The 60,948-nt window shown below is 39.9% G+C and overlaps 4 protein-coding genes and 2 long non-coding RNA genes across 7 annotated transcripts in view; 5 read left to right on the top strand and 1 right to left on the bottom strand.

The window, feature by feature from the left end:
- Nucleotides 1-3,675: 3,675 nt before the first annotated feature.
- Nucleotides 3,676-25,834, bottom strand: LOC118801687. Its single transcript, XR_005006565.1, has 3 exons — nt 25,450-25,834; nt 13,198-13,344; nt 3,676-4,059 (listed from the first exon to the last, which is right to left on the bottom strand). It is a non-coding gene; the product is annotated as an uncharacterized LOC118801687 (long non-coding RNA).
- Nucleotides 4,180-8,986, top strand: LOC118801686. Its single transcript, XR_005006564.1, has 4 exons — nt 4,180-4,344; nt 4,987-5,027; nt 5,189-5,498; nt 8,576-8,986. It is a non-coding gene; the product is annotated as an uncharacterized LOC118801686 (long non-coding RNA).
- On the top strand, nt 13,456-23,574 carry LOC118801685 (CD276 antigen homolog). Of its 2 annotated transcripts, none has more exons than XM_036562048.1 (4): nt 13,456-13,587; nt 15,069-15,109; nt 15,259-15,579; nt 18,289-23,574. In XM_036562048.1, exons 1-4 carry the CDS (start codon nt 13,574-13,576, stop codon nt 18,402-18,404), a joined length of 492 nt encoding a protein of 163 aa, XP_036417941.1. In that variant the 5' UTR covers nt 13,456-13,573; the 3' UTR covers nt 18,405-23,574. The 2 variants fall into 2 exon arrangements, with proteins under 2 accessions (XP_036417941.1, XP_036417942.1); XM_036562049.1 differs by lacking the exon at nt 13,456-13,587 and adding an exon at nt 13,994-14,885.
- A 4,379-nt stretch (nt 25,835-30,213) lies between the features above and the next one.
- On the top strand, nt 30,214-35,358 carry LOC118801684. The gene is made up of 6 exons (XM_036562046.1): nt 30,214-30,318; nt 30,932-31,046; nt 31,510-31,546; nt 31,681-34,584; nt 34,746-34,821; nt 34,981-35,358. Exons 2-6 carry the CDS (start codon nt 30,943-30,945, stop codon nt 35,085-35,087), a joined length of 3,228 nt encoding a protein of 1,075 aa, XP_036417939.1. The 5' UTR covers nt 30,214-30,318; nt 30,932-30,942; the 3' UTR covers nt 35,088-35,358.
- A 6,297-nt stretch (nt 35,359-41,655) lies between these two features.
- Nucleotides 41,656-55,407, top strand: ftcd (formimidoyltransferase cyclodeaminase). Its single transcript, XM_036562036.1, has 14 exons — nt 41,656-41,838; nt 44,468-44,651; nt 45,544-45,672; nt 45,897-45,985; nt 46,264-46,443; nt 46,861-46,998; nt 47,629-47,760; nt 47,906-47,967; nt 49,983-50,112; nt 51,406-51,567; nt 52,099-52,142; nt 52,536-52,674; nt 53,725-53,820; nt 54,829-55,407. Exons 1-14 carry the CDS (start codon nt 41,785-41,787, stop codon nt 54,910-54,912), a joined length of 1,623 nt encoding a protein of 540 aa, XP_036417929.1. The 5' UTR covers nt 41,656-41,784; the 3' UTR covers nt 54,913-55,407.
- A 1,961-nt stretch (nt 55,408-57,368) lies between these two features.
- mstna (myostatin a) overlaps nt 57,369-60,948 on the top strand; it is a 5,648-nt gene continuing 2,068 nt past the window's right edge. The window contains exons 1-2 of the mRNA XM_036562065.1: nt 57,369-57,801; nt 60,511-60,863. Of these exons, the coding sequence (XP_036417958.1) occupies nt 57,453-57,801; nt 60,511-60,863 (702 nt within the window). The 5' untranslated portion in view covers nt 57,369-57,452. The remainder of the gene's footprint in view (nt 57,802-60,510; nt 60,864-60,948) is intronic.

The following is a 60,948-nucleotide window of genomic DNA, read 5'->3' as shown; positions in this document are numbered from 1 at the left end:
CTAGGAGAGCGTCCATTTGTTCCAGGATGTTCTGCTGGTTTAGGAAAATCAGCTGCCTTGGGCCCCTTTAAACTTATTCATTTCCATTAACCTCTTCATAGTCTCTCTTCGTGCTCCCGTTAGGCTGAATCCTGCCAGAAAACAAAATCACCTATCACTGTTCTCCTGACGACACCCAGGTTTACTTCACTCTCTCTCAAAAGACTGTGGTCCCATAGATACTTTGTGTCAGTGCTCAGAGCAAATCCAGTTGACCAGAGGAGGATGGGTTCCCCTTTTGAGTCTTGGTTCCTCTCAAGGTTTCTCCCTCTTGCTCTTAGGGAGTTTTTCCTTGCCACCGTCGCCCTCGGCTTGCTCATCAGGGGCTCGGACCTGGACTTTCTCTGAACCTGCTTTGTGACACTTGTTGTAAAAAGTGCTGTAGAAACAGATCTTAAAATGAGTTAAAGGATCTGTCAACATTTCCTCCAGATAAATCAACACAGAAGTTGTATTACTTGGCAATGAGGAGGAAAGACTGAAGGTCAGTGCAGACTTCAGAGCTCCAGTATCTAAAGACTAAGTCAGAAACCTGGGTGTACCAACAGATCCAAATTAAAGCTTTAATCCAGCGTGAAATTTTGTTTTAATTTTAAATTCCCCAATCAATGCAGGATGTCAGCCTTCACCTGTTAATCCTAAAACTCTGTTTCTTTACATAGACTGTATTCAACATGTAGCAGAAACAGTTTTGGCCAAACCAATGAAATATAAAAGTCCTTCTGTGGCTCTAAACCAGCTCGCCTGCTGCTTGAAGCTGGAATCGGCTGCCAGAAGATCTCAGATTTGCCCCTAATTCGTCTTTAAATCTTTAAACTCAGACTCTTCTTTTTATCTTCTGCATCTTTCATACTTTCCGTTTAGACTTTACGCTTCTTTTCAGTTCATTTTAGTTTGTTGTTTCCCCCTTATTTTATTGTACAGTTTTTGTTTTGTTTTTATTCATCACTTTGTAAAGCACTTTGAACTGCCCTTTTAAAATAAACGTGTAATAAATAAATTTGCTTCCTGAAATCTTAATTAAACCTTCATAATCATGATTGACATGAGGAGAAAAGGTTTTTACCTTCTGTTTACATCAAAACTGTCTGTCAAAAACAGAGTCATATGCAATTTGGGTCTGTCTGTCTGTCTATTTATCTATCTATATATGTATTTATCTGTCTATCTATGTATCCATCAATCTATCTTTCTGTCTCTTTGTTTCTTCATCTGTCTATCTGCCTATATGTCTATCTCTCTGTCTATACATCTATCTATTTATTTCTCTATTTGTTTGTCTTTCTGTTTAACTATACATGTTTATCTGTCTGTCTGTCTGTCTATCTATCTATCCCTCTATCTATCTATCTATCTATCTATCTCTTTACTATAGATCAGTCTGTTTATCTGTTTGTCTGTCTGTCTGTCTGTCTTGCAGATGTATTGAGTCAGAGGCAGAAAACAGCAGCTCCTCCTCTTTGATCTTATTCTAAAGAGCTGCTGCGTCTGTTTAGTAAATCACGACACTTTTAACTCCAGAAGAGTTTTTGTGACACAGAACATCGATAACAATAAATCTGCACCAAAATCTGCTCAACATACAGTCATAGAATCACAAACGTGCCAGTCGCTCATAAACACGGTGATGTTTAATGCAGAAACCTTTAGCCAGTGATGTATCAGATGTGGCTTACAGGCAGACACGCCCCCTCACAGTCAAATAAACAGTGACAGAAACAGATTAAGGACTAAACATGTAGAATCAAGAACACAGGAAAGATGGGAAGATTAATAATCATATATCCAGTAAATATACAGTTACTGTCTGTTACATTAGCAATAAAACGGCTTTTCTGCATTTTTCATCCTTTAGGCAACTACAAGTGATGCAGGACGGAACTAACAAAACACTGAATTTCTATATGAATGTTATTATGGTTGAGGTGAAATCACAGCAGATGAACCCTGTAAATCAAGGTGTTGTGAACACCATCGTGAAGCCTGTCGGTGGCGCTCACATCTTTGACCTTCTCAGCAATGTGAGGGAAAAAGGTCGAGCTCCTGGAATCTACATGTGGGTCAGTCGAGCTCCTTCATTCGTCACTGCCCACTGAGCCGAGCACCGTGAAACCCAAAGAACTGACGTCCGAAGACCAGGAAATACTTCAGCAATGCGCTAAAGCGGAGATACTTGAGATCCTCTCCATCCATCAAGCTAAAGACGTGTGACGGATCTGCTCTACACAAATTGTTTCTCCTTCCAAAAATGGACAGTAAGGTACACGGCAGGAATTACAGACACCCCACATCTTTCCAAAAATCATTTATGACCACAATGATGTGAGGTATAGCATCACCTTGCCTTTCGGAACTGAGTGTTGTTGCATATGTTATTCATGTGTAACTACACAGTTATTAGAGACATTATTATTAGATTGGTCTCTCTAAACCTCATTTGGCACAGTTCTTGGAGGGTTTTTAAACAATATCATTCTGAATATAAAAATAAGAAAGCACTGAAGACAACGCAATAAAAGGATTTAATACAATGTGGTGAATTATTTTCTGTATTTAGGCAATAAATGTATGTATATTTTTGGTCATTGAATGTTATTTGTACCTCTTGATACTTTTGATGCTAATAATAAAATACAAACTGTACTAAAAATGTTACTGGTGTCTTGGAGAGTCCCCTCCTCACCGCCAGAGGTCCCTCTCACCTCCCTTTTGAGTGCTGTTATAACCCTCTTACAATCCCAGGTTTATTATATTAAGGCTTATTATTAAGTAATAATGCAAAGATGCTGAGTTATTCTCTGGTTGTAAAAGTGTGTAGTAAAGTTTTGGACCACCTGGCGACCATTTAAGGGTTAATCAGTATCATTTTTGTATCTGGACCAGTTACTGCTCTAACTGGTTTTAACCCTTTAATGTCCTCACCAAAAAAAAAAGCAATGGAATTTTATTTTTTGTAATTTTTATTTGTTTGGTGCAATAATAAAAACAATTGGTGGGGTTTTTTTTTCATTTCTTGACCCCACAATTTTTAAAACATTCACGTCTACCAAACGGTTGAGATGGCACTTTGTGGCTTATATAGTGACTCAAAATGTGCTCTACCAAATGGTTGAGCAGAACATTAAAGGGTTCAAAAGATGTAATATTTAGCTAATTGTACAGTCTCAGGCAAAAGTTTGGGCACCTCAATCAAACTACATGTTTTGTTGAACTTGTATTTGCCAAAAAAAGTAACATCTTTTATAAAGAACACAATTAAACATGTCATTTTCTGCTAAATCTACTCTAAAATTACTATTTATTTACTAAAGTTAACATACAGTGGGCACGTGCCACATTTTACATTCACTGTGACTTAATTTCTCTTAGAAAACCAACAAAACATAATCTAACCAGAGGTGCCCAAAGCATTGCACAGCATTGTGATCAAAACACTGACTTTAATATGATAAAAGATAAATCTCACTTTTTAGCCATACGGTTTGATCAATTTGAAAGATTTCTTCAGATGTGTGAGAACATATGGACCAGTCCATTTCAGACATGGACATAAATGGACTAAGGAAGGCGGTGCAGCGTAATCCAAACTTTACAGTACAATAAATACACAACAACAGATCACAGAATATGCATGTTTATTACAGAGTGACATTAAGGCTCAATTCAAATAAGTCATTGTTTCATGTCACACATAGCAGATTCAGAGCCATTTAGCCAAAATCGAATTTTGAAAACACTAAAAACTCTAAATGAGTAGCACAATTCTAAATTATAAATAAATACAACAATAATCCCATTAATTAAACTATATAGCTATTAGAAAGCTAAGAGAGTGGAAATGCAAAATAAAAGTCCCTAAAAATGGCTGCCCAGTGTATGACGCAAATGTATTAAAAATATTAAATATAACACCTGCCATTTGGGTAATCAGGGCATGTTCTGTGGTGCTGATACAAGTTTATCGTAGAGTGGTGTCACCGAGAGTTTTCCATCACCCAAAATAGGCCGCCTGCAGCAGTTCTGGAAAAAAAAAAGAAAATCTAATAAGTGATATATAATTATTTTTTATTTCATTCTTCTTCTTCTTCTTCTTCTTATCATTATTATTATTATTATTACTATAAAAAAAAGCCTTGTCTCTGAATTTATCTGATTATTTTTACGTACTTTACGTGAAGTAGTTCCGTATGCGTGTGTAACCAAACTACCGGTTCGGTTTAAGCAGCCAGCTTTGGTGCTTTTACTCCTCTCGGGCTGTTTAAACCCACATTCGGCAGACAATATGAGGTAAGAATCATGTATGAGGTAAAAGAAAAAAGAATCATGACCCACTTTGTGGTTAAAGACCTACCGCTGTGCTACTTGAGGGTTTCCCCTCGGTGAAGCTAACGGAGCTAACTAGAACTCACAAAAACCTTTAGCCAGCTAGCTACAACGAAACATAGCAAACCAGGATTTACCTTTCAGGCCACATTATTCTCTGTTTTCTTAGCTGGTCGCGCCATCTCAAATGTAGCTCATCAGTTCCGTAGCATTAGCTAACTTTGTGATAAACGTTGCTGTTTATCTGCAGCAGCCCGAACAAGACCATCTACTGACACCTGAAAATCAGGTTCACGTCACTAGAGAGTGTTTAAGATGTGTTTACTATCCATAAATGACCCCTGTAGTGTTTAACATTGTATATGAAGACTGGCTAATACTTGTTTGCTATCTTAGCCCGGCGTTAAGGCCTTCATGTAGTAAACAGGTTTACCGTCACCCCCAACCCCCCAACCTTAAACCACATCCAGAAGATGTTAGTGTACATTTTCCACGATATGCACAAAACGAGATTATCATGGCGTAGCAGGTACAGCAGTATGTTAGTGGCAGGGTCAGTGTATTTCTGCTGGCTTCTGTGGCACAACAAAAAAAATTCTGTTTATTTTCTGACTTTTCCCTCAGATGCTGTTTGTCCTTAGTGTTCCTGCTGCTGATTCAGAAAGGTGAGCACATTTTACACCCTGATAAACAAATATTTAAAAGGCTAGAGCTTCACTGAGGTTTCAGTAAGAAATAAGCAGCACATGGAGAACTAAAAGCCAGACTGTGCCTGGACACTTTTGGTTTTATGTGTGTTTCGGTGTGTCTCTCAGTGTCCCTGCAGGAGATTAAAGCTGCCGTAGGAGACGCCGTCATCTTACCATGTTCAAACAGTGATAAGGCACTGCTGGGCAAACTGACTGCATTCTGGAGATTCAGAGACAGCAGCACCGTGTACGACATCATTGAGAGCAGAGCGTTGTTGGATGACCAGGACGCGTCGTTCAGAGGCCGAGTTGACAGCTTTCCAGACGAGTGGACTCGAGGAAACTTCTCCATCAAACTCAGCAGTGTGAAGAAGACGGACGGAGGAACGTACAAGTGCTTCATTCCTGCTATCAACACTCAAACGACAGTATATCTGACTGTTACTGGTGCGTCCGACCTTAACCTACCAATCAGTAGTGCTAATGACAGGGTACATTAGGAATTTGCTGTTACATACTCAATATCCAATGTGCAAAACAATCTAACATGTCAAATTAATATTTTAGCAGTAAATAGAACAGAGCATTTCCTGAACAAAATGCAGTGACTGCACAGCTTAAGCGATTTGAGAACAGCTGCTAATGTGTTGCCAGGTGGTTACTATGGTATTTTATATGGTTGCTACAGTGTTAATACGTAGTTGCTGTGGAATTCCAGGCAGTTGCTGAGGTGTTGCTAGGTGGTTGCTAGGAGCAACATAGTCCGTTCTATAAAAAATCCGATTAAGAACTCCGATAAAGAGGCTGGATTTTAGCTCCGTAATCAGATCTCTCAGTGCCGTAAACTCTTACTCTGATTTCTTTCGGATTTCTCAGTCTGCATATGTGCGAAAACAGATGGTGGTACCAGAAATAAGTGAGCAGCGTCGCTGCGAAATGCAGCAAAACGCTTTTGGAGTGACACTGAAACCAAACATGAAATACAGGATTTAAATATTCTTCTCTGTATGTTCATATTCATACATATATTCAGGTAAAATGGCACGATGTTTAAAAAAAAAGCTGCAGCATGAAGTTTTATGTTTACATCATGTCTTCTTCTGTGAGTTCATTGGCTGGTTGCAAAGTATCCGATTACTGTCTGACTCGTAAACGTGGCGTTTTCCCATTATCTGATTACTCAAGTACATGTAAACGTATTTTCTGCAGTTCTCGGATTATTAAGTAAATGCACTCACTGTCTCAGGCATCAGACAGCACATATCTAACCACCTCATGTAATAACTAATAACTATGTGAGGGAGCTTTTAGAGGTGGACGTCTGGTTCCTATCACCACCACTGTGAACAGCTCTGACTCTAAGTTTCTCTAGAACGAAGCGTTTCACACCAAACCACTCTGAATGACTCTGTTTACATCTTAACCACTTAATTATGTAGATTTTCTTTTTAAATCGGTGGACTTCCCCTTTAACATCTATCAACACGCTACACGACTGTTGCTTTTTTCAGCATTAGCATTACAATACAGTCAAAAATATCATAGCTAACCAAAGCAGCGTACAAACACCAGCCACACTTACATGGAGACCAAATAAAACTGAACTGCACATTAAACCAGCTTATGCAACAAACCTAAAAGCCCTGAAAGCTTCCCTAACTCAGAAGAGCTGTAGCCATCTTCATGTAGCTTTGAACCCCCTCAGCAGTTTCTCTTTCTATTCCCCACAAGGCCCCATTCAAACGTTCAGATGAATTAGCTGTGGCGTCCTGCGTGCATCACACTCCTTCTGTGCTGGCTGTTAAGGGTTTAAGGACTGATTATTGTTCTAGTCTAAGGTTCTTTAACTTTATACTCAATCGAAACCACAAACACAAGCACGTGCAGGTGACATGTTTATCAGTATGTACAAAGCTAAAGTGACTGTGTTACTGGGGTAAAACCAGCTCACCTCCACCACTCCAGACCAGCCCAAGCGCAGTCCCTCCAGGACGGAGAGCACAAGCCCGTCGGTTCCGTTCAGAAGTTTAAAAGTGGGATGCTGAGAAATTCCCCACTAAACAACGACCCAGCAGAGAACGGTGGTCAGCTTTCACTTTCAACTTTGGCGCCAAAAACACTTCATGTCACGCTGACTCTCTGCCTCATGAGGTTTTTATGCTTCCCCAGAGTAACTGGAGGCAAGCTAGCGCCCCCCCAGTGGATGACAGTGTACTCTCTAACTAAGTGCGCCCTACATATACAACCTAGGTGGATTCTACTGAAGTCCAGAGAGACCATTAAGTAGTTATAATTTTTTGGATTGTTATTTTGAGATAACGAGTTAATTATCTTGTTATCTCAAGATAACAAAATTGACAATGTATTGTCTAACTAAGTGCGCCCCACATATACAACCTAGGTGGGTTCTATTGAAGTCCAGAGAGGGCATGAGGTAGTTATAAAAAATTTTTGGATTGTTATTTTGAGATAATGAGCTAATTATCTTGTCATCTCAAGATAACAAAATTGACAGTGCATTGTCTAACTAAGTGCGCCCTACATATACAATGTAGGTGGGTTCTACTGAAATCCAAAGAGGCCATGAGGTAGATATAAATAATTTTTGGATTGTTATTTTGTCATAAGTAGTTAATTATCTTGTTATCTCAAGATATCAATCCAGAAAGTTATAGCAACAACTCATGGCCTCTTCGGATTTCCATAGGGTTCAGCATCTACCATAGAGAAGAGATAAGAGGCTCATGATGATCTCACTCGTTGGGTGAGCTGTATTTTGTATATATATGCGTCTCTCCTGTGTGTTCTATCCCAGCTGTCTTCGGGCGGAAGGCAGGAAACACCCTGGACAGGCCACCAGTCCATCACAGGGCAGACATATAGACACATACATTAACACACACTCACATGAGGGGCAATTTAGCGTGTCCAACTAGCCTGACTGCATGTCTCTGGACTGTGGAAGGAAACCCATGCAGACACAACTCCACACAGAAAGGACCCTGGTTACCCGGCTGGGGAATCGAACCCAGACCCTACTTACTGTGAGGCAACTGTGCCACCGCACTGCCTCCTCTCAATACAGTTCACATCATTTTTAATGCCATAAATTGGATCTTGTTTTGATGACTGCAGCATAGAAGTTGAAATATGGGTAATCTCTTCAAAATTGCTGATTGGCTGGGGTTGAGACTGCAGCAGAAAGGCTTGTAAGGCTGGTCACTGGTGCCTCCTTGACACTTTTCTGTTCAAACTGTAGTAGTCATCAAGTGTATAGTGTCATTTAGCTATTTCCAATCACTGACCAATGCACCTTTACTATATGACTAAGTACAGCCAGTCTGTTGATTGGTATCAGTACTCTGCCGCCCCCTAGTGTCATGGAGATCACTCTGTATACATAGTAAGTTTTGGCCAATGTAAATATTCCATAATTAAAATGAGCTGACGAACATTTTAGGAAGGGTAACCCCCCCTTGTCCTCTCTCACGGAATGAAGACTTATTTGTGTTTGTGTTCCACAGAGACACTGAGACCTCCTGAAGTTCCATCTGAGACGAAGAGCAAGAAGGTTCAAATGAGACCAGACAACCTTCTGCTTTTTTCTACACTTCTGTTGGCGTTTTTTTTCTGTATGTCTCACCAGTGAGACTCCAACTGCAACTCCACACTATTTACTTTTTTTCTTGAATATAACACTGACAAACATCTAAAAATGCATTAAAAAAAAATGAAACACTTGTAACCATGCCCACAAAAGCTTTAAGAACTGTCCCTTCCGAAACACACATTTTCTGTAATTAAGTAAACTTTTTGTGTGTCAATAAAAAACTGTTCAAATCTGCGTCTGCTGGTCATGCACTAGTTAGCGTATTTGAGTTCCATTCAAAATGAGCTAATATTGTCTCTTCTGTAACAGTCAGTACTGAAACATTTGGTAAAGCTTTTGTTTTGGTAGTGACAAAAGGAATGTTCAGTCATTTGTTTCAATAAAATAAACACAATGAATGTAGAGGGTCACTCAAAGCAGAAGGATTTTAAAAGTCAGTTAAAAGTCCAAAATGTGTTTTCACCTCTGAACTAATTCAGTAGAATAATCCATACATGACTTTAACATGATGTTCGTTCAAAACTGTTCTGATGTCATCTTCAAGCTGTGGCTCTAATCTCTAGCTCTTCATCAGTGGTCACTTTCTGACCACAGAACTTCTCTTGGCTGGATATTTTTGGGAGCAGCAAGTTGGAGCTACAAGACAGGCATCCAGTGTTTTATGTGGATTAACGCGACATTTCACCAACCCACCCAACCACTCATTCACTCACTCACCCGCCCCCTTTAATATGGCATTTTTCTGCACATTTCTGTGCAAAATTTCTATTCATTTGCTGAGTTTAACATATTGGAAACAATAAAACATAAAATATAAAATGTGCCATAACTTTTGCACAGACCACATTTTATGGTGCTTTTTCTGTAACACTCTATGTGTTTGGGAACTGAGGAGACACTGCTGTAGTTTTTAAGTGAAATGTTTTCCTGTTCTTGTTGATACAGGATTTCAGCTGCTCAACAGTTCAGGCGCTCATTTGTCATATTTTTCATTTCATAATGCACTACATGTTTACAGTGGTGACCGGTCTGGACTGCAGGAAGGTCAATTTAGCACCTGGACTCTTTTAATATGGAGCAACACTGTTGTAATACATGCAGAATGTGGTTTGACATTGTCTTGCTGAAATAATCAAGGCTTTCCCTGAAAAAGACGTCGTCTGGATGGCAGCATATGTTGCCAAAACATGTATATATCGTTCAGCATTAATGGTGTCTTCACAGATATGCCAGTCACCCATACCATGTGCACTAATGCTCCCCTATACCATCATGAATACTGGCTTTTGAACTGTGCACTGATAACAAGCTGAGTGGTCTTTAGCCCAGAGGACACAGCGCTCATGATTTCCAAAAAGGATTTCAAATGTTGATTCGTCAGACCACAGGACACTTTTCTACTTCACCTCAGTCTGTTTTAAATGAGCTCAGGCCCAGAGAAGGTGTCAGTGTTTCTGGTTCCTGTTTATATATGGTTTCTTCTTTGCGTTTTAGAGTTTTAACCTGCACTTGTGGTTGCAACAAACTGTTTTCACATACAGTGGTTTTATAGAAGTGTTTCTGAGCCCATGCAGTAATTTCTTCCACAGAATCATCTCTGTTTTTAATGCAGTGCCGCCTGAGGACCCAAAGGTCACAGCCTGCCAATATTAGTATTTGGCCTTGTCCCCTGCATACAGAGATTTCTCCAGATTCTCTGAATCTTTTAATGTTATTATGTACCGTAGATGATAGATGCTCTTTTTCGACCCAGTGATGTTACTGACCTGTTGCCAATTAACCACCAGGTGTTTTTTTTAGCATTACACAACTTTACCAGCCCCAACTTTTTTGGAACGTGTTGCTGCTATCAAATTCAAAATGGGCAAAAATTTTAAAAATAATAATAACATTTCTCAGTTTCAACATTTGATATGTTGTCTTTGTACTATTTTTAAATAAATATAAGGTTTACATGATTTGCACATCATTGCATTTTATTTTCACTTACATTTTGCACAGCGTCCCAACTTTTTTGGAAATGGGGTTGCAATAAACAGGTTTATTATGACTTTTCCCCCAGACAACATCCACCCTGCCAGAAGATGTTGGTATGTTTTCCGCTATATGCACAAAATGAGATTATCATCAGTCATCAGTCGATGCAGATCATGTTTCTACAAGCCCTTTGCACCCGGAGGACCTAAGTGTGCCATGGAAGCCTCATTCAGACACAGAGCTGAAAGTCTTCTAGATGGGGAAAGGAAAAAGGAAACGTTTCCATCAAACTTACAAAACTTTATTAAGTTGAAGAATTGTGGGATATTGTGCTGCTCTCTTGTCTTGCGCTCGTCAGAGTTGTTCACTGCTGCGTTTCTTGACATGTCTAATAAAACTGCAGGGTTCCTTTCTAGGAAATCATTTTCCAGAACTTTCCAACTTTCCCACTTTCCATGACAGCTGTTGCTCACAGAGGGTTAAGTTCAATGTATATGCACTACAAAAGTTTGGGCACCCTCAGTCTTCTACAGAGAACACACTTCTGCATATGTTAACGCACAATTACTGTTTATTTGCTTGAATTGACATTTTGGAAAAGAAAAATAAAAACACAAAATGTAAAATGTGTCATAAAATGCACCGCTCCCCAAAAAAGGCATAAGCAGTGGCTGTGTATTAAAATATATAGCAGTGTGTTCTCTGTAGAAAATCAACTAAATGTTATTTGACCAGGGGCGCCCAAACTTTTGCTCACCACTGTTTAAGTCCTTTTCAGCTATGCTAATTCACACACAACCTGAAGTGACTTATTACTTTTATACAACAGTTAAATAAATACAGTAATAAATTAATAAACTGGGCCGTGAACGCGGCGTTTAATATGTTTTAATGTTCGCAGTTCCTTCACCAAATTATAGTTCCTTAACGAGCAGCTTGTTGCTACGTCAGAGTAACGAGCTCCGCCCACTCGCTGCACAGCCGGCAGTTTGTTCTCCAGCTCCTCACACTAAATTCTCAAACTGTCATCACCACTGAGCAGCTTTTCATTCAGCAGCTGTGACAGAAGAACAGCTAAACAACCTGGAATCAGCCAGAAATGAACCCAACACCATTCGCCAAACTAAATGAGCTGTAAGATGCTTTACAGACTGGCTGGAACAAAACAACATTAATACTGATCTGGCAAAAATGAAAAAAAGATATTGGAAGTAATTTCATTATGGATCATTACAGATACTATGCTTTAAAAGTCCTCACACAGTGAGAAAAAAGAAATCCTGCATAGAAAAAACAAGATGCATCGATAATCATTTTATAATTGCATTGCAGCCTCTGAACCATAATCGAATCGAATCGTGAGGTGCCTAGAGATTCCCAGCCCTACCACTGACCCAGTGGAATCAATCATTTGAAACGATGTTGTTTGACATGATCACATGATGCCTTATCAACATTTTGATGGGCTGCTTCATGAAGTTGAGACGCAATGTTGCGGCTGAGTTTCAAGTAAGTTGTAGGATAGTTTCACGTAAGTTTCAAGCAAATAAGGTTGCATGTGTAAAAGCAGCCTAATCTTCAGACGTCTGGTTCCTATCACCACCACTGTGAATTATTCGGACTCTGTTTCTCTATAACAGAGCACTTCACACCAGACTATTCTGAATGACCCTGTTTACATCCTAACCATTTTAACTGTATGGAAATTTGGAAAACTTCCCTTTTAAACAATAGAAAGACAGTATGAGCACACTGATTCTTTACGGAAGTTTAAAAAGGCCTGTTGGGCAATTTTGGTTCCACATTTGTGGTTATGCTGAGTCTGGAAGGTCAAGTTCACTGTTAAGCTCAGGTCAGCCGTTGACTGGAATGGAGATTTTCATTAAATCATTGGAGATATTTAATGTGTTTGACCTCCTGCTATTACCAAGAAACTCACTTTAAAATAAATAATGAGTTAAAATAAGAAACTTCCAAGTTCTTACTTAATAATAGTACTATTTGACTGGGATCTCTGGTCCTGGAGGGACAGATTTCTGCACAGTTTGGTGATTTTCCTGCTCAAACACACCTGATTCAATTCAGCTCTTATTTGCCAGGTTTAGCTGGTGTATTAAAAGCAGGGAACTTTTGCCTCCCTCCTGCCACACTGCTGTCCAGTGGAGATGACGTTCTTCAGGTTGTGTTTGGGCCAAAAGTACTGAGACTAGTTGAGACTAACGAGAACACTCACATTTCCACAGTCTTTGTGCTACATGACCGTCTGTCTGTCCGCATTAGTTCAGCCCAGGAGACATTAATACTCAATACGTCCTTTAGGTGATGGTTCTTGAGCAAAGGCGTTCTCCATCCTGCTATTCTATACGCGTCATACACTGACCGCCCACTTTATTAGAGACTTTTACTTTGTATTTCCTCCCTGTCCACTATGAGCTCCATCTACCTTTTAGGTCCACCAACGTTACAGTTACAGACTGTAGCGCATCTCCCACTGCACAGTTTGGGATACAGGTGTGTTAAATGAGTGTAAAACTTAAATATAACAGGACAGCAACTGACCACACACTGTTCATGATCATGATCAGGGCAAGTTCTGTGGTGCTGGACCAAGTGTAGAACAGCAGGGTTCCTCTGGGTTTAAACACGTCAGGGTCACTGCTAGGATGAGAGTGGTCCATCACCCACAATAGGCAGCCAGGAGCAGCTCTGGAAGAAGAAGGAAAACATAATAAATGACACAATTTATTAATCACAGAAAAAGACAAAAAAATGATTCTTTTGAGATTTTTATTTGAATTTATCTCATTTTTCTGTATCCGGCTTTCCGTGACGTATTTTGCGCATGCGCCATTTAACAGTTTGAGAGAATAAGTATTTGGCGACCACGTGATTTTTGTTTTATACATTATAAGATGTTTAAATTTACACATATGGCATGGAGAAAATGAGGTAAGCACCATGTATGAGGTAAAAGAACAAGGTTCTCGTGTGAGATAGGTTTATCTGTATTTATCAGGCCTTGTTTTGTGAATTCCCCTCAGCGGAGCTAACGGAGCTAACAGAACCACAATTTTAGCTAACTATAATGAAACAAACCAGGATTTACATTTAACGCCATATTATACATATTATTTCCTTCACAAATAGCCAATCTGTTGGTCACGTCCTTTAAAATGTGTTGTGGCGGTTAGCTGGCTAGTCTGAGAAACTTCCCTAAATTAGATACTAACTTAGCTAGCTAGCAAACCTAGTTAGCTACCAAAATAGCTGTTTATTTACAGCAGCCCGAACAAGGCCATCTACTGACCCCTGAAAATCAGGTTCACGTAACTCGAGATTGTTTCAAATATATTTAATATCCATTTTGGGCAACTGAAGTGTTTTTCCTTTGTATATCCACCACAACCATGACCAGCTGGACTCCTCAACCTTAGCATTATATTTCGGGGGGAACTCCAGTCCTGGAGGGCCGGATTCCTGCAGTTTGGTGACTTTTCTGCTTAAATCATTAAACTCCTCAGATGAAGCCAGGTTTAGCTGGAATGTTCACCAAACTGTGCTGGACTCCATTTCTCAGTTCCCCACCCCGTTATATGTAGTTAAATAACAGCTTTAAGTAGGTCTGCCACCTGTCCGAGTTCCCTGGATTATCCAGGTTTTTGCTTGCTTGTCCCAGTTATTTTCATATGTTGTGAAGTTTGAACTGCTTCCTTTTTCCCAGCCAAACATTTTGTATACAAAGAATGAATCTGATTAGTTCAGATCGCCCTCAGTGCTGGGACAGTTGTTTGGGAATGGTGCACTGCTGGTGACCTCAGTGTGATGACTGAGATTCAGTCTGTCTGCCTCAGACTGCATTGTGAGAAATGCTGCCCATCCACTGAACTGAATAAGAAATCAAGCCACTGATTGAGCGTCCAGGAGTTTTAAAGGGCTGAGGTGGCAACCCTGCTCAGCGGCCTTGGCTGGGCCTTCACTGTAGTTTGACCTTTTGTAACGTGGTTGTGAAACCAGTTGCGTAATAATGGTCCCGTCAGTGTTCGTTGCCTGAGGGCGGTTTAAACCAGGAGAAACTGCCTAACTAGTTTTGCATAGGAACACAATATGATCCCATGACTAGGAGTGGCTAAACTTTGGCTCCTGTTAACAGATGCTGCCTAAGGAAATAATAATAAACAGTGTTTTCATCACTACCAGCCCTACCAAACAGGATACAGAAGATGCTGACATGTTTACCACAAAATGAGGTTATTATCCTCAGCCTATGCAGAACCTGTTTCTGCAAGCTGTTTGCATCTGATGGGTCTGAGCGTGCTGTGTCATAGCAGGAACCGCAGTATGTTCTGTGGCAGGGGCAGTTTTTTATGACGTGTTGGGGTTTGAGATGTGTTCACAGACTCTTCTGTTTGTTTTCTGACTTTTTCCCTCAGATGCTGTTGGCCCTTAGTGTTCCTGCTGCTCATACAGAAAGGTGAGCACGTTTTACACCCCAATAAACAAATATTTAATGGACTAGAGCCTCACTGAGGTTTCATAAGAAATAAGCAGCACAACTAAAAGCCAGACTCTGCCTGGACACTTTTGATTTCATGTTTGTATGTTTTGGTGTCTCTCTTTCAGTGTCTCTGCAGGACGTTCAAGCTTATGTAGGTGAAACCATCACCTTACCATGTTTAAACAGTGATAAGGCCCTGCAGGGTGAAATCACTGTGTTCTGGAGATTCAAAGACACCATCACTGTGTACGACATCATCAACAGCAGAGCATCGTTTGATGAGCAGGAAGCATCATTCAGAAACAGAGTTGAAGGTTTTTCAGCTGAGTGGACAAAAGGAAACTTCTCCATCAAACTCAGCAGTGTGACGAAGGCTGATGGAGGAACATACACCTGCTTCCTTCCTTCCACCAGCGCGCAAACGAAAGTGCAGCTGACTGTCAAAGGTGCGTATGAGTTGTCTTTAAACATAGGTTTGTAGTCTGAAAGGTCGTTGCTGCTGTTAATGATTGACAGAGGTAGTAGATTGTGTTCAGTGGTGAAATGGTTGTGCTAAAGAAACACTCCAGTCTTTTTAGTACAATCCCACTAGTTTGATTTTCCGTGGCTCCCTAATAGTGAAAGTGTTGAAGCAACAGTACTATGGCTGTTAATGGATCCCTACTCCCTCACTAATATAGTGCTGTATGTGAATAAAGGTTAATGAATATCAATGAATACATGAAATTGGATACTTTCTCACCATCAGCCTGCTTCAGTACTCAGCAGTCACATGAACTTCTTGCTCATAGCCGTAGACCTGGGCGTAACGTTTAACAAAACTCGACTAGGCTCAGTAGATTTAATTTTTTATCCATGTCTGCAGCTACCAGTCAGTGATTTTGCTGTGTAACAAGCAGCAGCCTCTCTCTGCTCTTTTTGTGCTTTCATTTTTTTTTACTGTGGTTCTCCAGAGAATCTAAAGTTTAGTTTACAGTGACTCAGTGGTAGGGATGGGCAATATGACTGTATATATTGTTGTTATGATGAAGGACATCATTATACAGTGTGCTTTTCTGAACATCCATCGTCAGTACTTGTAAAACACTGACCAGCTGCTTTTTTGTTATGAAAAAAAGTGAATTAAGTCCTGTTTAACTGGATTTAGTGCAGCACGGTATGGCAAATATTAAATAAAAATCACTGTACTCGCAGTTTTTGAAAATGCAGCACTACTAGTTCTTTTTTTCTCTGTTCTAACTGATCAGATGTCTGAAAAAAAACTACTGTGACCTATAGTGTATCGTGAAAGTTTCTTTAAGTGTCGCAATATTAGTTTCTTGCCATATCGCCCACCTATATCTACTCAGTTGGAGCAACAGTTCTACAAATACAGTTAAACCAAAATATAACAAGTTAAAGACATGCTATGTTTTTGTGTATTTATAAAGTAATAGTAAATCACAATACATCACATCAAAATGAGTGAAGTAGTCCAAATAATTAATTGCGCAAGGTCCGCTAAATGGTGTAATATATGCAAGATTTATTCAACAAAACCAAACTAAACTTAAAGAATTATCTGACCAGAATGTACAACTTGCAAAACTAGTCTAACAGATATTTTACACAGTGCATACAGCCATACAGCCATATGGCCTGTGTAAAAGTTATGGCACAATTAGTATTACATATTTAAGTTTGTGCTTTGTTGACTTATTTTTACTTAGAAAATCAACAAATTTGAGCGGAGGTTTTCAGATAATAGGCATCAGTTGAGGCAACCATCCCGCCACATAATCTCTGCATAACACCTTTGTGTTCATGTTCAAAGTGCAGTGGTTCATGACAACGTAAACAAATGTGGCTTGATAATTAACTTGCTGTGTCTTTTAAAACGTTATTCTAAAGCACCTCGTATTCATCAATTTCACTGAATTCAAGAGTTGAAAGAAATGAGTCGCCTCGCTATTAAAACGTGTAGAAAAAAATAACAAACATCCGCCTGATTTCCCGTTTCGTTCTGCAGATGATCTGTAACGATCACGTTCTGCAACTCCAGCTACACACGTCGCAAAAGAACTCACTCTGGAAAGACCATTAGAGATACCCACAAGCAAGTTCTGGCTCATTCTACAGAAACGTCCACTTTACTATCTGTCCATAGGAGTCACTGGTGTTACTGATCCTCACTGGTGTTACACATAACAAAGGAACACAAGAGACATTTTTAATGAACAATGCATTTTACAGAACGGCTGCTACAGAACATCAAACCACATGTTGTCAATCATGGAATATCCACTAAAATATGTAATTTAATCCATTTGTATTCTATTTTTTCACAATTACCTCAGAATAAAGTCGGTCACACCAGTGACTTCAGCTAAAAGCTTCATATGAAATCATGAGCTAAATGAGAAAATCTCTGATAACTGAAAGACACAGTGGACTCACCATGAGCTTTTCTTCATAGATCCTCAGAACACAGGTAAAAGGAAGTCGAGTGATGTCATCAGTGTGACTTTTATTTCAAAATACGAGATTTTTTTTGTTATGCAGTAACACCAGTGACACGACTCCTGGAGACAACAACTTTCATTATATATTTTATAATATTTATTTGGCTTTTGTTTTCTTTGTCATTTAAATTATATAGTCATTCATAGTCATGTATAAATTATTGCAGTTAAAATAGCAGAAAAACGTGTTTTTTACCTCAAAATATGGCCTCAGCCTGCACACATGACTGTGAGGACGAGCTCTTCTGTGGTGCTTGGAATTCTAGACAATTGATTTAAAAACCAATATTGCTAAATTGATGGATCGGGAAGGTGTAATTGTGAAAATGACTTATTGTTTTATTCTAAAATGTAAATAAATTGTAACCCTAACGTGTTTTTTTAAGTGTAATATATCTGTAAACGCTAGGGACACAGAAATGGACGTTTCTGTAGAATGACTCTTGTGCAAGAGTTAACCTTTTTTTCTGTCTGCTGTTTCTACATCGTGTGGTCAGTCACCACAAACAGATAACTTTCACTTAACTTCCCTGTAAGAAAAAAAGTGGGAAACATGCTGACTTGACAGTTATAATAGGAGCCAATTCACTGTTTCTTTCACTAGTTTTGTGAAACTGTTTTGCATCTTGTTCTTTTTTTGTGTGTGTTTAACAGATCGTCCAGTTCCACCAACGGACAGTTACCCAAGAAACAGCGACGTCAGAAGAAGACCAGACCATATTTTACTTTTCTTTGCATTTCTGCTGGGATGCTCTCTGCTGTGCGCATAAGCTTTGCAGGAGAACCTGTACTGTTTGAAGTACAATCCTATCTGTTAAAAGAGGAACAGGAAGTCTACAGAATGCTTTGCCAAATTTTGAAAAAGTAAAATTGGAGCAAAATTGGTCTCGCTGAAAAAGTAAAATTACCGTAGAATTAGAGTAAACCACAGATCAGCTCAGAAAGATCTGCAACAGAGCCACTGCTAATAAAAATAGTAGACTTCGAGAATAATGTCATAATATTTTGAGAATAAAAGTCGTATGGTATGATATTACAATTAAAGTCATGATATTGTGAGAAAAAAGGTCATAATATTTTGATAATAAAATCGCAGAATTATGACATTAAAGTGACATTAATACCAGGAAAAGTTGCAATATTGTGGCCAAAGGCTTTGCAAAAGGAAGGAACCTCCTTGTGTTAAATGAGGGGCGGTGAGGAGGTGGTAGAATTTCACACATAAAGAAAAGCTCAGTCTCCCTGTCTCTCCTGCACATCAGCACCAGCCTGTTATTAGTATAAGAAACGGCTGAGCAGGAAACTGTTTATTTAGAATAAAGAGCCAGACGGACTCGGAGGAAACTGTCCTTTTGTTGAAGGAGAATCGCAGGCAGGGTCAACTACTATCGTTGGTTACACATCCGCACCATTTGAAGAGGTAGTTTAGTTTCACAGACAATGATAATGAAATTGATCGATCCACAGGGAGACAATGAGTGTGTGGAACTCGATGCGCTCAGGGATAATATTATACTGACGCCATCCAGTCAGTAGTGAGTTTATACACAAAATATGCAACCAGAATGCATCTCTGCTGGCTTACTGACTGATGATCTTAGATTATGTAATCGGAAAAGCAGTGCTAATTTGGAGAGAGTGACCAAATGGAGCTGTACAGTTCTGAAGGAAATGCAAATATATTTTCATGAGAGCAGGTTATCGAGAAGGTTATGGTCAGGGTGGCAAATTAACACCAGCCTCCTCCCAAATGCGTGCAGATGTTTACATCTGGCAGGTAGATTTAAGATTAGATTTAATTGTAAGACTTAATGTAATTCTTGGCCGTCTGCTTACTGTACTAACCTTCTAAAATCCATCAGTTCTGCCCTGTCTAAAGATATTCAACAGCAGTCGACAACAACAAAAGCACAGCCTCATAAACTGTTATAATCATCACCAGTGATCATCTTGATCAGCCAATGAGAAAACATGCTGGCTATTTCAAACAATGCTAACTCTTTCAGTTACCACTGATAGTTCTGCCCAATTAGAGTATAATAGCTAGAACTTAGCTGGAAATTCCACTGGTTTTACAAAATTTCTGTATAATTCAGTCATTCAAAGAGGTTTTGTGTGAACTGCGCCATTCTAGAGGAACTCTTCAGAGCACTGATGGAAACCGGACATCTGAAAAGCTCCCTCACGAAAAGCTGTTATATAAAAAGGTTCCGAATATGCTGAAAGGTTTTATTTTTTTCTCAAATTTTCCCCCATTTTCCCAAAATTACATTAAAAAAATGCTTGTTCTCTGTTCATTCTGGATGGTAAATAAATTGGGCACATTTGTATTTGTAAACATACATCACTACCCTGGCAAAGAAACCTTCCCTACAAAAAAGTTTCTCTACAATGAACAATTCCAAACCACTTTGAATGACTAAGTTAAACACTGAATTATGTATGAATTTTAAAACATCGATGGAATTCTTCTTTTAAAGACCAGCTGATAGCAGTACTGGTTCCAAACTGAACAGAAATCAAAATGAAACGCATAAAAAGGAGATTATATAATGAAAGGTAGCAAAAAGACATTAAAAATACTGTTGTTGGATGGGCAGAATGAGTTTATGTAAAGCAGGGGTGTCCAAAGTCCAGCCTTAGGGCCCAATGGGTGTTTAATAAGTGCTCTGCCAGCCAGTACGTTGCAGTTCTTCCTTTCACCAGATGGTGGCAGTTGACCAGACCTGCAGTCTTATTCAGTGAATGACATTTAGTCAAGACTACAGACATAAAGCTCAAACTTAACACTGAAAACTGATGATTTTGGCGAGATGGAAAAGTCCTTATCAGAGCAAATTCAGTAGTTCAGTAAATTTTAACCCTATAAGGTCGAACAAAAACTACACTGGGGCTACGCTGCGTTTATTTGATATGTAAAGAACATTAACTAACAAAACCAAACATTTCTACATGTTTGTTTAGTTTGTCTCACAAATTATATTTTAACACCTGAATATGATTAATACATCAGACATGTTGCGTTCTTACTCTTAAACAGTTTATTTATTACAAGCGCTTATCGATCCAAACTAGCCAAATCCAAATAGCCACTGTGTTCTAAAAGCAGTGCTGCTCCCAGATCAGCTGATCTGCTTTACAATGATTTATGAATGTGTCTCCACCCCGCTGTGCTCAGCCTTAGCAGCTTTAATGAAGGGTTTTAATTTCTGCATTAGGGCTTAGAAGAACCAATACTGAGCTCTTTTGTGTACACTTTGTTTGCACTGTTATTGAACTATTTATTTATATATTTGTGTTTATTCCAAAAGGGACATATAAACTGGAACGCATCATCAGTTCCTCAGTTGCAACTTTGAAGATATTTTGGTATTTCAGGTACTCCTGACTGACCTGCCACTCTGACCCGTTAGGATGTGCGAAAATTGTGACTGGAAACCAAGTGATCAGGTCATCATTTTATCAGCTCCACTGACCATATAGGAGCACTGTAGTTCTACAGTTACAGACTGTAGTCCATCTGTTTCTCTGCATACTTTGTTACCCTGTTCTTCAATGGTCAGGACCCCCACAGGACCACCACAGAGCATTAGACACTCCTATCTGGTTAACCTAGCGGTAGTGTCTAACAGAGTGGACCATGAGCATTACCACCGCAACAACGTCAGTGACACTACTAAGAATGACCCACCACCCAAATAGTGCCTGCTCTGTGAGGGTCCATGGGGGTCCTGACCACTGAAGAACAGGGTAACAAAGTATCAGAGAAACAGATGGACTACAGTCTGTAACTGTAGAACTACAAAGTGCACCTATATAGTAAGTGGAGCTGATAAAATGGACAATGAGCGTAGAAACAAGGAGGTGTACTGAATGAAGTGGCTGGTGGGTGTGTATGTGCTGAAAAACTTGATTACTACCTAAAATCCAAGTCTCTATATTAGATTCCTTGAAGTCTGATAACGGCCTTAGTCTGGTTTAAGAAATTGGAGTCTGCAGTTTACATTCTGATAACTGCAGAAATCCAATAATGGACGTATTATTTTTGTGCACTCTATATATTGAAACCTCAAGTATCGCCTGATACGGATACCAATCAGATATTTTGTATTTACACTTTTAAAAATGAGCTATTTTCAATTGAGGGACTACAGTCAAGCACTTAAGGCTCTGATATATAATCCAGCAGTTTCTGCAGATATTAGCCTGATGCCAATATGTGGTATCGAACCAGTGCAATCACTAATTCAAGCCTCTCATTCTTTATGTGTAAAAGAGTTCCTGTGTGTTCCTATGAAGACAATGTTTGGCCACTTTTTAGATTTTTATCATTGGTTTATTTGAATATAATGTAATGAAGTTTTTTTTTTATTTCAGATGTGTTCAGTTACATGTCAGAAATATTGTACATGTGTATTGTATATTCTTATTTTTATTATTTTTTATTATTATGTCATTTGAACCTGGCAGCTTCCCTTTATATCATGTGAAAATTTCATGATGATTGGACCAGTAGAAATGCTCCAAAATGGCTTCAAATAAAATCATTTTTACATTAAATTACATTAAAAGTTAGGAACGTTTTTGCCTTCTCCTATAAAGTTACTATTTTGGAGACTGTCTTATTTTGTTCTACTGTCTAGTTGACGATATGTTCTAGTGCTAGAACGCTTTTAGGCATGGTGATCTGTGTGTGCACATTTTTGAGGTATTTAAAAAACAAAAACGATGAAAACCCAGTCGCTCATATTTCTCTGAAAATTCAAAAACGCTCCGAGACGAAGTCTCTCGAAATTTAGGAAAATGTATATTATACTACATTATATATTATGTAACCTTATACAGTGAAGAATCAAAGCTTTGCTATGCAAATGAAGGAAAAATGACTGACTCTGCTTGAAAGTATCTGAGGTAACCTTTCATAATAAGGATAACATCTCTAAACCACTTTCCTTAATGTTTAATGAAGCTGCGATGGACATTTAGAGCCCAAACTCAACATCTCACAAAGTAAAACATGGCTGTCTTTTAGCTGTGAGGTCTGCAGTGTAACTGAAGTAGTGCAGTACAGTGTAATCGCATCTCCGTGCTCTTTTCAGGGGCATCAGTAAATGTGGGCATGACTGTAAATGCCTCTTTATCTTGTATCTAAGCGACTCATTCAGACTAACCTGTTCAGTAGTTCGTCTTTATCTCAAGCTACTCTGTATTCATCTTTCAGTTCCACCTACCAGCACACGAGAGCCGTGTTCTGAAGAGCTTATACCTCTTTTCTAAAATGTGGGCTAGAAATTTTATATGGCAAATTAACCCTCAGTAACCTGCAGTTACTATGTTCATTTTTGCTATACATCATCAAATGTAACAGCGAGATTACATACTTGTGTAGAAATTAAACTTGCATTGGATTCACATTCTCTACTAGAAGGTTACAATCTTAACAAGATATAATGGATCTTCTTCATGCAAAACTAGACTGTACACACAGTTTTTCTCCAGTCTCAGCAGAATTTTTGTTATAGTTGACAGTAACTAAGGCTGGACATGTTTGCCATTTGAGGACTGTATGTTTTGATCCAAACCAAAGAACTCGCTGTGCGTCTGTATTTGTGACCATTCTTTCTTAAAGGCCAGAGCACACAGAACAGACAGTGTAATGTTTGCAGACGACTTTACTTTGTCTATAAAAAGAATTGATGAACCAGAATGAAAGAAGAGAGAACATTCTGGATTCTCCCAGCACTCAGGGATGGCACACCAAACAAACAGTCCTCGTGCTGTTTGTTGGTGTCTGTCCGCTTGGTGCGCTCTGGCCTTTAGCTTTGCACTAAATAAAATGATGAACAAACTGAGCGAAATGGAACAAATGCTTGATCTGAAGATGTACAGACTGCATCGCTGATCATTTCAGAATAAAGCTTAGTGTGCTTTTGCGTGTGACCTGCGTGTGTTTTGTGGCTGATTTCCTGCACACAACAGAGGAAATGTCGATTGAAGAGAAAACTGTTTGTTGTGGCTGCGTTCTTTAAAGAAAAAGAAGGTGCTGAAGTTCAGGAAGAGGCCATAAATATATCTCTGCTGTTGAAAGAAAACCTCATATCTCCATTTTTCAGTTTTTCAGTTTTTGACATTATTTGAAAATGCCTGTTTTCCTTTACATTGTCTGCAAATTTCATGATGAATGGACTAAAAGAAATGATCCAAAAAGTCTGGTTCCATTGACTCACAATAAAAGTAAAGTGTTTTTTCCTTCTCCTGTAAAGTTACCATTTTGGAGACACAAGGTTTTGATCCGACAGCAGTGATGTGCTCTAAACATTGAGGGTTATTGTAGTAAGAAGATAATCTTGGGTAACTTCTAGAGAGCGTCCAGTACGATGATAGCCCAACCTTATGAATTCTGAATTATTGTATGTCATTACTGAATATTGAAGAAGCTTTGTGCTACTTTATTGTCTCCAGTGAACTAAGATCTCCAGTGTTTTTATTATATGTACTATTTCATAGGGATATAATGCATTGTGATATCATAATGCAAAGCTGTGACAGTGCGGAGAATGGATGTCAATATTTGCACACCAAAGTTCTCAGTCAGCACCACTTAACACCTGCCAGCTCCTGGCAAGTGTCATTAGGAAGCTGAAACAGCATTCATTGAACTCATCCTTCTTCATAATATGATTTTTGTTGAAATTATCGTGAGAATACCAAATCGCGGGCTGATTGTACTGTTCTACCCCTGGTATTCATGACAAAGTATGGCAGCACAACATAAAGCCTATTTATTTAAGATATGAAATGTCACCAAAAATGAGTTTACAGATCATTAAATTCTCAGTATGGCTGGGCAATCTGACAATATTTATCGTTATCGTGATAAATTACATGAAAATGTGTCACAGTATGCTTTGGTGAGCATATCGTGGGTATCGTCAGAACTCAACAACACTTCCCAACTGCATGTGTGAACAAAGAGAGCCTCATTAGTTCTGTTTAATTTGGGTTGAGTACAGAACAGTATGCGTTGTATTTATAGTTTTTATTAGTATTTTTAATGTGGCACTATTTTGTCTCTTCCAACCTATCGGATGTCAGATATACACATATATATCGTTGCACATTGTGAGAAATTGTATCAAGAAAACATATCGCAATATTCTGTTTTTGCCATATCGCCCATCTCTGCATGGAAGTTTAGTGAACGTAAACTTGTCAAATCAAACAATATGATCACACAAGATCTGCCTAAAAGAGAGCAAACAAAGGCAAAGCAGAGTTTCAATACTACATGCTTTCAAAAGTTGTAAAAATGCTCTGTATTGTGAGGATACAGTTTAAAATAAATGGCTGATTCATTCATCTGTAGCAGAGATAACAGATACAAAGCTTTTTGGGCCACATTACCTGCTGTGTGAACATAGCCTAAAACTGGGTTTTAAAAAAAAAAAAAACAATGAAAAATTCCTGGTCTTTTTAGATGACTGTTCACAGCAAAGATAGTTTAGGAAAGAGGTTTGGTTGTATGAAGCTGATACACACTGAAGTTATAAGTACTTCTATTGTTTTTTTTTTTAAATGAGGCACAATGCAAGACAGCCAATCAGAACAGAGGTCAGAACTTTCACTACTCTGTACTTCGATAAACTGATAAACTACAAAGTGTAGTTTATGTGTCCTGTATTTTTTACTGTAACTGTAACAGACTGATTTATAATCAGGGCCAGAGAGTGAAAACTACAGCAAAGATCACTGATCTACACTCTGATCACTAACTTGGTGGAAAAAGAGATTAATTTGGTAGTAAAATGTACGAACCTTGAGCAGCGCAGTTCAGCCAGCAGCGTGAGACGCTTGTTCTTGTTGCTCCAAACATAAATGTAGAACAGCATCTGCACTCTGGTCAGAGGAAGTTAACGCTGCTCATCTTTAGAAAGCTGAATTTCCTGTTGGGTTACCGATGTGGTCATGCTCTTATAATTTGTTGACTGTGTTTGTCGTTCAGCCATGAGTTGCATCTGAGAGAGTGCAGATCTGCTGTCTCTCAGATCAAAGCTAGATAAGATCTCTTTGTTGTCCCACACTGACTGAATAACATCTGAATTGTGCTTTAGCTCAAACCACTCAATAATACAAACATGCTAGTATGTAAGGTGATCAAGCTCAGATAGGATCATGTTTGTTTTTTTTGTTTTTTTGTTTGTTTGTTTTCTACTTCAAATTTTGACTGTGGGTGACAGTTTTACTGAACCATGATATCTAATTTGCAGTTTAGGATGTAAAACGCGGTTATAATAAAAAAAGCCACGGTGTAAAAATATTTCAGAATAGAATTTCATGTAACAACACATTCCAAAAAAGTCTTTTGATGATATTCTGTACCGTAGATGATGAAAAGCAAAGGTTCTTTGCTATTTTACGTTTATAAACGCCATTATTGAATTGTTGCTCTATTTGTTCGTGCAGTCTTTCACAGAGTGGTGAACCCCTCCTCATCTTTACTTCTGAAAGACTCAGCCTCTCTGAGATGCTCTTTATACCCAATCATGTTACTGACCTGTTGCCAATCAACCACCAGGTGTTTTTTTTTATCATTACACAACTTGTTGTCTTTGAAGCATTTTCAATGAAATACAGGGTTTAAATGATTTGGACATAATTGCATTTTGTTTTTATTTACATTTTGCACAGTGTCCCAACTTTTTTGGGGTTTTGTGCATATATATATATATACACACACATGCTATATTTCCAAAACTATTCGCTCGTCTGCCTTCACACGCATATGAAATTCAGTGAGGTCCCATTCTTAATCCACAGGGTTTAATATGATGTCGGCCCACCCTTTGCAGCTATAACAGCTTCAACTCTTCTGGGAAGGCTTTCCACAAGGGTTAGGAGTGTTTATGGGAATTTTTGACCATTCTTCCTGAAGCGCATTTGTGAGGTCAGACACTGATGTTGGGCCAGAAGGCCCGGCTCACAGTCTCCCCTCTAATTCATCCCAAAGGTTCTATCGGGTTGAGGTCAGGACTCTGTGCAGGCCAGTCAAGTTCTTCCACACCAAACTCGCTCATCCATGTCTTTATGGACCTTGCTTTGTGCACTGGTGGGCAGTCCTGTTGGAACAGGAAGGGGCCGTCCCCAAACATCAGGAAATGTGCACACAATATAAAAGACAACAGGCATTTTCAAATTATCCCAAAAAACAAAAATGGAGATACAAGGTTTTGTACCGACAGCACATGGAAGTTCACTGGTGGTTCTAGATAGTAAATAAGCCCCTGGTTCCTATCACCATCACCCACCACTGTAAAGAAATCTGACACTGAAGTTTCTCTACAGTGAACCGTTTCACATCAAACCACTGTGACTGACTTTGTTTACATCTCAGTGATTAAATTATGCAGAAATCTAAAATTTGGTGGATCTTCCCTTTAATGACTGACTAATACAGTGAAGCTGTAGAACATGCAGGCGCTGTTTCAGCAGCACCAGGTTCACTAAGTGTAGTCAGTGCGGTTAAACAGCTCCACCTAGTGGAAATGTTTGGAACTGATTAGTTTCATTAGCCAAAGCAAAAGCAGCCACCAATGTACCCTTATCATTACACTACACCCTCACAAAAGATGGTTCTTCAAGGGTTCTTTAGTAAGGAAAATGGTTCTATATAGAACCTTGAACACTCAAATAACCTGCATGATTAAAGGGTCTTTGCATCATGGATGGTGATTGATGGAGACTGCTGTGCTTTATAAGGTTCTATATTAAACGTTTGTCTAAGGTTCTTCAATTATTACAAGCTTGACATCATAACAATAGAACCCTTTTTTGTGCTGTATAGAACCACTTTGAAAAAGGTTTTATGTAGACCCATATACAACACATTCTCCATCAGCCTAAAGAACCCTTTATTCATTCAAAGAACGCTTCAGTTATACAAAGGGAGTGTTTATGGTTCTGTACAGAACCATTTTCTTTACTGAAGAACTCTTGAAGAACCATCCTTTTTAAGTGTGTTGTAACAATAGAAGACACTGTTTGGGTGCTTTATAGAACCCTTTTTAAAAAGGTTCTATATAAAACTATCTATAGCACATTCATGCACATTCTGCATCAATCTAAAGAACCCTTTAATGATGCAAAGAACGCTTCAATTATACAAAGGGTTCTTTGAGTGTTTATGGTTCTATATAGAACCTTTCTGAAAAGGGTTCTTCTGTTGTCACAAGCTTGACATCACCACAGTAGAAGAACATTTTTGGGTGCTATTTAGAACCCTTTTCAAAAAGGTTCTTTATAGATCTGCCACACATTCTCCATCAATCTGAAGAACCCTTTAATGATGCAAAGAACACTTCAATTATAAAAAGGGTTCTTTGATTGTTCATGGTTATATATAGAACCATCTATAGCACATTCATGCACATTCTCCATCAATCTGAAGAACCTTTAACAATGCAAAGAAGTCTTTAATCACACAAAGGGTTCTTTGTTTATGGTTCTATGTAGAACAGTTTTCTTAACTAAAGAACTCTTGAAGAATCACAATTAAAGAAGTCTTTGTATTGTGAAAGGGTTCTTCAGACTGATGGACAGTGTGCTGTAGATGGTTCTATATATAACCTTTTTGAAAAGGGTTTTATCTAGCACCAAAAAGGGTTCTTTTGTTGTTACGATGTCAAGCCTGTAATGATAGAAGATCCCTTTTTGGTGCTATATAAAACCCTTTTCAAAAAGGTTCTATACAGAACCATCTACAGCACACTGTCCATCAATCTGAAGAACGCTTTATTGATGCAAAGAATGCACCAACTATACAAGGGTTCTTTGAGTGTTCATGGTTCCATGTAGCACCATTTTCTTTACTAAAGAACTCTTGAAGAACCATCATTTGTAAGAGTGTTGTAACAATAGAAGAACCTTTTTATTTAAAAACCCTTGAAGAACCATCTTTTAAGTGTGAAAATGAATTTAATCATTTTTAAATTTCAGTTTGAGCACAAACGTGAAAAAATGTATCAAACCGATCAAACCATACAGATAAATACGTTTTATCACTTAATTGATCTTAGAAATCTGGTCATTTGGTCAAACGTGAGTATCGATTTTTAACAAAGCAACATCGAAAATATTGTGAATAAAAGTGAAAATGAAATTTAAACAGATATTCATTCAAGGCAGTTAAACAAACTACACAAACAGTCAGAAAAGGTTCTGTGGCTTTATTATTATTACAGTGTGGAATTTAATAAACTAAATTCCTTTTCATACAAAATTTGGGTTTGAATGGATTAACAAGTAGCTACATGGTTCAAAACCACAGCTAATCAATCTATGAGAACAATAATAGAACCAAAATATTAAGAACCAAAGTAACGTTAATGTGTTAATGTTATCCAGTCGATCCTAAAACAGACGCTAACAGTTGACGCTAACATGCTAACTTAGGCTCAGTTAGGTAGCTAAGTTGGCATCAAAGCTACTTACAGAATGAAGGTTTGTTGGGCTAACAGCTAACAGCTAACCTAGCTTAGCATTAGCATTAACACTCTTCAAACGAGCTGAAATACAAACACAGCTCTGACCGTCAGTGCTGACCGGCCTCAGTGGGGAACTACGCCTGGCTCACTAGCTCAGCTAACGTTAGCTCTCCTGACTGACTAAACTGAGTAAACGAGGCTGAAACCAGCTTCTTAGCTAAGGTGACTCGAATTTTCCCGTTCCACCTTAAATAGTGCAGCAGTTACATTCTGGCCCTTCAGACTCGCCTCAGGCACCTGAGAGTAACTGCCGCACCATTTAAGGTGGAACGAGAAGTAGTAAATATGTAAGGGGGCGGTGGAGATCGTATCTGCAGTGTTTGAGATTAAATCTCAGATTTAATCAGTTAGAAAATAAAAGCATCTCACAGTGAGAGCAGCGTTTAACAGTACAAATACATGTAGCGTCATTATGCCAGTAGTGAGCTCTGCTGCCTGAAACAGCCGCCTAACACGATATACGCTGTAGAAATGCAGGCTGTGTCTCAAATGGCTTCAAGCTCCCTCTGTAGTGCATGTCAGACGATGGCATCTACACCGAAAGAGTGAATTATATGTCCAATAAGAAGTCGTGCAGCCTGTGGCTGAATCCCAAATGGCTCTGTGTTTTACATACAGCGCCCTGTTTGGATGTTGAAGCTATTATTATGTGAGCTACGCAGTGCACTAGATAGGGTGTAGGGAGCGATTTGAGACGGAGCTAAAAAGAGAACGCGCTCGTTCGTCCCGCTGAAACTCTCAGCAGTGAACAGCAATAAACTCCAACCAGCACCGATAAACATCGCCGAACGGCTTAGAAATGATCAACAAAAGCTAAGAGTTTTATTTAATGGGGTTTATTCATACACACACACACACACACACACACAGACACACACACACACACACACACACACACATATATATATATATATATATATACATACATATATGTATGTATAGTCTGGTTTCCATGGTAACCGAGCAGCGTCTATGACGTCACAGAGGGGCGGAGCTTGCCTATAAATAGCGGAAGTTTTCAGCCTCGCGTTCAGTCGGATTGATGACCTCATAGTGTTCGGATGTGCGACGTCATTTATCCGGACCCCGAATTATTCTGAGACAGAACAGCGCGGATCTTCTCCCGGACAGAACCAGATAAAACGTGAGTACAGTTTAAACTCATTTACACCTGAAGAACCAAATCAGGACATTAAACTATGAAAAAGAGAAAAAGAACCGGAGTATAGATAGAGAACCGAAACAGAGATAAAGAACCACTATAGAGAAAAAGAACCGAAACAGAGATAAAGAACCACTATAGAGAAAAAGAACCGAAACAGAGATATATAGAAAAGGAACCACTATAGAGAAAAAGAACCGAAACAGAGATATATAGAAAAAGAACCACTATAGAGAAAAAGAACCAGAATAGAAAAAAGAACCACTATAGAGAAAAAGAACCGAAACAGAGATAAAGAACCACTATAGAGAAAAAGAACCGAAACAGAGATAAAGAACCGAAACAGAGATAAAGAACCAGAATATATATATTCTCTCTCTCTCTCTCCTGCTGGTTATTATTTTGTGTATTTTATAATCAGTTATCAGTTATTAGTGTTGTTGTAATTATTATTGATGTTATTATTACTAGGCTACTAGTACTGTGAGTACAAGAACTGTGAGGGTCTAAATGAATGTTTTAGATGGCTGTTGTAATTGAGTAAGTATTTAAATTCCCTGATTTCTTGTTTTTTTTCTGTGTTTTAATATCTCAGGAGAGTCTAACATGGCAGAGAATGCTCTTCGTAACGCAGCAGGTTCTCACTCAGAGCCTGGCGACTCTGCTAAGTCTCAGGACGTCTCCCGTTTCCTACAGAGCCTGACTGATCGGTATGTACTCAACACTGAGTGGTGCAGCCAGGAATTACTCAAATGTACACTGTCAAATACAAACATACAAATATCCAGCACAATGTACAAATGTATTTACAAGTACACAGATATGAAATATACATATGAATGACATTACTATGCATAAGGACTAAAACACATATATGGCATTTATTATGGCTTATCTTCCATTACAGCTGTGTTGTTAGCTTTCAAATGAATTATTAATGTTATGGTAACAGATCTGAATCCTGATTGGTTACTCCTGGTTCTTTAGCCGCTGGTAACCAATAAAATGTGATGAAACAAGCTAACAGACATGACATTTCCCTCTAGGGTGGTTAAATAGACAAGACTCAATAATGATGAATTTGTTGACATTTATGATCATTTTAGTGCAAAAGTCACTGTCTCTGTTACATCAGCACTAAATGGCTGTTCTGCATTATCTTTTATCTTTCAGGCAACTACAGGTGATGCTTGGTAGAATGCATCAAATGGTGAGCTTTTATAATTCAAATACAATTAATTTATATTTTTATTTTAATATCATTATTGTGAAATCACAGCAGATGAACCCTGTAAGACAATGCTAGTGATGACTAATACTGTCAATATGTTCTTTTGCTTAAAGTTTACGAGGGACGAAATCACGACAATGAACACGGACATTGAGAAGATCGTGACCACATTGTCAGAGAAAGTCATCATTCCAACAATTTATGAAGTTCTTAATGTGGATGCCAGGTCGCTTTTCCTCACGAGACCAGGGTCTTCAAACCATTCTTTGGAGTCAGTCATCAAAGAAGTTCTGAATGCCATCGTGAAGACCATCATTGACGCTCTTGATGATTCTCACATGTGTGAGCTTCGTAGAAATGTGACGGAAAAGACTGAGCTCCTGGCGTCTCCATGTGGGTCAGTTGAGCTCTGTAATTTGTCACTGTCTGTTGAGCCCAGTGCTGAGAACATGACATCCAAAGACCAGGCACAACTTCAGGAATGTGCTAAAGATGTGATTCTTGAGGTTTGCACCATCTATCGGGCCAAAGAATTCAAGAGTGCATCGGATTTGTCTTGCCCTCCAAAGATGTGTGCGACAGATCTTGCTGAATATTTGCTATCAGAGCTGGTTGACATGCTAACGTCCTCTCGGAGTTCATCGATCAGTGATGATATCAGCTCTGATCCAGGCTGTGGTGGAAGTGACAGCATGGCTGATAAATCCCTCAAAAGAGCTAAGTCCTGTCATAGAATCCCCAGCCTTATGAAACTGACCAATATGGCTTGCAAGATGGAGACTTCCGTTCCTGGACAAACTCTGAAGAACGCGTTCTGGTATGCCAGAATCATTGTGGATGAGCTGTTAGTCCAACTGGACTCATTTACAAAGTCCGAGGTATCTGAGGATGCTCAGTCAGTACTTGGACAATGTACCTCTGATACATCACTCATATCAGAGTTGCTTGTAGACCATTTAATGGCATACATCCAAGAGGTCTCAGGTTCATCCTTCGGAGACCGCATACCTGCCACTACTCTGGATTGTCAGGTACCTTCTTTCCGTCGAAGCTTCTCAGCTAAAAGCTTCCAAAAAATCCAGAGTCAGGATACTCGGACCAAGGCAGCTCAGGAAGTGAGTAAAATCTTACTCGAGTCTTCAAGCTTCCTTGTGAGTTCTCCACGTTCCCGGCGTGCTCACACAAGCCAAAGACATTGCAGTGTGGAACCAACTCCTTCGGAATGCTTGGTTAAGGCATTCGACCTCGTCGACTCCGTCATTGATGGAATTTGCGAACATCTGGATTCTACACCAGATGGTTTGAAAGAAACACGGTCTGAAGCTTTGGGTTGGATGGAATCAGGTGTTGATGTCCCTGAGGAGATTCTGTGGTACACTGCATGTAGTACTTACAACAGTGCCATGAGACACCTCAGGGATTTTTCTGCAATGTATCAGCAGAAACCACCTAAGGTCGATCCTTTAGAGATCAGTGTTGGGGGAAGTGTTGGTAAGATATCACACCTTGAAAGACCATCAGTGATGGATGAACACGAGCCACCCAAGAGCAGAGAGAGGGTTTCAATGGCCTCTTTACTGGACACCATGATGGCCTCCCTGGGTTTACTGAGCTCAGGTCCTTTTAACTCTCTTGAGGAGTTATCTGCAGCAGCAGAAAGAGTTGAGGATCTGTTTTTGACCACAGCCCCTCAGAAGTTCGCCAACATGGTCCGGCTCATACTGACAGACAGATTAAGTTCTCTGAACATGTCAGCATCTGTTCTACAGCACTACCCTTACCTTCAACGACCCTTTGCTTCTGAGTTTTTTGTTGAATTTGCAGACAAGGCGGTGAAATGTTTGCTCAGGTCATGCATTGCCCCTCGACCAGCTTCTACCACTGCTAACGACATTCCAAGTCTGGTGATGCCCTTCAGAGTCACTCCTGAGATCTCAAGACCCCCATCTGAGATGTTTGCTGACAAAATGGATCTGTTCTCTGAAGTAATCGTGAACAGTGTGATGGACAAAGTGTCAGCATTGTCTGATCATGAGTTGGATGCTGTGGATTCAAATGTTGAAGAGACATCTGGAAGTGATTCACACAGCTCTGAAGAACTCAATACATCTCCTCCAACCATTTCCGTGGATGCTCTCCGTTGTTGCGTACGTGCAATATTACAAAAAGTACAGGAGATTTCATCCACTGGGGTCCATGGATCTCCTCTCTTAATTGATGAGGACCAGGTCCAGAATGTTACCGACATGGTCAAAGGAATTTTAGCTCTTTTCACTGCTGTCACAGTGGAAGATGGAGAGCATGCTCTCAAAAAACTTCACCGCTCCATCATTGATGCTGTGTATGAAGAGCTTCTTCAGAGAATGAGATCTGAAAATCAGCTCATTGAAGCAGTAAAAGCCCAGAGTGAGCTGTTGGCAGGATCTCTGGCTGTTTCCATCGTCAGGGCAATTAAGAGTGCAGACCCTAAAGACTTGTACCGTCCTGCATCGGTTGAGTCTGGTTCCTCTCCCACTATCAAAGAGGAACCTTTGGTCTCCAGCCAGACCACTGATGACGTTTTCGTATCAAGCCAAGTCTCAAGCAGAGGCTCGCTTACGTCGCAAACAAACGATCATGCCATCCTGGCAACTTGGCTTGTTCTTCGGACTCTGGCGCAGTCAGCAGCAACTTCATCAGACCTGAGAAAAGAAGCGAGCTCGAACGATCCGAAAGAGCTGATTGAGAGAATTCTCAGCGAGTTCTCTGCATCCTCTAGTGCTGCAAAGCTGGAGGAAATTCTAACGGGTACGTTTCTTGAGCTCCTTCAAAGGTTTGGTAAGGAAGGTTCTCTGCACAAAGCTTTGGACCTTCGAGACTCTGCATTTGACGAGGCCCTGATGACTGCCTTACGGAAGCATCTAGATGCAGATGCTTCAACTGCAGGGCCCGAAACAAAGAGGCCGAAGAACATAAACTTGAAGAAGCTCAAGAACATCTTCCATATCAAGATGCCAAAGCTCAGCATCTTCAAAAAGGTAAGAATTAGTTTTAATGTTGTGCTATTTTGTCCCAGTAACATTATGTACATCATATTATTAACATGCTGTTATATGCAATATTAATATGAACACTTTGAATTGTGGTGAGACTTAAATGATTACAAGTTTGATGATATGATCAATTTCTCACATCACAGAAATCCAGAAAGGACGATAACGCTGGTCAATCTTCAGATCAGGACCATTTGCAGAGTCGCCGCACTGCTGATATGAGTAAGTTAACATGGTTAATTAAATTCATGTGTAGTTTAGATTTAGTGAAGTTTGAGATAAATGGCAATATAACTTTAAAACAGGCACTACATATTTAGTAAAATAGCCATTTCCATTATTTGATATGCAAACACTGAATGTGAAATCTTCTTTCTGCAGGTGGATCCAACAGTGTTCCTTCAAAAAAGGAGAAGCCTAGGAGAGCGTCCATTTGTTCCAGGATGTTCTGCTGGTTTAGGAAAATCAGCTGCCTTGGGCCCCTTTAAACTTATTCATTTCCATTAACCTCTTCATAGTCTCTCTTCGTGCTCCCGTCAGGCTGAATCCTGCCAGAACACAAAATCACCTATCACGGTTCTCCTGACGACACCCAGGTTTACTTCACTCTCTCACCAAAAGACTGTGGTCCCATAGATACTTTGTGTCGGTGCTCAGAGCAAATCCAGTCGACCAGAGGAGGATGGGTTCCCCTTTTGAGTCTTGGTTCCTCTCAAGGTTTCTCCCTCTTGCTCTTAGGGAGTTTTTCCTTGCCACCGTCGCCCTCTGCTTGCTCATTTGGGGCTCGGACCTGGATTTTCTCTGAACCTGCTTTGTGACGCTCGTTGTAAAATGTGCTGTAGAAACAGATCTTAAAATGAATTAAAGGATCTGTCAACATTTCCTCCAGATAAATCAACACAGAAGTTGTATTACTTGGCAACGAGGAGGAAAGACTGAAGGTCAGTGCACACTTCAGAGCTCCAGTATCTAAAGACTAAGTCAGAAACCTGGGTGTACCAACGGATCCAAATTAAAGCTTTAATCCAGCCTGAAATTTTGTTTTAATTTTAAATTCCCCAATCAATGCAGGATGTCAGCCTTCACCTGTTTAATCCTAAAACTCTGTTTCTTTACATAGACTGTATTCAACATGTAGCAGAAACAGTTTTGGCCAAACCAATGAAATATAAAAGTCCTTCTGTGGCTCTAAACCAGCTCGCCTGCTGCTTGAAGCTGGAATTGGCTGCCAGAAGATCTCAGATTTGCCCCTAATTCGTCTTTAAACCTTTAAAGTCAGACTCTTCTTTTTATCTTCTGCATCTTTCATACTTTCCGTTTAGACTTTGCGCTTCTTTTCAGTTCATTTTAGTTTTTTGTTTCCCCCTTATTTTATTGTACAGTTTTTGTTTTGTTTTTATTCATCACTTTGTAAAGCACTTTGAACTGCCCTTTTAAAATAAACGTGTAATAAATAAATTTGCTTCCTGAAATCTTAATTAAACCTTCATAATCATGATTGACATGAGGAGAAAAGGTTTTTACCTTCTGTTTACATCAAAACTGTCTGTCAAAAACAGAGTCATATGCGATTGTCTGTCTGTCTATTTATCTATCTATATATGTATTTATCTGTCTATCTATATGTCTATCAATCTATCTTTCTGTCTCTTTGTTTATTTATCTGTCTATCTGCCTATATGTCGATCTCTCTGTCTATACATCTATCTATTTATTTCTCTATTTGTTTGTCTTTGTCTTTCTTTTTAACTATATATATTTATCTATCTGTCTTACTGTCTGTATGTCTATCTATCTCTATCTATCTATCTATCTACTATATATCGGTCTGTCTATATGTCTGTCTGTCTATCTGTCTGTCTGTCTGTCTATCTGTTTGTCTATCTGTCTGTCTTGCAGATGTATTGAGTCAGAGGCAGAAAACAGCAGCTCCTCCTCTTTGATCTTATTCTAAAGAGATGCTGCGTCTGTTTAGTAAATCACGACACTTTTAACTCCAGAAGAGTTTTTGTGACACAGAACATCAATAACAATAAATCTGCACCAAAATCTGCTCAATATACAGTCATAGAATCACAAACGCGCCAGTCGCTCATAAACACGGTGATGTTTAATGCAGAAACCTTTAGCCAGTGATGTATCAGATGTGGCCTACAGGCAGACACGCCCCCTCACAGTCAAATAAACAGTGACAGAAACAGATAAAGGACTAAACATGTAGAATCAAGAACACAGGAAAGATGGGAAGATTAATAATCATATATCCAGTAAATATACAGTTACTGTCTGTTACATTAGCAATAAAACGGCTTTTCTGCATTTTTCATCCTTTAGGCAACTACAAGTGATGCAGGACGGAACTAACAAAACACTGAATTTCTATATGAATGTTATTATGGTTGAGGTGAAATCACAGCAGATGAACCCTGTAAAACAACACTAGTGACGACTAAGTGCTGACGGTGTTTTGCTTGTAGTTCACGATGAAGGAAAATCACTCGAGTGAACATGAACATTATGAAGATTGTGACCACAGTAACACAGAAAATCATCGTTCCTAAGCTTTGTTAAGTTCTGATTGTGGGTTCTAGCTCACTTTTCCTTGCAGGATCCTCGTATCATTCAGTCATTTGCAATGAGTCACCAAAGATGTTGTAAACGCCATCGTGAAGCCCGATGGTGGCGCTCTTGATGAAACGAGGATTCTCACATCTTTGACCTTCTCAGCAACGTGAGGGAAAAGTCGAGCTCCTGGAATCTACATGTGGGTCAGTCGAGCTTTTTTCACAATGACCTCAGAATAAAGTCGGTCACACCAGTGACTTCAGCTAAAAGCTTCATATGAAATCATGAGCTAAATGAGAAAATCTCTGATAACTGAAAGACACAGTGGACTCACCATGTGCTTTTCTTCATAGACCCTCAGAAAACAGGTGAAAGGAAGTCAAGTGATGTCATCTGTGTGACTTTTATTTCAAAATAAGAGATTTTTTGTTACACCAGTGACACGACTCCTGGGGACAACAACGATTATTATATATTTTATAACATTTATTTGGCATTTGTTTTCTTTACTTCATTTAATTAATATATTCCATAGTCATGTATAGATTATTGTAGTTAAAAACATGTTTTTACCCTCAAAATATGGCCTCAGCCTTTTCACATGACTGTGGGGACAAACACTTCTGTGGTGCTTGGAATTCTAGATAATTGATTTAAAAACCAATACTGCTAAATTGAGGCTCAAGAAGGTGTAATTGTTAAAATAACTTATTCTTTTATTTTAAAATATTCATAAATTGTAACACTAACACGTTTTTCAGGTGTAATATCTGTAAACGCTAGGGACACAGAAATGGATTCTATAGAATGACCCACATAGAAACATATATCATCTAGAAGATGAGGAACATTTAAGCATGTATTTGGTTGCTGCGTCTCACAGCGACACTGCTCACTTATTTCTGGTACCGCCTTCTGTTTTCGCACATGTTCAGACTGAGAAATCTGAAAGAAATCAGAGTAAGAGTTTACAGCACTGAGAAATCTTATTAGATTTCTAGACCTTACTCCAATCTAAGAAATCAGAGTGTGCTGTACATGCACTGAGAAATCTGATTACTGAGCTAAAATCCGTCCTCTTTATCAGATTTCATAATCAGATTTCTAGACCTTACTCCAATCTAAGAAATCAGACTGTGCTGTACATGCACTGAGAAATCTGATTACTGAGCTAAAATCCATCCTCTTTATCAGATTTCATAATCGGATTTCTAGACCTTACTCCAATCTAAGAAATCAGAGTGTGCTGTACATGCACTGAGAAATCTGATTACTGAGCTAAAATCCGTCCTCTTTATCAGATTTCATACTCGGATTTCTAGACCTTACTCCAATCTAAGAAATCAGAGTGTGCTGTTTACACGACTACTTGAAAAATCAGATAACTGCAGAAATCCGATTATGATCGGATTATTGAGTTCATGTAAACACACTCAGTGAGTTCCGCCCCTTAGTAAAGAAAAGCAGGAGGGAAGAATTGACCTGTTGCACCAGTTTTTGCTAAAATATAGTTGCACCTCTCCAAAAAACACTGCCCCCCCTCCCAGCTTTTGGCCTTCTTTCGAATCACTCATTAACCACGACCGAGCAGAGGCTCTGTTTGCTTTTGGGATTTGCTGAAACTCTTTGGAGAGGTTTCAGAGTCATTTATTAAACTGGGTTCATCTCCACAGCTGTCTGAGGGCTGCTGTTCCACCACAGGGAGAGGATGATAATGCTTTATATGTGCCATTGCATTAAAGTGATCGCTTGGTCAAAGACCAAATGTCCCAAATGTGGCACAAACGTAGCCATGTCTGGTGTCTGAGGCTTCTTTAGCTTTGTACTGGAGCTTAGAGGCTAATGTGGCTAACATAGAAGCTTCTACCCACCAATTAGCATCACAGAAACAGCTAAATTGAGTACACGTTTCATGATAGCTGGTACGACTGTGCTCGTAAAAAGGATGGTTACTCAAGGGTTCTTTGGTAAAGAAAATGGTTCTATGTAGAACCATGAACACTCGAAGAACCGTTTGCATGATTAAAGGGTTGTTTACATCATGAAAGTTTCTTCAGATTGACGGAGAATGTGCTGTAGATGGTTTTATGTAGAACCTTTTTGAAAAGGGTTCTGTATAAGACCAAAAGGGTTCTTTGGTGCTACATATAGAACCCTTTCACGATGCAAAGAACTCTTTAATCATGTAAACAGTTCTTTGAGTGTTTATGGTTCTATACAAAAACATTGTCTTTACTAAAGAGCCCTTTTCTAATAGTGTTATTAGCAATGCTACATGATTTTTGCTATTAGCGTCATGCTAACTGCCTGCCTATTTGACACCACTCAAATAATATCTGATCAATGATGAATGGGGGGCTGATAAACTGTGCAGGTTGTAAAATCTTGCTTTTCTTGTTTTAGGAATTTTCACCCTTCTTTACAGAACACGTCTAGTTCCGCGACTTTGTTGGGCCATCAGTTTTAAGATCTACCCCAGATTTCCAATGATCTTCAAGGCAGGGGATTGCGAGGGCCGTTCCAAAAGCTTCTGCTTGAGTTTCTTGAAGTAGTTAATGGTTGATTTTGAGGTATGTTTAGGATCATTGTCTTGTTGTAGAAGCCTCATTTCAGCTTCAGGTTTTAGACCAGGGGTCTTTAATTAAAATTCAATAAGGTCCAGTTAGAGAAAATGTCCTCGAGCAAAGGTCCAGAACATCATAATGTCTTACTTACATCATGACTGAGTGCCATATACTGTTTACTGAAGTAGCCTAGTAGTTATATCAACATCTTATACAGTCAACAACTGAATATCAAATCAAATAAAGTACAATTCAGTAACATTTCAACAACATTTATTGTCATTTTTCTCTTTTTAGATCACGACATGTGAAATAACTTCCCTCTGACTCACTTTCTTCTCTGACTGCTGTTTCTCGCCTCGTCCCTCCCTTGTGTGTGCGTCACTCACTCTAGTCTCAGTGCTCAACAGAATGCACAGATCTGATTGGCTGAGTAGCGTCACGTGTGATATTTACAACGCATGCGATTGGTCTGTGAGTCTCCCGGGCCGCTAAAGCCGTACCCTAAAGGCTAGAAAAGCTACACTGATTAAACTTAAATTAAAAAATAAAATTAAATGATTATCCATAGTTTATCAGTTGTAGGTTCAGGTCTGCATAGGACAGCATCTGGGTGCAGGCTCTGACCTCGGTCCACCTATTAGTGACCTCTGTTCTAGACTAACTCAAATCAATTCACATTTATTGTCACATTTACACAGGTGCGAAGGTGAGCGAAAATCTCAGATGCATACCCCCCTTGTAGTACTTAAACACAAAAAATATACACATTAAATAGAAAAAATATTTACACATTAGACTCTAAATATATACACACGTGCACAATATATAAATTAATATACAGCAGTATTGCACTATTTCCAATGTTCAGTTTTTGTAACAGTTATATAAGTTATTAAATAAAAGCTTATATTACAAATGTGTCATATTTGCTTCTAGAATTTGCTGAAACTTCAATCATTCCTTTATCTACCCGGGCATAACAGATCCACCCTTTTCCTAACAGCTTGCAAGGTGTTCCTTTCATCAAATGCTGCTACTTTTTTCTCCAAACATAGCTTTGGTGATTGTGGCCAACAAGTTCAATTTTTACTTCATAAGTCAGCAGCACTTTCTTCCAAATCTAGATGTTGTTTTCCACACTTCACTTTGTTAGTAAAAGCTTCTGAGTGTTGACTCTTTCATGCAGACTGCATTTGGTGCACCTCCACTCTTGTGCTGTGGGTGCTTTGCTGTCATATGTGGGGTTTGCTTTGCCTTTCTGGCTAGCATTTTTAGAGAGTTTTCTAGGTCTTCCAGACCTTGTCGTGCCTTCCACAGTTCCCCTTAACAGCCATTTCTTTATGACAAATCACAACCTTGAAGCACTTTGACATCTTTTTACAGCCTTCTCCTGCTTTGTAGGCATCAATTAGCTTCATTTTTAGATCCTCAGCCAGCTGCTTAGACGAGCTCATGGTTGAAGAGTGTTTGCACAGGGTTTGAAAAGCCAAAGAATTTATTATGATCTGGAAATATCATCAGCTGACCATTCTTGACCTGCCTAACCAGTCCTAGCAAGTCAATTAAGGCCTCACAGGTTAATTAAGAGATCTTACAACTGGTGTAAGAGGGTGTCCAAACTTTTGCACATGCCACAATAGCTAATTTAATCAGAATTGCAGATTTTCTTAAATGAAACATTTTTAAAAAGTTTTGTTCACTTCTTTTCACTCCCAAATCAATAAAATAAAATATTTGGCCATCAGTGCCCAAACCTATGCATACAACTCTACAGTGCACCTGTAAGGTAGGCGTTTCTAATAAAGTGGCCAATGAGTGTAGCTCCTAGTCTAACTAGTAAGCTAATGTGACAGACTGGAGTGTTATCTAAAGTGCCGGGCCAATCATTGCCTGCTGACCCAGATAAGACCCAGTGGGCCGGGTTAATCATTCTAGAGGAACACTGACATAGTGGCTGTTTTGTAGACTCGTCTGCAGAGCTTTTGGGGACGGGGGGGTCCAGCGGAGCTGCCTGTGTCTGTGTGAGTGTTTTCTTACAAGTGAGACCACAACCATGGCCAAGCTGATCGAGTGTGTACCGAACTTCTCCGAGGGACGAAATAAAGAGGTAAAAAAAAAGTGAAAGCAAAACTTTACCTGTGCCGGCGACCTTAGAGGTTAATTTTTAATGCTAAATTAAACTTTTTAATTTAATGCTTTTTTAAAACTAGATTTTAGGTTTTTTTTTAAACTAGAGATTTGCATCAATTCAGATTTGCACATCTTTACTGCGTATGCTACAAATATAAATTCTTAAAGAAATGCATCAGGGCTTGTACAGTGATTGCACTACAGAGACTTTAGTAATATAAAATATTTTATATTATGAAACAAGACATGATTGGTGTCTGAAGCTTTGGTGTCCTTACACTGTGAAACGTTCATGCAACTAGTTACGCGTTGTGAGTTGCCTGCAACATAATTTCTATGCAACACATTCACTTACTGCAAAAGATCACCAAATTTGCAGCTCATATTTTTGATATTGTTCCCATTATAAAGTTGTCTGCGAGGTGTAATTTCAATATTTGCAGCATTTTCATCATCACTGTATGTTTTTTCCTTATTTATATATATATACAATATATATATATTATAATATATATATAATATATGTGTAACATTATGACCACCTCCTTGTTTTTACGCTCATTGTCCATTTTATCAGCTCCACTTACTATATAGGTGCACTTTGTAGTTCTACAGTTACAGACTGTAGTCCATCTGTTTCTCTGCATACTTTGTTAGCCCCCTTTTACCCTGTTCTTCAGTGGTCAGGACCCCCATGGACCCTCACAGAGCAGGTACTATTTGGGTGGTGGGTCATTCTCAGCACTGCAGTAACACTGACGTGGTGGTGGTGTGTTAGTGTGTGTTGTGCTGGTCTGAGTGGATCAGACACAGCAGTGCTGCTGGAGTTTTTAAACACCTCAGTGTCACTGCTGGACTGAGAATAGTCCACCAACCAAAAACATCCAGCCAACAGTGTCCTGTGGGCAGCGTCCTGTGACCACTGATGAAGGACTAGAGGATGACCAACACAAACTGTGCAGCAGCAGATGAGCTATCGTCTCTGACTTTACATCTACAAGGTGGACTGACAAGGTAGGAGTGTCTAATAGAGTGGACAGTGAGTGGACACAGTGTTTAAAAACTCCAGCAGCACTATGGTATTACGGTTGTAGCCTACTCGATGTCTAGCTCATCCTGTTACACTCAAGTTCAAAGTGCATTCATGGGCACATCTGCTCTCCTATTCTGTAATAATTTTCATCCTGATGGATATAAAATGAATCTGAGCTCTGTGTATCATTAGTTGCCATTAAGAAAGGAGTGAATTTAGCTACGCTTACCATGAGAACAGCAGGACAAAGAAGACTAAACGCTCACACAAGCTGTTAAACAGCTGTTAGCGCAGCTTCTGTTTTATTTTCTTGTCCGTCAATCTGGTAAAATCAGTGGCATGAGACTATGTTGTTTGATGTGATCATGTGATGCACTGCTGGCATTTTGATTGGCTGTTTGATGAAACTAGTTCCACAAAGTTTAAACAGTTGAAACTGTTGCAGCTGAGTTTCAAGTGAGTTGCAGGACGCCTTCCATTATGCAACTGAAGTGCAATTTAGTTCCATGTAGCTTCAAACAACTAAAGTTGCATGTAAGTTTCACTGAATAAAACCAACCCTAGTTTTGCACTGATACTACGAGGCTAATGTAGCTAGCAAGTAATGGAAGCTAATACCCCAAAAATTATCACTGTGCTAACTGCATGCTAAAACCATCACACTCAAAATTCATCACCTCAAATTGCGTAGAGTGGTTCAGTAATATCCAATCTAATGTGGTGTCTATAAACATGGACTATAGTATAAAACTCAAGATTCAAGATGTGTTACTATTTAGACATACAGTTTGTGGTATGCTAATCAGTGAGGTATAATCTTCTATTACTTCATAACTACATTAGCCTCACAATAGCGCCAATGCTAACAATAAAGAAGCAAACTTCAGGCACCAAACATGCCTTCGCTCAGAGGTCACTAATCGGTGGACCGCGGTCCGAGTCCCGACCCAGACTCTTGTCCTATGTGGACCTGGACCTATAACTGATAAACTACAGAGAGTTATTTAATTTCGACTGGGTGGTCCTGTTTTAATCGCCGTAACTTTTCTAGTCATTACAGTAGCTTTAGTGGCCGGAGACTCACAGACCAATCGCATGCAATGTAAATATCACATGTGACTCTACTCAGCCAATCAGATCTGTGCATTACAATAAGCACTGAGACTCGAGAGAGTGATGCACACACAGGGGAGGGACGAGGCGAGAAACAGCAGTCAGAGAAGAAAGTGAGTCAGAGGGAAGTTATTTCACACGTCGTGCTCTGAAAAGAGAAAACTGACAGTAAATGTTGTTGAAATGTTACTGAATTGTACTTTATTTGATTTGATATTCAGTTGTTGACTGTATAAGATGTTGATATACCTACTAGGCTACTTCAGTAAACAGTATATGGCACTCAGTCATGATGTAAGTTAGACATTATGATGTTCTGGACCTTCGCTTGAGGACATTTTCTCTAACTGGACCTTATTGAATTTTAATTAAAGACCCCTGCCTTAGCTGATCAACAATGCTCTTTTATTGCCAAATTATTGCTTTACATCTACCTACCATTTTGGATGCTCCTGTCCAGGTGATTGATGCCATCGCTAATGCCATCTCGGCCACTGAAGGCTGCAGCCTGCTGGATGTGGACCCTGGGTCGTCCACCAACAGGACAGTCTACACATTCGTAGGCCCCCCACAGGCCGTGGTGGAGGGAGCCCTGAACGCCGCCCGCACTGCCTTCACCATCATCGACATGACCAAACACACAGGTCAGCACACGCACCCTTAGAAAAGCTAAATATGCTAACAGTGCTGCCCAAACAGCCTTTTAAAAACAGAAAACAGTATATACACGCAAAGATACAGTTTTGAAAGCCGATTTTTTTTGTTATTCTATGGTTAAACGAGTCTTTAACTGCGCAAGCATACTGCTGTTGTGGTATTTTCCAAGCAGGCCAGTTTAGCACCTGCACTGTCTGATTACACAGCTATGCCATTATAACACATGCAGAATGTTTCTTGCCTTTGTAATGTTGAAATAAGCGTGGATGCCCTGAAAAAGACGTCATCTAAAAGGCAGCACACGTTGCTCCAAAATGTGTTCAGTGTTAATGGTGCTTTCACACATGTGCAAGTTACCCACTGATACCCCCCATGACAGACCTTGGCTTTTGAACTTTACACTGGTAACAATCTGGAAGGTGCTTTTCTTCTTTGATATATTTTATTTTCTTGCATTTTTAAAATAAAAGAGCATGTAAACCTTACTTAAATGTCAAAATGCACTATTCACTACCCCATCCACACAGTTTATATATGGAGCTGCATAAACAACATTTAAAAAAAAAAAAAAGTTGTGTTGTCATAAACACGTTTACACATATCTGTTTCTTTACCTTACAGCAGTTTAGACTCTCCTATTCATGATAAAGTTATAAGGAGGGTTTCAGCAGAGTTCATTTACATATATCAACCTTAAAGACACTGTAACAACAGCAACTTAAAGAAGTTTACTTATGAAAGGTTGGACAATGGTAATGTAAAAATGAATTATGACCGATGAATTATAATTGATGCATAAAACCACACAAAGGTTCTAAAAGGAAAATGTAGGATATGGTCCCTTCAAAGAGTCATAACAACCCATGGTTTAATGTGCAGGTGAGCATCCTCGGACAGGTGCTATGGACGTGTGTCCCTTTATCCCCGTGCAGAACGCCAGCATGGAGGACTGTGTAAAGTGCGCTAATGAGTTTGGCCGGAGGCTGGCGGACCTGCTGCAGGTGCCAGGTGAGATAAATAAGATGATGCTGGTAAACAGTGGAGTACAGAATGAGCGTGTTGTGTAAAAGGATAGAGAGAAATCAGAAAATGGTCGGTTTTTGTAATATAACCCTACAGATTTTGAGTGGAAACCAAAATAAAGTATAAGAAAAATGTTGAAAATAGGCCTATAACACTGCTGGCATCTCTCTCTCTCTCTCTCTCTCCTCTCTCTTTTTTCCTACTCTCAGTGTTTCTGTATGGAGAAGCAGCAAGAAGTGAGAGCAGAAGGTCTCTACCATCTGTACGGGCAGGAGAGTACGAAGCTTTACCAGAAAAGGTCAGGCTCTGTTTCACCTAAACCCACCTTGTACCTCTAGTAACTGGTCACTTTATTAGGATCACCCACCTTGTACTTCCACTAACTGGCCACTTTATTAGAAACACTCTTCTTGTACTTTCAATAACTGGCCACTATATTAGAAACACCCATCTTGTGCTTCCATTCACTGGCCACTTTATTAGAAACACTCACCTTGTGCTTCCACTAACTGGCCACTTCATTAGAAACACCTGCTTTTGTATATAATCATAAATAATAATGCATCTCTCTTACAGCTGAAGAAGAGTGAGTGGGCTCCAGATTACGGTCCTGCCGCCTTCGTCCCTTCATGGGGTGCCACGGTGACCGGCGCTCGAAAGTTCCTCATTGCTTACAACGTGAACCTGCTCAGCACCAAAGAGCAAGCGCACAGAATTGCTCTGGACATTCGAGAGCAGGGCAGAGGCAAAGATCAGGTACATTCAGAGGCCGCTTTATTAGAAACACCTACGTTGGACATCCACACTGATCACTTTACTGATGTAGAGCAGTGGTCACCAACCACCCTCCTGGAGATCTACTCTCCTGCACATTTGACCTCCAACCCAAAACTAACACACCTCATTCAGCTCATCAAAGACTTCTGAAAGCAATAGTAAGTCAAGTCAGGTGGGTTTGATTATGGTTGGAGCTAAAGTCTACAGGAAGGTGGATCTCCAGGAGCTGGGTTGGTGACCACAGATGTAGAAGCATATAAATACATACATCATTTCAATTTTCCTTGTAGCAGCCCAATAACAAGAGTTTCAACAGAGCTTCTGATAATATACTGCAGACGTCTCCTTCATCTTACCAAGGAAGCCGTTTTTACAAAATGCTGTTTGTTTTTTCAGCCAGGCACTTTGAAGAAGGTGCAGGGGATGGGCTGGTACCTGGAGGAGTCTAACCTGGCTCAGGTGTCCACCAACATCCTGGACTTTGAACAGACGCCTCTCCACAGCGTGTATGAGGAGATCTGCAGGGATGCCAGGGTGGGTTTCTTTCCCTGGCACACATATCTGAGCCCAAGCATCCAGATTCATCACTTATCCACTGTGACTTGGATTCAGATTAAGTGCTATTTCAGTGTGAACGCTAACTGGGTTTCTGTGTTCAGGAGCTGAATCTGCCAGTGATTGGCTCTCAGATTGGCCAATTTGTTAGAAACACCCACCTTGTACTTCCACTGACTGGCCACTTTATTAGAAACACCCACCTTGTACTTCCACTCACTGGCCACTTTATTAGAAACACCCACCTTGTACTTCCACTAACTGGCCACTTTATTGGAAACACCCACCTTGTACTTCCACTCACTGGCCACTTTATTGGAAACATCTACGTTGTACTTCCACTCACAGGCCACTTTATTGGAAACACCTACGTTGTACTTCCACTCACTGGCCACTTTATTAGGAACACCTACCTTGTACTTCCACTAACAGGCCACTTTATTAGAAACACCTATCTTGTGCTTCCACACACTGGCCACTTTATTAGAAACACCCACCTTGTACTTCTACTAACAGGCCACTTTATTAGAAACACATAACCTGTACTTCCACTCACTGTCCACATAAGTGCTATTTCAGTGTGAATGCTAACTGTGTTTCTGTGTTCAGGAGCTGAATCTGCCAGTGGTCGGCTCTCAGATTGTGGGCCTCATTCCCTTGAAAGCGGTGCTGGACTGCGCCGACTACTACATCCAGAAAGATAAACTCTTTGTTGTCGAAGAGGAACACAAAGTTCGGCTGGTGAGAACCAGAAGATCCCTGAGGACCACCCTCAACTTCAAACCCTCCGCCATGCTGATTCACTGTTAGCTGCATTAGCATTTGTTGGGCCTCCGTTAGCTTTGCAGAGTTCTCTTCTCACTTAGGTTCTTCTCGCTGTGCTCAGGTCATCAGCAAACTGGGCTTGGACTCTCTGGGACCGTTCGTACCTAAAGAGAGAATCATAGAGTGAGTCACTGCTTTAATGTTTCACAGTAAGTGGCCAGAGTGCCCAAAGGTAGGTGTTTTGTAATACTGTTCATGGTGAGCTTAGTTAGCATATACACAGCCTAGCAGACCCATATCTGTGCTAAGCTAAAGGGTTATAGCAATAGCTTAATGGCAAAAAATGACCCTAACTCTACCTAAAATCCTCACTCTTACCCTAATTTACAGAATATTCCCCCTATGCTAAAGTAGCTAACAGATAAACTTATACCACACCAATTAGCATCATGGACAAAAGTACATTCTATAGCTAAAAACACTGGTAGCATCATGAAGGCAGAAGTTTGTCTGTAGTTTTGTCCATGTTTATATATAACAGTATCCAGTGGTGGACGAAGTACACAAACCATGTACTTGAGTTAAAGTAGAAATACCCAAGGTAAAATATTACTCCAGTAAAAGTAGAAGTTCCTCCCTTTAGACCTCCACTTGAGTAAAAGTATTTGCCTTCAAATGTACCTAAGTATTGAAAGTGAAAGTACTAAAAGATTAATTATGGCTCTGATGTCCTGTTATCATTTTTGTAACAAGACTCGCTTCATTAACTCATTTTAGGTGAAAATACTCCAGTGTCACTCTTGGTAAACCAGTCTTTTAATAGAATGTCATTAATTAGTGACGCTGATGTCTATTAAAATTATCATAAGCACAAAACACTGAAGGCGAACAGTTTCCATCAGGTAGAACTGAGTGGCTCTGAAATCACTTTACAAACAAGCAAAGTTTCAGTTTAAGATTTATTTGTAACTTAGTTACAAATTTAAGTTTAATAAAAACTTTAAACTCAGATTCACAAATGAGTTTCCTTTACTAAACTGCATCTGTAGGTCTCTGTTCATAAACATAAACAATGGAACAGGGATGGAAAATTCTGCCACTGCCAGCGGTGACTGCAGTGGTCAGGGGAACGTTACATGAAGAGTTCAGTTTTCCCAGCGTCTGTCGTCAATGTGCCAGTGAAATAAACTATAACTAAACACTATTTTATTTGGCAGCCATGGACACCGAGGTGTCCTCAGGAAGTCCAGCTGAATCCAGCATCACACAACCAAACATCACACAGAGTAAAACATTACACCTAAAATCATTATCCAGCTTTAATGTGACTGGAGGAACAGATTCACAGACGAACAGACGGACAGACGAAGCAATGTGTTAATGAAGGAACGGATGAGTGACCAATTTTGGTGTTGGATAAACGAGTGAGCGGGCGACAGGCAGCTACAGACAGGAGGTCTAGCGTGCTAGCTTTTGGTAATGCAGAGTTAGCTTTAGCTCGCTAAGTTTCTCTGACACTGAACCTGTTTTGGTGGATGGGGCAAGAGATGCAGCCTTGTGATTGGTCAAGGGGAATGTTTATGGCAGCCAAGATTAGGACCGCTAGTTTATCGGTCATTTATTGGTCATTATAACACTATTCAAAGCGTAAACTTAGTTCATGTTTACTGTTCGCATGCAAGAACAGATCAACCTCATTAGAAAGAAAACAGATTTAGGATCCCTGGATTTTTAATCACAGAATGTCTTCCTATCTTTTTGCATCTTAAATAAGCTAAAGAAATTATTATTAAAATTATTTTCATTTTCTATTAATATTAACCCATTTCACAGTGCGCTGTACTACAATCCCTGCAATGTGAAGTGCACTCCGACCCCCTCCCCTCAACAGCAATCTATGGGACAGCGGTTACGTCTCCATCCTGGCACACCAGTCACATCACCAGGCACACTAGCTGTGTTTCAGCAGCGGCCCAACCACTATAAAACACCAGAGAGTTGGATGGACAGCAGAGGCAGCGATGGAGAAGGGCGTTCTGTGGCCCACAGATTTGTTGAGATTTTTTAATTTGGCCCTTTTAGCGGTTGAGTTTGACACCCCTTGGTTTAAAGCAAGTGTGTGGTGATTATTCGTTTTTTTGCACTTCTTTATTGCTAAACAACTCATCTAATACATGATTGGCCGGTGCTGTGTGCAGGTACATGGTGGAGTCCAGTCAGGACGAGGGACAGCTGGTGTCTCTCTCCCTGCAGCAGTTTGTCCGCAGTGTTGGTGCCAGGACAGCAGCGCCCGGGGGAGGGTCTGTTTCTGCAGCCATCGCTGCCATGGTAACGCAGCCTAGCTATCACTTACATCCTTCTCAGTCGTTGCCGTGGTAAAGAAATATAACTATCACACACTACCCTCACAACTGCTGCTATGGTTGTGAAGCCCAAATAGTATGTCTCTCTCAGGTCGTTGCTATGATAACAAGACGTAACTATCACTTCCCTCTCAGCTGTTCCCATGGTAACAAGGCCCATGGAGGGTGAACCCGTGAAGGGCGATCCCTGTCAATCGCTGCCAAAGTAATGAAGCTTAACTGTCACATCTCTCTCAAACGTTGCCATGATAATAAGCTAAACTACTGCAGCTCTCTCAACTGCTGCCATGGTAACAAGACCTAGCTATCGCATCCCATTCACTCGCTTCCATGGTAACAAGACCTAACTATTACATCCCTCTCAATTATTTACATGGCAACGATTGTAAATATTACATCCCTCTCAGCCATAGTAATGAGACCTAACTGTCACATTCCACTTACGCGCTGCCATGATTGCTGACCTAATTGCTGCCATGGTTACGAGACCTATCACATCCCTCTCAATCGCTGCCATGGTAACAAGATCTAGCTTTCACATCCCTCCCAATCAATTGTTGATGAGGTAAAGAGATGCATCTATCACATCCCTCAAGTAACAAGACCTATCACATATCTCTCAATCATTACTATGGAAACAAGACCTCTCAGTTGCTGCCATAGTAACAAGGCCTAACTATCACATCCCTTTCAATCATTGCTATGGAAACAAGACCTCTCAACTGCTGCCATAGTAACAAGGCCTAACTATCACATCCCTCTCAATCACTGCTATGGAAACAAGGCCTAACTATCAAATTCCGCTCAATCGTTGCTATGGAAACAAGACCCAACTATCATATCCCTTTCAATCACTGCTATGGAAACAAGACTTAAGAATCACATCTCTCTCAATCGCTGCCATGGAAACAAGACCTAACTATCGTATCCCTCTAAGTCATTACCATAGTAACAAGACCTAACTATCACATCCCGCTCAATAGTTGCTATGGAAACAAGACCTAACTACCACATCCCTCTCAATCATTGCCATGATGATAAGCTAAACTACTGCAACCCTCTCAACTGCTTTCATGGTAAAAAAGCCTAATTATCAAAGCCTTCTCAATCGTTGTCATGGTAAAGATGCTTAACTTTCACACCCCTTTCTCTTGTGTCTGTGGTAATGTGGTAATTGCTATGGCAACAAGGCCTAACCATCCCATCGCTCTCAATCAACAAATAGCTACAAATCATCAGGTTGTGTCCTCTCTGTCAGGGTGCGGCTCTGGGCTGTATGGTGGGGCAGATGACGTACGGAAAGCGGCAGTTCGAGGCTCTGGATGGTGTGATGAGGAAACTCATCCCTCCATTCCACCAGGCCATGAACGACCTGCTGCTGACTGTAGATGCTGACAGCACCGCCTTCAACAGCTACATGGTAAACACCAACGCCATCAGAATTTTACTGTATATAATAATAAAAACCATTGTTAATTATAATTGATGATTATTATCACTACACAGAAGTCTTAGGTTATTTATAATTATCATTATAATAATCATTATTATATATAAATTATATATATTATAATCTATATATATATATATATATATATATTATAATCTCTCTCTCTCTGTTTCTCTCTCTCTCTCTCTCTCTCTCTCTATATATATATATATATATATATATATATATATATATATCACTGTTGTCGGGAGAAAACCTTGTATCTCCATTTTGACTTTTTTTAGTTTTTGACATAAGAAACCCAAAACCCAAAAAGACTTGGAAACAATTCTGGTTCCATTGACTTACATTTAAAGTACAGTAGATTTTTTACTTCTCCTGTAAAGTTACCATTTTGGAGTTACGAGGTTATATAGAGGTAAATATATATATATATATATAATATATATATATATATATATATATATTATAAGGTATTAACTCATCCCTTAATAATTCCAGGCTGCCTTAAAAATGCCCAAAAGCACACCGGATGAAATTAAAAGGTATGAAAACACTCTGTAAACCTATAGTTGAAAAGTCATAAGCACAGTCATGAAAAATAACAATAAAACTGCATGTGAAAAACTGTTAAATGTGTGTCAACGAGAAACTTCATTTGTTATCATATAATATTATTACAGTACATTTATTTACAGATGCAAATAACTTACATTTTTTTTGGGGGGGCAGCGATAAACAGTTATGCTGTGTATTCACTGGCTAGATGCTTCAGTTTGTCCCACTTTTAGCTGGACTTCATAAAAACAGGCTTCAAAACTCACCAGCTACAAGCTTCAGCACCATCTAGTGGACAAAATTTCCATTGCGCTTTAGAAAAATTGAAAAAAGGTCTAAAGTCACTTTTCAAGCTCTAATTGGAGCATGTTGGACTACAGGAGGGAGGAGGCCATGCAGGACGGACTGAAGAAAGCGGTGGGTGTTCCGCTGTCCCTGGCTGAGAAAGTGACCGCGCTGTGGCCAGCGCTGAAAGAGATCGTTCGCTACGGCAACGTGGCCTGCAAATCAGATGCACAGGTGAGAGAGGGCGAGAGAAAGAGCTATAGATGGTGCACGCAAAATAAAATATTGTAGAAATGTATATCTCCACCTTTCACCTCCCCGTCTCCACCATGTTCCTCAGTTCTCTCATGCAGTCATATTTCTTATCATCGAGGGGAAGTTCGGCCTGCAAGCTTAAGCAGAAACTGCCCAGCCCTCCCTCTCCTCCTACAGTCATACAATCTCTTAGCACTAAAATCACTTTTGTATGCATCATTGAAAGGGAGGAAACCCACACCAGCAGGATCTCTCTAATGCATGTATGTTTGTGGTTACAAATTTCATGTATATGAAGTAAAATTAAATGTTTGATGTTACAATTTGCATTTATGCAAAATAAAAGGTTTGTTTAACTACGTCTATGGCTGAACAGCTTAGCACACTTGCTGACAAGCTAACAGGCTAACAGACTCCGCCAGCAGTATTCCGAGTTAGGCTTCACCGAAAGATTCCCTGTAAGAAAGCAATCTGAATGTAATGCAACTGTTACAAGCTTCAAATGCTTCAAAATGCCTGGCTAAGCAGTATTAAACCCTGTGTGGGAAGTGAGCACCACTGCTAGCTTGGTGCTAACGAAACACTGGAATTCCTATAGAGGTATTAGTGGATATTAGCATTATTTAGGTGGCACTCAGGCTACTTATAAAGTGAACATTTTTGCAGTAAAGACTGCTTTACAATGATAATGAGTGGTGAAAGGGGAGGGGTGAGAAGCCCCTGCTGTGAAAAACAATTCACACCTCTCCACAAAGATGGCCGTACTGAGATAAAACAGACAACTGCAGTTTTCTTCAAATCAAACAGCATTTAAACACAATAAAAACACTTTTATAACAGTTTCACCTACAAAGATGAAAATCTAGTTTTCAGTTTTGTAAATCACACACATTTATTCAATATCTGTGACTCAAAGCTGAACTGAACAAGTGGAAACTGCATTTGATGGTTGCTGTGATACAGTGATCACTGATAAACAGTGCTGAATCGGAGGCCTTTATGTAACTGTATGACTCTTCTGATGAGCAGGTAGCGGCTAAAGCTCTGGAGACGGCTGTGTACGGAGCCTATTACAATGTCATCATCAACCTTAAAGACATCACTGACCAGTCCTTCAAGAGCACCGTGAGTAAACATTTTACCATCTTGGCTTTGCTCTGCTTTAAGCTTTAGCTCAGCTATAGCCGCTTTTCTCACATCTCCAGCAGGAAACTTTTCCAAACGTAGAATAGTTTCTTGTAAAATGTCTCTCAACATTCGACTTTTTACAAGGCTTCTCATTCGCCAGCTTCTCGTGCGAATTGTCCCGTTCCGCCTTAAATGGTGCCTGAGGCACCAGAATGCAACTGCTGCACCATTTAAGGTGGAACGGGACAATTCGGACAAAAAACTTCAGCTTCACGACTTTTTAGTGTTTGTCAGTTTCTCGTTGCAGATTAAACGTATCAGGAAACCAGCTGGAGTGATTATAAACACAAATAAGTCCATTCATCTCCAAATTATTGATGTTCGTCTTAAATCTCTCTCTTTGCCTTTTTTTTAGCTACTAGCTAGGCGAGACTGTTGTCTGTGTTGCTCTGGTGACCAGCAGTCTGTGCTGATCTTCAGGGTTAAAGGGTGAATCAGCAGTTCTACATTAACTCCAGAGTTTAAGACCATTTATTGTTAAACTGTGTTGAACGATCAGCAGAGCTTTATTTTACTGTAAAGGAGGATTATTTTATTTTTACCTACAAATCTAATTCAGCTGTGGAGCCACAACAGGGCAGTAAAAGAGCTGCGTGCGGCTCCAGAGCCACATGTTGACGACCCCTGTGTTGGCACATACTGTTATACATGACCTACTTTACTGCACTTTAAGCTTTGTAGTGCTACAATTCTGTGCTGTTTCAGGCTAGATTTGTTACAAGGTTGGATTGGATTCATTCTTTTTTCTCTTTCCAATATCCAATCCAGTTTTCTGCTGATATTGGCCCAGTACTGACACCTGATGGTCTCTAGTTGAGTTACATCCCCGTCACCCTACTTCATTTATTTCGTGCTGCTGCCTGTTATGTCTTAATTGTTGGTTGTTTTATGTTTGGGTGATGTATTAACACTCTCGTGTATGTGTTGTGTTGTGTCTGGCGTCAGGTGGAGGAGAGGGCGTCTGCACTTCTGAACGAGGCGAGAGAGAGTGTTACTGCAGTGCTGGAGGCTGCAGACCGACGCCACTGAGCACTCCCGCCTACAGCCGCAGAACACCCAACAATGAATGTTACACGGGGGAGAACAAGGGCACAAGCTTACACATTTAGGCTTGTGCTTAAAAGATTGTCACAATATTTGAGCAAGATTACTAAAGATTTGCACATCTGCACATCTCTGCTACAAATGAAGTACCGACCGTTAATGAACAACAGCCAAAAGCAGAGGAAGTACAAGCGTTACAACTCACCCCATAGACGGAGTCAGCTGTAACAGTCGGCATGCAAATAATTCATGTTTAAATATGGCACTGTTATTATTGTATATCATACAGTTCTTTTTAAAGCATTTCTTTTGGTCCATTTATCCATGACATTCACACACGATGTAAACGGCAACTGGCATTTTCAAATTACCGTGATAGAAATGACAAAAATGAGATACAAGCAAAATAATAACAACAATAAACTGGTGTTTAATGGAGAGCACATTTTTATCTCTAATAAAAGCATAAATCATCATATAGCATATGCTCTTTCTTCTCTGTGTAAAGCCCACTCACAACAACATACACTATGTGGACAAAAGTATTGGGACACCTCCACATCACACCTACAGGAGCTTTTATGGCTCCCATTCTAAATCCATGGGCATTAATATGGAGCTGGTCCATATTAGCTCAAACACCTTCCACTCTTCTGGGAAGCTCTACAAGATTTTGGAGAGTGTCTGTGGGAATTTTTTTAGCCTGCTCGCTAAACTAATGCTAAGTTAGCTGGTGAAGCTACATATCCAAACGCAACAGAACAGGTTTAATTTCGCCTTTCTGTCCCTTCAGTGCCAGCTGCTCGACTTCACTCCCTCAGAGCTGAATCGCTATCATCTAAACTTGTGCCGGTGCTTTAGTTAGCCTTCTGTTGCAAGCAGAGCTGTTGTCATGCTAGCTAAGCTAACAGGTAATGCTAATCAGCGCTGCTCTCCTAGTCTGCAGCACTAACATTTATGAACTGTTAGAATGATGGTTTGACATTTATTGAACAGTGCATTGAATATCATGTCGAGTTGGTGGTCAAGTAAATGAACTAAATCTTTCTATTATTTTTTTCATTTTGAAATAACGCGGAACAAGGCGGCCAAAACAGTGTCATTCTTCTCGTATGTCACTTAAGACACCTTAGAGCAGGGTGTCGAACTCAACCAGTAAAAGGGCCGTATTAGAAAAACCAATCAAATCTGTGGGCCAGAGAAAAAAAAAGAAAATCATTTGTAATTGATGTTGTGCTTCAACCTGAACTGGCCATTGTTTATTCATAATATGCAAAAAACTTCCAACAGTAAAATACAGACACTTATAGTAGACCTTGAAATATTACATGGACACTTAAAAAATTCAAAATTTAAATGTCCACAGGAGCTCAGTCTTTTAAACCTTGAACTAGACACCTGTCATCCTCTCTTTGCTGCAAGTTCATTAAGACTTTGCAGACGTTGCAGTGCATACTGGGAACTGTAGTGCAGCGCATTGTGAAACGGGTTGATATTAATAGAAAATTAAAATACTTTTGCGGGCCGGATAGGATTGTTTTTTTTTGTTTTGTTTTGTTTTGTTTTTTTGGTATATACTGCCAAACTGCGGCGATACGTTGGTTTTTCAATGCCGTAAGAAAAATCCATACCATCACAACATGTGTGCATAGATATTATAAACATTAGAAACGATGTTATATTGTTTAAGCACTTTTACAATTCAAAGCACTACTTTTTCACTGTGGTGAAATGGCGGCATCTGGTGGCCAAAACTGCACGTTGCATGAACTGAAAAGCAGGCAATACGAAGAAATGAAGGAGAGCGGTGAATCGAAACGGCTGATTCGTTTTAAAAGACGTAGAATAAAATCACAGACTTCACAGCACGGAGCCAGTTTTGGGCTGCGAGGAGAAAACAGGGACTGTAGTGTAGTGAATGTTTGTGAATAACAAGAAATAACAAGACTTGCGATACAAAGAGCAACATGAACCTTATAAAGTAGAGACTTAAACTGTAAATACAGTAAAATTAGCTTTAAAAAGTTAGAGAAAGAATGAAATCAGCGTTTAATCTATATGTTATAAAGTCTAGCAGTAGTGAAGGGAAAGGCCTGTATGGTCTGTATTTTATCTATTCGAAGAACCTTTTTAATGCAGTTATTTGGCTCCATCTGGTGGTCAATACTGCACACTGCAAGAACTCCGGACAACGCAAGCAGAAATAAAGAAACCCAGGACGCACTGCTGCCTTACTGCACGCGCCACTTTTTAAAAGACTCGCATAATAAAAAAACAAACTTTTACTCACAAATATCTCCGCATTTTTGATAAAGACGACGTCTGACTGTCTGTCCGTCTGTGCACAGTAGCTCTCCCTCCCTCACTAGGAGCGAGTCCATCACCGTCCACTGAGCCAATCGTGGCTTGTCCAGCAGCGGGAGATCCGAGTATGCACTATAAAACCCAGCGGAGAGGAACCGAAGCCCCTTCAGACCCTCTGCGCTCCGGTGCGTAAAAGTGGCCTCTGAGCAAAAAGGAAGGACATGAACGCGCTCCTCCTCCTCCTCGTCTCCCTTTTGACCCTGCTGACCCTCGGACGGGGTCGGGGTCAGAGTCAGAGCCCAACGGCCGCGGAGGAAGGCGAGCAGTGCTCCACGTGCGAGTCGAGGCAGCAGAGTAAGCTGATGCGCCTGCGCTCCATCAAGGCGCAGATTCTGAGCCTGCTGCGCCTCGAGCAGGCGCCCAACGTCAGCAGGGAGGCCGTGAGGCAGCTGCTGCCCAGAGCGTCGCCGCTGCTCGAGCTGTTGAGCCAGTACGAGCAGAAAGGAGGGATGGCCGACGACGACGAGGAGCAGGCCACCACCGAGACCATCATCGCCGTGGCCACGGAACGTAAGCGCATGCGCTTTTACGCACGACTTTTACGCATCTTCCTGATGTCCTGTGCTACTTTAATCAGAATTCTAGGATTCTTAATGTCGTATTAATATACTAAACTAAAATGATTACATCCCTGGGACCATTACAAACCATTAGGATTAAACGGTTTCCAATAGAGACCACTAGTTTCCTGTTTAATACCTTTAGATCCCATTAGGAAACCATCAAATGCTTTTAGAATCAGCCGTTAGGACCATTGGAGTCCTTTACGCTGTGATTTCAACCCAATAAAATAGTCAAACCACATTACAAAACCATTACGAACCAACAGAAACACTCAATGGTTTCTATGTTTTATTTTCCAGCATATATTTAGGATATTATTTATAAATATATAACAAATTACTGCGTTAGTTACGTAATAAACTACATTCCCTGCCAGGAAAACCAGCTTATGTTGAGTTTTGGTCATGCTGGTTGACCAGCTAACCCAGCACCACCCTGCTGAAAACCCATAGAAACCATTAAGTGTTTTCGGTTGGTTCCTGATGGTTTTGTAATGTGTTTTGGCTTTTTAATGGGTTGATATCACAGTGTAGAGGATCCTAATGGTTTAACAGGTGAACAGTGGCTGATTTAAATGCTTTTGATGGTTTCCTAATGGGATGCAAGGGTCTTCTACAGGAAACTAGTGGTCTCTCACATTATGCCAATCCCTGTTACAAAGCAAAACCATTAGGTTTTACTCCTAATGGTTTCTAATGGTCATTTTTCAGCAGGGCAGACAAGCATAAAAGAGCATAATCCAGCTTAAACCAGCATGGAGTTATAATAATTACTTTAAATTGCCCTCATAGAATTATATAAATAAAGAATTAATTACTGCATTAATTACATAGAAACTACAATCCCAGCTAGAAAACCCAGCAAAGACCAGCAAAACTGCATATGTTGTGTTTTGGACAGATAGATAGATAGATAGATAGATAGATATACAGATAGACAGATAGATAGACAGACAGATATATATATATATATAGATAGATAGATAGACAGATAGATAGATAGAGAGAGAGATAGATAGATAGATAGATATACAGATAGATAGATAGATAGTTAGATAGATAGATAGATAAATAGACAGTATATCTATTTGCATATTTACACAGCATATAAGACATTTTTATTGTATTTATGCTGGTATGCTGGTCAACCAGCATGTTCATACTGGGTGACCAGCTACACCAGCACCAGACCGGCACTCGACTAGCATAAACCCAGCATAAACCAGCTTAGACCAGCATGAAATGCTGTTTTTTCCAGCAGAGCTTACATTCGATTTACAGTCTCTGTCGATTGTCTATAAAGGAGAAGAGAGTGGTTCTCGTTTCTGAGAAGATTTGTTGGTGTAACTTTTGAGTCAATGTACATTTTTACTATTAAGAACTAATAATAAAAGTGTAAAAATGTGACATTAAAACCTACATTTCGTTTCTACATGGCTGGTTTGACAGAGCCCACAAAACGGGTCATCCTGTCAGTGAAATCATGGCATTAAACGCCATTTACCTAAAGCAAATGCTAGCTAGAGTTAACTACTGTTAGCTTAGCACACTTCCCTCAGCGAGTGAGCAGTCGTGTTTTAGGTTTGGGAAGCTGGAGGAGACGTTATCAAAAAGAAACATTATTAAGGGCCTGCAGTTCTGTCCAGTCCTTAAGATGTGGATTTAGATGTGGCCATTAACGTCTAACCCATTCACTATTCACTACATAGTGTTTACTGTAGTGAACTGACTGGAGAATAGAGAATAGGAGCACGTTTGACACATCTGAGTCATTCTAACTCAACTTTGTGGTCTATTCCTTTATATTAAGGAGTGTTTTTTGCGATGAGTAACAAGCAAAATTAATAATAACTAGAAAGTGAAAGTTTGTGAACGAACTGATGCGTTGATCAGTGCTACTTTAAGTGCCACCTTAAGTTTAGTGCTATGTTCATTGCAGTTCCACCTTAATTTCAGTGCCACCTTAATTTTAGTGCTACCTTAAATGGAGCTCAACCTTAAATTCAGTGCCACCTTAAATGGAGTTCCACCTTAAATTCAGTGCCACCTTAAATAGAGTTCCACCTTAAATTCTGTGCCAACTTGAATGTAGCTCCACCTTAAATTCAGTGCCACCTTAATTTTAGTGCTACCTTAAATGGATCTCCACCTTCAATTCAGTGCCACCTTAAAAGGAGTTCCACCTTACATGGAGTTCCACCTTAAATTCTGTGCCACCTTGAATGTAGCTCCACCTTAAATTCTGTGCCACCTTGATTTTAGTGCTACTTTAATGGAGTTCCACCTTAAATTCAGTGCCACCTCTTAAATTTAGTGCCACCTTACATGGAGTTCCACCTTAAATTCAGGGCTACCTTAAATGTAGTTCCACCTTAAATTAAGTGCCACTTTAATTTTTGTGCTATCTTAAAGAGAGTTCCATCTTGAATTCTGTGCCACCTTAAATTCAGTACAAACTTAAATGCAGTTCCATCTTAAATTCAGTGCTTCCTTAAAAGCAGCTCCACCTTAAATTCATTATTTGTGCCGATACTGCTGTGCATTAGGCCACAGAATGAACTGAAACTGCAGGTCTAGAACCTTCAGGTCTGCAGACGGACGTTATTCTGCGGTACGCTGACCAAAGTTGATTCCACTTGCTCTACTCTGTTTTTAGCGCAACGCACAGCGCAGGGAAACAATGCGCCGCGCTGCTGCCTGTTCTCACTGAGCCCGAAGATCCTGCCAGACAAAATCGTGAAGGCCCAGTTGTGGTTCCGCCTGCGAGTGGGCCGCGATGCCACCACCGTGTCCATGCAGCTGTCTCGCCTTAACAGCCGCTCCAGCATCCGCTCGCTGCGCCTCTCCGTGAACGCGCAGACCAACCCGTGGCAAAGCATCGACATAAAGCAGTCGCTGCAGGCCTGGCTCCAGCGGCCCGAGAGCAACTTCGGCATCGAGATCAAGGCCGTGGATGCTGACGGGAAGGACTTGGCTGTCACTTCCGCCGAATCAGGAGAGGAGGGGCTTGTAAGGCATTTTTGTTTTGTTTTTAGGGGTGGCTTAATGATTTCTGGGAACTAATAAAAGCATGACTGGGGTTTTTAGTTAAACT

The sequence above is a fragment of the Colossoma macropomum genome, unplaced genomic scaffold, assembly GCF_904425465.1.
Source record: "Colossoma macropomum unplaced genomic scaffold, Colossoma_macropomum, whole genome shotgun sequence".
NCBI lineage: Eukaryota > Metazoa > Chordata > Actinopteri > Characiformes > Serrasalmidae > Colossoma > Colossoma macropomum.
This window is presented reverse-complemented; position numbering and strand designations above follow the sequence as displayed.

Excerpts from the sequence above, each read along its gene's own strand:
- LOC118801684 (XM_036562046.1), top strand. The coding sequence starts at position 30,943 with ATGGCAGAGAATGCTCTTCGTAACGCAGCAGGTTCTCACTCAGAGCCT. Across the intron at positions 31,547-31,680 it reads TTGGTAGAATGCATCAAATG|TTTACGAGGGACGAAATCAC; the intron begins GTGAGCTTTTAT and ends TTTTGCTTAAAG. Across the intron at positions 34,585-34,745 it reads AGCTCAGCATCTTCAAAAAG|AAATCCAGAAAGGACGATAA; the intron begins GTAAGAATTAGT and ends CTCACATCACAG.
- LOC118801685 (XM_036562048.1), top strand. Across the intron at positions 15,110-15,258 it reads CCTGCTGCTCATACAGAAAG|TGTCTCTGCAGGACGTTCAA; the intron begins GTGAGCACGTTT and ends TCTCTCTTTCAG. Across the intron at positions 15,580-18,288 it reads AGTGCAGCTGACTGTCAAAG|ATCGTCCAGTTCCACCAACG; the intron begins GTGCGTATGAGT and ends TGTGTTTAACAG.
- ftcd (XM_036562036.1), top strand. The coding sequence starts at position 41,785 with ATGGCCAAGCTGATCGAGTGTGTACCGAACTTCTCCGAGGGACGAAAT. Across the intron at positions 50,113-51,405 it reads CTGCAGCCATCGCTGCCATG|GGTGCGGCTCTGGGCTGTAT; the intron begins GTAACGCAGCCT and ends CCTCTCTGTCAG. Across the intron at positions 51,568-52,098 it reads CCGCCTTCAACAGCTACATG|GCTGCCTTAAAAATGCCCAA; the intron begins GTAAACACCAAC and ends TAATAATTCCAG.